General features: G+C 37.4%; 6 protein-coding genes and 1 pseudogene across 6 annotated transcripts; 3 read left to right on the forward strand and 4 right to left on the reverse strand.

Moving 5' to 3' along the window:
• Positions 1-26: 26 nt before the first annotated feature.
• On the forward strand, positions 27-1,974 carry LOC143617578 (WRKY transcription factor WRKY24-like). Its single transcript, XM_077090092.1, has 3 exons — positions 27-101; positions 294-844; positions 1,080-1,974. Exons 1-3 carry the CDS (start codon positions 99-101, stop codon positions 1,651-1,653), a joined length of 1,128 nt encoding a protein of 375 aa, XP_076946207.1. The 5' UTR covers positions 27-98; the 3' UTR covers positions 1,654-1,974.
• A 792-nt stretch (positions 1,975-2,766) lies between these two features.
• LOC143617579 (protein WHAT'S THIS FACTOR 1 homolog, chloroplastic-like) lies at positions 2,767-4,101 on the forward strand. Its single transcript, XM_077090093.1, has one exon. It carries the CDS (start codon positions 2,926-2,928, stop codon positions 4,099-4,101), a length of 1,176 nt encoding a protein of 391 aa, XP_076946208.1. The 5' UTR covers positions 2,767-2,925.
• Positions 4,102-5,082: 981 nt separating this feature from the next.
• LOC143617576 (aldose reductase-like) lies at positions 5,083-7,843 on the reverse strand. Its single transcript, XM_077090090.1, has 5 exons — positions 7,634-7,843; positions 6,545-6,706; positions 5,655-5,861; positions 5,495-5,566; positions 5,083-5,412 (listed from the first exon to the last, which is right to left on the reverse strand). The coding sequence occupies exons 1-5, from the start codon at positions 7,826-7,828 to the stop codon at positions 5,083-5,085; spliced, it is 966 nt and encodes a 321-aa protein (XP_076946205.1). The 5' UTR covers positions 7,829-7,843.
• Positions 7,844-19,161: 11,318 nt separating this feature from the next.
• LOC143617572 (patellin-6-like) lies at positions 19,162-22,902 on the forward strand. Its single transcript, XM_077090086.1, has 5 exons — positions 19,162-19,526; positions 20,143-20,431; positions 21,960-22,084; positions 22,261-22,402; positions 22,483-22,902. Exons 1-5 carry the CDS (start codon positions 19,165-19,167, stop codon positions 22,744-22,746), a joined length of 1,182 nt encoding a protein of 393 aa, XP_076946201.1. The 5' UTR covers positions 19,162-19,164; the 3' UTR covers positions 22,747-22,902.
• A 3,279-nt stretch (positions 22,903-26,181) lies between these two features.
• Positions 26,182-30,625, reverse strand: LOC143617577 (protein trichome birefringence-like 34). Its single transcript, XM_077090091.1, has 5 exons — positions 30,270-30,625; positions 27,362-27,536; positions 27,073-27,269; positions 26,833-26,991; positions 26,182-26,732 (listed from the first exon to the last, which is right to left on the reverse strand). Exons 1-5 carry the CDS (start codon positions 30,608-30,610, stop codon positions 26,381-26,383), a joined length of 1,224 nt encoding a protein of 407 aa, XP_076946206.1. The 5' UTR covers positions 30,611-30,625; the 3' UTR covers positions 26,182-26,380.
• A 3,318-nt stretch (positions 30,626-33,943) lies between these two features.
• Positions 33,944-35,853, reverse strand: LOC143617570 (protein trichome birefringence-like 34; annotated as a pseudogene).
• An 11,947-nt stretch (positions 35,854-47,800) lies between these two features.
• On the reverse strand, positions 47,801-48,337 carry LOC143617571 (uncharacterized). Its single transcript, XM_077090085.1, has one exon. The coding sequence runs from the start codon at positions 48,335-48,337 to the stop codon at positions 47,801-47,803; it is 537 nt and encodes a 178-aa protein (XP_076946200.1).
• Positions 48,338-52,890: the final 4,553 nt, after the last annotated feature.

A 52,890-nucleotide genomic window follows, 5' to 3' on the forward strand; every position in this document is an offset into this window, starting at 1 on the left:
TGGCTTAATATTTGTTGTAGATTATTTCATCTCCAACAACAGGAAGTTATTTTGGTTATGATCTTGAAGAGGGAAAAACAAATGTTTCAAGACACAACATGGTATGCAATTTCCTTATATTATGAAAACTTTATATAAATTTTTTAGTTGACTTTTCGGTTAATGAAACTTTGAGTATAGTCAAAGAGACAATAACATTGATTCTTGTTTTTCATTTCTAATAATTATAAGTGTGTGATCTAATGGATCTATGTTAGAGATTGAAGATCCTTATCTTTCTTATATTGGTGTAGGAGGAATCAATGAAAAGTCAAGTTCTAGAGTGGGATGACAATAGTCAACCCAAACAATTTGGCATCTCCGTTGAAATCAACAAGATAAAATCAGAACCAGAACCAGAATCGGCACAATCTCCACATAAAGGTGAAAAACTAGACTCAATTCAAGCTAGTAAGAAACATGGCAAATTTGAAGATGGTTATAACTGGAGAAAATACGGACAAAAACAAGTCAAAGGAAGCAAAAAACCGCGTAGTTACTACAAGTGTAGTTATCCTAATTGTCCAACCAAGAAGAAAGTTGAGAAGGATTTAAATGGGTATATCACTGAAATTATTTACAAAGGGAAGCATAATCATCCAATGCCACAAAATATGAAGAAGTCATTGTTAAACTCATTCCAAAACTCATTGCTTGATTACTCGAATGATAAAAATCATTTTGAGTCCACCTCTCAAAATTCATTTGCTTCCTTTGGAGAAGACGAGTACGATCAAGACTCTTCGGTCAGTAAATCAGGCACCGACCTTGAAAATGAGTCCGACCTGCCCAACGCTAAGAGATGGTATAGTTGCATTCTTTTATATACACATCCATTTTTGTTTTGTGGACTTTGTCATAAATGAGACAAAAAAAACTATTTTTGGTCTTGCTAAGTGAATAAATGATGTTTTTGTTTCTATTTGAGACAAAAGTGACAATACATAATTGCTTTGAGACAAAATGAATAATTATTTGAGACAAAATAACCTTAAAAGTGAATACATAATCTAAAGACTTTTTTTACTTCTCTACTTCAGGAAAATAGATGAGGATGAGAGTGAAGCGATGTCGCATGTTGGGAGTAAAGCTGTTCAAGAACCGAAGGTTGTTATAGAAACGAAAAGCGAGATTGATATTCTTGATGATGGATACAAATGGAGGAAATATGGACAAAAAGTAGTTAAAGGGAATCCGAATCCAAGAAGCTACTACAAATGTACAAATATAGGTTGCCCAGTGCGAAAGCTTGTGGAACGAGCCTCGCATGATTTACAATCCGTGATCACAACCTATGGATCCAAACACAACCATGGTGTACCTTCACGTGGCGGCAGATGTTACACCACCTACCAACCACCTAAGTCTAACACCACAACAACTAGCAACAACTACATGCCCATGACATCTAAGTCTTTCCAAGACTACTCGTATAACATTCATGGTATGAGCGGTCTGGCCAATAACAATGGTCAAACATACGTTGGTCGAAAGTTAGAGAAATCAAACAGGTTTGGTTTCATGGAAAATTCGTACCCGACTCAAGATTGGAAGGTTCTATCAAAAGCTAAGGAAGAACCAGAAAATGACTTTATCTACAAGTACTCATTTTAGACAAAACTCATAATGATTCTTGAATTTGTTGTAAAATTATGTACGTAGAAAACAGACATTCATTTTTTAATTTAATGATAAATACAAGTCAAAAGTACCGCTTAACACAATATGCATGAAAATCCCATTTGAGAAAATCGATTAACTTAAGTATTAATTTTGTGCAAATTGTTAGAATAGTGGATTGATTTGAGGATGGTTTTGTGGTTCATTTTGTGAGGGTTCGGTTGATTTTTGTGAGGGTTTCCACTAGACCAATTTTAGAAAACTTAGAGCTTGGACATCATCGATATCACATGACACTAGTGACCAATTTTACTACGTTAAGTGACATTAAATATTTTAAACTATGAGGTATATAATTTGAGGAAAACAGCAGTTTTTGTCATTGTGGTTTGATTAAATATGCGGTTTTAGTTCAATAATTTTAAATTTACGGTTTTCGTCTCTAATAGTTTTTTTTTCACTTACATTTAAACCCGACCCAACTAACCCTGTTAACTCTGGTCGTTAAATCCATCGGCATGCCCCTCACGTTTTGTCCTTAATTGGTTCTGTAATCGTTTGGCCCGTTTATCTACCAAATGTGTCATGATCGAAGCCACTAGAGATGAATCGTAATTCTCGTTTGTTCGTATAGGGTTTGTGGAACACGAAGGAAAGAACGACGAAGATGAAAATGGGATTTGAGAATTAGGCATGGGTTTATTTTGAGAGAAAAAAGGACAAAATTGCCCCTCACGCTGATGAATATGATGACGAGAGTTAACGAGCTGGGTCGGGTTTAATTACAATTGATAGTAAAAACAAAACTATTTGATGAAAACCACAAATTTAACACTACTGAACTAAAATCGCAAATTTGATCAAACCGTAAGAACAAAAACCAAAATTCACTCTAAATATTTTGACACTTAGGCTTGAATAAACTTCTTTTAATGTTCAACTTATTAAAAATCAAATCTACAAATTAATTTACAATTAATATAAAAATATATATATAAATAGCCCACTAGAATTAATTCAATAATATATAACATAAAAGTCAAAACAGAAAGGGCTTATTTCAATTCAAATTAGGAGCACAAATTGAAACAAAAAAAAAGCCCTAAACTAAACTTTTACCAATTGGTTCTTAACCTTGCTGAAATTAGTTCTTTCTGCCAATTGGTATACATCAAAAACATTCTTCAACAATTTTGAGTATTGATTCTATTTGACTAAAGCTACAAATCTTATTTCTGCATCTGTGCACACCAACTGTTCGACGAAATGCTTCAAAGAGTTTTTCCACCAAAAATAAAATCTTTATCACATTGGTACCACAACCCATTTGGGAAATCAAGCTATATGTTACTTCAAATCATGCACAAAACCAGTGTTGGAAGAAGGCCTATGAAGAAAGTATACCATAGAGTACATGAACTAGACAAAGCCATGGACCTCCGAAAGAAACCGACCGCAATCTTGAAACTGAAATCGATTATCCAATCACAAAAGAATCAGTCTTTGTTACTTAGGGACCTTGAGAAAGAAGTTGGCATTATTCAAAAATGGAACTTTATTAATGTTATCGAAAAGAATCCGTCGATTTTTTATGTTAGTAGCGGTTATAAGACGCCGCCTGCGGTCATGCTCACTGCGAAAGCTAAAAAAATTGCTGATGAGGAAGTGTTGGCTAATGAGCTAATGGAGCCTGTTTTGGTTAAGAATTTGAGAAAGTTGTTAATGTTGTCGGTTGAGTGTCGGCTGCCGCTTGAAAGTATTGATTTTGTGCAGCCTGATTTCGGTTTGCCGGTTGATTACAAGGAGTCGTTAATTCCGAAAAACCCCGAGTTTTTTTCGGTTAAGGATCTGCACGGGAGACGTTATCTTGAACTGGGAATTTGGGATTCGTCACTAGCGGTTACAGCCCGTGAAGAAAAATTCATGCTTTCAAGAATGTTGGACACTGGGAGCTCGAAACGGGCCCGGATATCAAAAGATGGAAACTTTCCGGGCCCGTTTGCGTTTCGTTTGAATTTCCCGGTTGGGTTTAGACCGAACGCGGGGTATCTTGAACAACTTGAAAAATGGCAGAAAATGGAGTTCCCGCCTTATTTGAATGCGAAAAGGTTTGAAGTGTCGGACCCGAAAGCTAGAAAGAGGGTGGTTGCAGTGCTTCATGAGGTACTTAGTTTGACTATGGAGAAGCGGTTGACTTCGGGTCAGTTCGATGCATTTCATTCGGAGCTGAGGTTACCGGCCCGGTTGTTGCTTTGTTTAATTAAGCATCATGGTATGTTTTACATTACTAATAAGGGTGCAAGAAGTAGTGTTTTTCTTAAAGAAGGTTATGATGGGTCAAAATTGGTTGATAAATGCCCTATTTTGACTTTTAGGGATAAGTTTATGGAACTCACTGGTAGGAGAGATATTGAACCAACTTCATGTACTACATGTCCATGAAATGAATTTAAAACCCTTTTTTTATATTTATTTTTGAATCATATGGTAGTTGGAATCCAAATTCTGTGAATATTGGTACTGTAAATATTGATGTTGATCATCTCCTTTTGAAGTTGCACAACACTAGTCTAGCAGCTCAATCCAAAATTTGCAGCTTCTTTACTTGTTTGAACTCTAGTAATTCCACGCCTTTTAACCCACGCCAATAAACAACACGAACCCTCTTTCCCACAAAAGGTTACTAAACCAAATCATTCTTTTGATAAACGTTCCATCAACAATAACATTAGGGCATTTAGCAACCTGATTTGCAGCATTTATATTAGCCATATCAGCTGTTCCTTGATTTGTTTTGGTTGAAGAGAAAATGTACGCCCCACTACGACGTCTATATGGCCGCTCTCCTAGATTAGGATTACTGAACACAAGGTTATCGCGGTTCTGGTCTTTAACATCTTCATTGTTATTCTTACTTGCTTTGTGGTTGTAATAAATGAACCATGTTGCCAACCCGGTCATTCAAAAGCCGTCTTTGAGACTGTTAACGACAACCGCGCTGCAATTCCCATCTTGCTTTGAGACTGTTCCCATCTTGCTTTGAGACTGTTAACAACCGCACCTCCGGCTGCAATTCGCAGTTGAATGCATGGATTGCATTTGCATATGAACTAATACTATTAATTCTATAACTTCCAAATCCTGAATCATCATGTATAAAAAAACCCAAAAATAGATGTTTAGAGCTATAAATAAAACTTGACATAAAGCTATAAAACAGGTACACCACAGTACATTACTTTTATTCATGAACATACAACCAAAATAACCAACATTTCTACAACATATCACATACAAGTTCGATTTATATCATCCGTCCGGTTCGTGTTCATACTTATTCTAACTAAAAGTGAGTTATTTTTTCAGTCTTCATGATCTCATACATCAGTTACTTACTTATTCTAACTAGAGGTGATGGTCATTTCAGTCCTCGTGATCCCAAACATCCGCCACGCTGCGGTACGGTCCATCGTTCTTGTTCACAAACAATTCTTCACCGTCCAATACTCTTTCCTGACCCAGGATGTTACTTAAAACATCAAAATCCTGTTCTGGTATCACCCAATGGAAGACGTCCATGTTCTCTTTGATTCTATCAGGGTTCGATTTGGGTATTACACTCGTCCCTCGTTGGATAGCCCACCTCACAAGCACCTGCCCGGGACTCTTGTTTATCTTCTTTGCTATCTTCTCCACCGTCGGTTCATGGATCAGATCTCGTCCATTAGCTTGGGATCCCAGTGGCGAGTACGCCTATAACATCAATACAACCAAAGAGGTTAACTTTAGCTAAAGCAATATATGTTAATGTCGATCGGTTTGCAAGTTATGTTACCGTGACATGGATTCCGTGTTTTTGGCATGCTTCTAGCATTTTGTCATTTCGCCATCCCGGATGCATTTCCATCTAAAAATCCAAACGAAATGCGAAACACGAAATTATGAAATGTATAATATGATGTGAATGGAATTAGATTTGAAGTGTCTGGTGTTACTTGGCAAACAGATGGCATGGTTTTAGCAAAACTTGTGAGCTTATTGAGCTTCTTTAATGTGAAGTTGCTTATCCCGATGTCTCGAACGAGGTTTTGTGCTACAAGTTTCTCCATTTCTCTCCATACGCCTTCCATGTCGAAATCCAAAACCTCCCCTGCCTTTGGAGGTCTGCTGGCTCCGTCTTTAAGACGGAATGGCCAGTGGATCTGTAAATTTAGAATGAGGTTCATATAAAGATTATGATAAAATAGTTTATAAAGCTAGTTTGGCTAAAGAAAGACGACCAACACACTATCCAAACACCACTCAATGTGTGGCATAACCCGTGCAAGGTTGTGTTTTATATTTCATATGGCTCATATGATATCCGTATTGTATGTTTAACTGCTTGGCTAAGAAACACGATCGACATATTAAACACCACTTGATTTACGTTATAGCCCGTATATATAAGGTTGTGTTGCACGTATCAAATGGCCCAAGTGATATCCGTAACTGGACATGGCCATTATGACATATTTGACTAACACATATATAACTGACGTGACAACTGAGAAAGCCATGACTCGTATGACAATTCTTCGCTCACAAGGCGAATATGATGTCATATGGCCCATATGATGTGACAAACATGCTGGAGTACATATCTAATGTGGTGTCTTTTTAGTATCATCATGATAAAAACTCTTGTAACATTTATCCTAATATTATTCAAACTAAAGAAGATAAGAGTAATATACTAGCATACAAATTTAAAAACAAATATAAAATAAATCAAAGAGAAATAAATAAAACATATAAAAAGCTCAACCAACATACTTAAATTAAACCTTAAAACACAAGCACAAAGTTTAGCATTCAAAAATCATCAAGTTTAAAGATATCTTACCAGATAAAGATCAAGATAGTCAAGCTCAAGCTCTTGAAGGGTGTTTAAGAGTGCCGGACGAACGCGTTCTGGGGACAGGTCACTGCACCATAACTTGGATGTAACAAAGAGATCCTTCCTTTCTACTCCAGCATCCATGGCTTCCTTAAGCCCTTTCCCTACCTAATAAATAAATAAACAAATAAGTTGTTTTGGCACATATATATCATCAATTATAGGTCATGCTATGGCTACACAACCCCTGATTTAATTCACACCATTACACTCATTCACAAAACACTCAGACGGCCTTTGTGAAAATGTCAACCTTTAAAAATTATTGATGAAAACGGCCGTAAAATAATATGTTGACAATAGTTTTGACTCTAAAGTCAAAACCATTAAAAAAATGGTCATAATGGCCATTTGAGCAATATCTAGACGATCGTCCTGACTCAAAACACTGTCAAAACAATATCGTCCTGACTCAAAACACTGTCAAAACAATATTGTCCTGACTCAAAATATTGAAAACACTGTCAAAACAATATTGTCTTGACTAATATTGAAAACACTGCCAAAACAATATTGTCCTGACTCAAAATGCTGAAAACTCAAAATACTGACAATACTGTCACAACTACATCGTCCTGACTCAAAATACAAAATACTGGACTCAAAATACTGTCTGATTAATATCGTCCTGACTCAAAATACTGAAAACTTCTTGTCAAAACAATATTGTCCTGACTCAAAATATTGAAAACACTATCAAAACAATATTGTCCCGACTCAAATTGCTGAAAACTCAAAATTCTGACAATATTGTCACAACAATATCGTCCTGACTCAAAATACTGTCTGACTCAAAATACTGTCGGATTAATATCGTCCTGACTCAAAATACTGAAAACTTCTTGTCAAAACAACCTTTGAAAACTTTATGTCAAAGGACCGTCTAACCTCTATACTCTATTTAAAGAGGCCGTTTAAACCTGACTCAAAATACTGAAAACTACTTTTTGAAAACAGCCGTCTAACCTCTATCCAAACAGCCATTTAAAGCAGTAAAAGATTAGATATCAAAGGATACGTGTATACATAGCATACCTCTTCATGAACACCATACTCCCATGCAGTATCAATATGTCTATAACCCGCTTCTACAACAGCCGTAGCAGCCGAGTTCGAAGCTTCCGAACCCGACTTCCACGTCCCCAATCCAACGGCCGGAATTCGGTGTCCGCTCAACAACACAAACGAGTACTGTTCTTCTTCCTTTGCTCTTAATGTTGACTGAGCCATAATAATAATATTATTGTTATTCGGTTAATACCTCAAAACTTCTTGTGTTGATATCTTTGTTTCATATAGTAACCGAAGAGCTTGTGGCTGATGAAATCAATATGAAGGTGTACTCTAACCATGGCTAACACGTAGCTCATAAGTTTCAGTGTGGATTGTGTTCTTGCCACGTTAGGGTTTTTGATCATCGATTTCATTGCATGGATTGTTATTGGCTGGCACACACGTGGCTAGCTTGTGTAAATCAACATGCATGTACATATATATTTTATGAACATATGTATCTATATTCTGTCCAGTATCCTTCCTACACATATAACAAATAAATGTGTAGATACACTTTTAAAGATAAAAAGAGAAAACATATGAAAAAAATATTATTTTTTTCTGAAAGCCCAATAATATTAAAGCAGGAAAAGGGGCTTAACAACGTACAAGAAAAGAAAATATAAATCTTATAAGACGGAAACATACACCAAACTATAATGGGAAACTCACACAACTAAACATGTATCATTTCTTCAATTTCAAGTTCAAACGTTTACTTTTGTTCTTTATCCACAAATTTGATGTTAATTTTTGTTTACCGTCTTTGACACCGAAAGAGAAACACCATTAAATATAAAATCATTTCTTGATTTCTAAATCATCCAACATTGTAAGGCCCCGTTACCGGTAGCCCTACTTTCGTGTTGGATTTACTCATAAACGCAGTTCTAAATATCATAGTTAATTAAAACATTCGCGGAATATATAAAAACTTTCGTAAAACATTTCATAGCAAAACACATCTTGTCTTAAAGCAACATCTTGTCTTTCAAAATAAACAAACATTAAACTTAAACGTCTTGAGTCTTCCGATGCCAGCCTCTTATTCAACGCCACGTGTCTCCTCAAGCGAGCTGCCTCATCCTACTCACCTGCGTGCATACTAAAAGTCAGCTACGCTGAGTGAATTCTAGTTAATCATACATTATACAATACACATAGACTTTTATCCTTTCAATCATACTTTCATACTTTCATACTTTCTTTTGTACTAACTTGCTTTCATATCTTATGTTTTAAAGAGCATTACGCCCTACATTCCTCGAGTATTATTAGGGCTCGGTACCCTCCTTCCTCGAGTATTATTAGGGCTCGGTACCCTCCTTCCTCGAATATTAGTAGGGTTCGGTTCCCTAGTTCTCGAATATTAGTAGGGTTCGATTCCCTCTTCGTTACCATACAACCATACATCATACCTCGAGTATTATTAAGGCTCGGTACCCTTTTCGTAACCATACAACCATACAACCATCATTTCCTTCTTTTATTAACTTTATCACGTTCATACACATAAGCATACGTATCATACTTACCTTATACATAGCGTTACAACCTGACGGTACGTGCAATATCCGAAGATCGTTCACGTACCATCAAGCAATCATTCATACATTCACATTATTCACATAAGGCATACACTTATCTCTTAGGATAAGCGTATTAACAAACATATTGAGTATGCACACAGCCCCGAAAACATAAAACATAATGGGGCTAGAAACTCACCTGAATCCTGTTACGCTCTCCGTTAATCATTATTCCCTTCTTGAGCTGTGCACGGCTAACTGTATAATATTTACATGTATCAATTAACTACTACTACTCATGTTGTATTTCTATCTTTATATACCCCACAACGAACGGGGGTCCGGGGGCAGCGCCACTGGCAGCGGGGTCTAGGGGCGGCAGCCCCTAGCAGGGTCCAAGGGGCAGAGCCCCTGGCTGGGGTCGAGCTGTCATGTCAGCTTGGAAAAATTTTATTTCCATTAACTATCGTAACACATTTTCCATTATAATTTCGAATCATTAATTAATTTGCTAACTCAAAAGTTCAAGGGATGAATTGTAATTAATTCATTCTTTTTCTAAGTCGGGACTGTTCTGTCATTTTATTAAACTTTCTAGTTCGTTATTCAGTCTTTAACGAATTGACTTATCTTAGCGAACTGGTCATTTGTAACGAACTGAATCCTCTAATGAACTGGATCTCTGACGAATCCGTCCTTGTACGAACCAGTCCACATAGCGAATCAGTTCAAGTAACGAATTGGACCTTCTAATTCGTTATCTCCTTTAACGAATGGCTATAACGAAATGGGGGGGGGTTAATTCGTTATCTTTTCCTTAACGAATCAGGACACGAACTAAGGCTAGTTCGTTATCTTTCCTCAGCGAATCTACTTAACGAATCACCCTTAATTCGCTAAATTCCCGTTAGAGAACTAGGGTTAGGTCAGGGAATGTCAGAACATTCCCTGACATACCCTTAACCTCGTATTACTTTCCCGGCGCTGTCATTGCTGGAAAGCCGCCGGAAAAACGTGAACTCACCGGAAAAAAACGATTTTTAACTCGTTTTTCACCGTTTTTCGCCCCATTCGATCCGAATCTGAGCTAGGGTGATCCCTAAGCTCATCATAGGTTCGGTTTATACCCGATTCCACCCGGATCTCGTGATTTAAACGGTTTAACGGTGTCGGCTCGTCGTTTCGCAACTTTATCTAATGGGTTAAGCTCATACAATATTAAACTATCGTTACCTCGGGTCGGTGCTCGGTTTCCTTCTTGATTTCGGCTAGAGATAAGGAAGAACTAGAGAGAAATCTTAAGTGTGTGTTTTGGGTGGTGTATGGAATATGTGTGAATGAGGATTAAATGGATATTAAGGGTTTATATATTTATGGATCATGGGCTTAAGCCCATGGTCTTTCCTTCTTTCTTTCCTAACCCAAGTCCATAACCCATATTCATTTACCCAGCACTGGCCCAACTCGTATTCTATTTATCTAAACCGATAACGACCCACTATGAAATAACGAAATTTATTTTTATTATAATAATCGAAAGTAGGATGTTACAAACATGTGACCGTCGATATAGATTGAATAGCTAGACATTTCTCATTGTTTTTATGCTTACTTGGAAGATCGAGGATATCTTTGACCGAATCAAAATATACAAGATTTGATCATTTAACCTAATCATGAATAATCAACCAAACCCATTTGACGACCTTGCAATTTACGAATATATGTGAAGTTCCGTCATTAAGACCTATAACACGCATGTGTATTAAAGAAGTAAAAAGTTTTTAAAAGTGTTATAACTATTATGTTATGAACCCACCTAAGCCCAATCAAATAGCCCGTTACAGGCTCAAGTAGCCCAATTAAATGTTCCAACAAACCCTTGATGCATGCCATAAGTCTGATAAACGAGAGAACAAGGGCATGACGAGTTCGAATTGTTTGTTAGTTGTAAAATAGCCATCGGATGGTGGATTATTCGTGGGAGTTTGTCGTACAATCACTAAGGCGGTAAATCGACAACAAAATATGGATTTAAACAAGATCAAATGGCCACCATTTAAAACTAACTTTTGTTTATTTGAAGGGTGGAAATGAATTAAACACCGACATTGGAGGCATTATCAATTAGAAGAGTGAGTATTCCTTCATCGACGTGCATGTGTGATGTGTGAAAGTGAATAGGAATAAGTAGCTCACTCGTATCTATCTTGCGACTTGGCAAAATTCAAGGTGCACTAACAACATCCACAATTTACAATGAGGTTTCAAGGGCGGGCAGTATTCATGACAACTCTTAAGTGCATTTGACGTGCTAGCAATGATAAGGTTTTCAATATCAAAGCGGTATACGCTTTCAAGATAATGAAAGAGATCAAAATGAACGGTTTCAAGAACAAGGCTAAGATTAAAAACATATATATGTCCATTTGATGTAAGTTTAATGCAAATTGTAACCTCGGATGGGTCTAGTTACTTGGTAGAATCAAGTCGTTTTTTTTATATTATTTTTCGTCATTAAAAAATAATTATTTGATATTGTAAGTCCCCCCCGGGCGTCGCCGATCGATACGAGATCCGCACGAGGTCTATGAGTGCGGAATCCTCCTAGACTCGTTTAATGGTGTAGAAGACGAAGAACACGATTACACACAAACAAACACACGAACGGGATAAACGAATCTGCAGATCCTATAATAACCAAACTATGTTACAAACCGAACAAAAACAAAGACACGGCTGACCCGAGGTGAGCTCTACCTCGGGCCGTCCCACACGAATCTCCCTCTCTGTTTCTCTCTAAACAATTGAACTGAAACACAAAAAACTCTAACTTTCTGGATACTAAACCCTAAACAAGACACACATATATATAGAAAACCAACTTCGCGAGCTTGGGCTTGGGCCAGTAGGCGAAAATGTTCTAACTTCGCTATTAAACAAAAGATCATCTGTTACAAACACAAAAGATTATCTGTTACAAAACATGCACCAACAGATATTATTAGTTTAATTTATTAAAAGTTTTAAAAATGGTGTAATGATTAAAGTGGTAAATGTTTTTAACAAAGTCAAAAGTACCAGGGTGATTAAAAAGTTAAAGTTATATTAAAGTTAGTGTCTATTTTAAGTTTTAACTCTCAAATTTTATTTTATTCTTTTAGCGGCTGTAAACTTTTATTAAACAACAAAAGAAAAATAATCTAGCACGCTTTAAACTTATCTCAAGTGTGGTTAAAATTTTAAACGTAGTAAATCAAACCTAGATAGCCTTTTGCTAAAACCTTTTGTTTTTATAGAAGTCTATAACGTGTTGTGTTTTAAGTTTTTTTAACAGAATAAAGTTGTCTTGGGTTAAATAAAATATTAACCACGTTGCAAAACCGAAAACAATTATTAAGTCAATTATTTTAATGAGACAAACAAAGTATAAAAACTTTAACTGCTACCAACAAAAAAACAAGAAGAAAGTACAATGGGATATATCAATATCAACCCTATACGTTATATAATAAAATAAGTTATCATGATTTTGATCGTATTATTGTCAACTCGTCCATCATGTTTACTTGATCGTATTATGTCTTGATTTATGACCAAAACAAATACATTTTTCATAGTCGCTTTGCATAACTTTGGATTAAACCTAAAACCAAAACATTACTAATGACTAATTACTTGTTCTTTATGTATGTGTGTTATCCATTTTCACTATCTGCTATAAGAGATTAGATATAATCCAAAATAAAATATAGGATTTGTTAAATGTGTCTCATTTTCCTAAATTTTTATGATACTTGAAAACTAATCAATGAGGTTTTCCTTTTTTTTTCCATTGAAGAGAAATGAACCTAATTAATCACAAATTTGGTTAGGTCGTTACTAGCAAATGGAGACCGATAAACGTAATCCATGACATCAGTCCCACTCTCCTCTCTTATAAATACCAATAAAGAGCTCAGACTGCTTTCTCATTCAATAATACTTTACTCTCGTACTTATTTTACTTATGAGAAGCCAATGTTGATTCTCACGTCAAATGATGTTTACATGAAGAATCACCATCCTGTAATGAGACCGATGGTGATTTGTTTTCCAGGATTGACCATTGTAGCTTGTCAGTGTTTTCATAAAAAATGTGAGTTTATAGAATATATTCGGATATTGCATTATCCACTCTACGTTGCAAAGTTACATGTATCCATAAATCATGTGATTTGTTTGATGACATTGCATTGTGCATCGAAACTTTTGTTTAAGAAAAGTAGTAATTTGCAAACATTAAATTCCTTCTAGAATACTACTCATGCTACAAACTATTTGAGCTTTAACAAGTAAAATTGAAACAATAGGATGCTTTTAGCACAACACAATAATATATTCATACGGAAGTAGAGTAATGTTGTTTAAATAACTGGAAATTAGAAGAGAAGCAGAAATATAAAGGAAGAGACAAAGTGATGAGGGGTACAAGTGATAGTGCATGGGGACAAAAGTGTATTGTTGGATTCAGATTTCAATGTTGTAAGAAATTCTGGTCTGAAAAAGTAATGGGAATGGACAAATTTTCAAACTTAGGCTAAGGGGTGTGGGGGGCTCTAACAGGGGCGCGAGTGGGGGCTCCAGCCAATAATATTGTGACGTGTGGCAGAGAGAGAAACTGGATAAGGGGGGTGTTGGAGCCCCTGGCCCTGGTGTGGAGGGGCTCTAGCAGGGGCTCCAGCGGATTTTTTTTTTATTTTATTATAAATGTATTAAAAAAACATTTTTTTTTATTTTTTTTATGAAGTTGTGGTGATTGATATGGGTGAAATGGGGTATTATTTAGGTAAAAAATATTTTTTTTTTAATTTAATATGTCCCCAACGGCTATTTTCACACTTCCCAACGGCTATTTCTCTCTCTTCTCCCGCGACCAGGCTCACGCCTGCCTGGATTTCCGCGCTCGCGCCCCGCTCGCGCCCCGGTGGTGTGGGATTAGCGCCCCGGGGCGCGAGCGGAGGGGCTCTCGCGCCCAGGTTAGCGCCCCACACCCCTCAGCCTTAGAACATGTGTAGTAGCAATGTTGCCACCAACATTTTGACCGAAAACGCGGGGTACACCGCCCCCCTGCGTTATGGGATATGTTATTTTGGCTGCGTTGTATACAAAACGCAAGAAATGGCACACAAATCCAAAAAAATAGCTGTTGGGGCCATTTGGAGCCGTTGGGTTTTAAAAAAAATAAAATTATATTAATTATCCGTTGAAGATATATCCGGTGTGTGTGTGTATATATATATATATATATACCGGTTGGTGGAGGATCGGAGTTCGTTGAACAGATGAGGATGAACAGATGAAGATGAGGATCTGGAAGCTCTTGAGGATGAGGATCGGAGTTCGTTGGTGGAGGTCCAGTGGTGGGGATCTGATTGGAGATCCGGTGGTGGAGATCTGATTGAGTGTTTGTGTTTATGGTTCATATTTGATATAGGTGGGTGGATATGGGTTGAGATAGAATAGTATTATTTATGTTTTTTTATTTTTAATTTGATGTATTTTTTTTAATTTAGTTTAATGTATTTTTTATTTGGAAGTTTAATGTAATTTTTTATTTTATGTTAATTTATTTAAATGATTTAGTATTTAAAAAAACAAATAAAATTGATAATGACTGTGCGCCACGTGGCGCATAACCTCTGGTAGTGGAGAGTTATGACTACAGCCTGTTTTTGTACAAAACCATAACTCTGACTGGGCGCCACGTGACGCATAACCCCTAATAGTGGAGTTTTATGACTACACATGGTAAGAGGCCTGGACTTGGTGTTATGATGGGATTTTAAAGGAATGACATATGCCCCACTTCACAAATTATTTCCTATACTAAATTTCTGATTTATATTTTATATTATATATTAAAAAAGGTTTTTGTTAACGATTAACAAATTCGAGTCAGTTATGGAGTCTATGAAATACACGTGATGATAAAGCTTCAACGGTATTAGTTCAAACCCTCTAGGATTATGGAAGAAATAAAAATTGTAAGCTTTCTTTAGGTAACTTCTAGATCAAAGAGGTTGGGTGTTAATTAAGACAATTGGTGTAAATTAGACATAGCAAATATGTAAGTTACTTTCTTTTGTCTTTGTTGTTTTCCGACGTTTTGTTGATCCCTTATGATTTATTATATCGATATTCAAAAAAAAAAGTTTGTACACGTACGCCCATTGATAAAAGGGAATTCATGCCTGCCTGAAGTCGCAGAAAGAATTGATGACCTGGTCTATCATCAATTTCTAGTGAAATTCGTCGTCTGAAGGTTTACCATGGTAAAACCCTTAAACCGCATGTGACACTGTGTCACGAACGAAATTCGAACCGATAACCTTTACTATTTTTTAGAAAGTCAATGGGGTTCAACTTTTTTTGCTTTATGAGATAAATAAAAAATTCCTGTATTGTCAAATTTCGATTCTATTGGTTTTTTTGCTTTATGAGATTGCCTCAAATTTGCAACTGTGCTTATAATTCAAAAGTTGCTCTTTAATTTTACAAACTTTATTCATTCTTATTAGAAACATTTTTAACATTCGGTTGACAATAATATATTTACAATTAACGGTTAACTTTTACAATAAACTACACGTTAATTTGAAGACAAAATATTGTTTAAAGCTGAAAATATTTACAACAAACTTTATTTAATATTACAATTTATTAAAGGTAGTCAATCATTTCGTATAGCAGCATCTCTAACGGGTGGTCCTTCTTCTTTATTTTTTTTTCTTTTTGTTTCTTCTTTTTATCTATTTTTGTATTAGATCGTGATCGACAAATAGTTTTGTTTCAGAAGAAAAATGAGGGTGGTGGGGAAATGGGGTAGTTTGGAATAAGATGAACTATGTTATGAATATTGATACGTTACATGATTCTCTATTATTTAAATTTAATATATTAATTAAGTTTATCTATTATTTGGTTTCTTTAACATATTATAACTAGGTTTCTTTAGAGTTAGGCTAAATGTACATCCCTTGGTTGCTTGTCATACCCTCCCCCTTGGAAAAACCAACTTTCATATTAACCCTTAAAATCATATAATTACCAGATTAGCACAAAAGTAAGGATGTAATATTATTTTTTTTACAAGTTGCGTTTTCTTTTTATGATTTCGAGTTTAAGGATTTGGGTTTCGGTTTTAAGGTTTAGGGTTTCGGTTTTAGGGTTTAGGGTTCGGGTTTAGGGTTCGGTTTCGGGTTTCGGGTTTAGGTTTCGGTTTCGGGTTTCGGTTTTAGAGTTTCGGTTTTAGGGTTTAGGATTCGGTTTCGGGTTTAGGGCTTAGGGTTCGGTTTCGGGTTTAGGGTTTAGGGTTCGGTTTCGGGTTTCGGGTTTAGGGTTCGGTTTCGGGTTTAGGGTTTAGGGTTTAAGGTTTCGGGTTTAGTGTTTTGGGTTTTTGGTTTATTTTGTAAAAGCTAAAGTGGTAACATAAGGTATATTATAAATATATATACTATTAAAATTAAAAAAAGATATTATAAATATTTATAATATTAATATTAAAAAAATAAATTAATAGTAATACTTGATAGTTTTTAATTTGATATATGTAGTGGAGGTTATCAAATGAATAAAATGTTGTAGGGACTAATATGTATATAAATAATGTCAAGAGCTAATTGTAATTTATGTAATAAGTTCAGGGGGGTACATTTAGTAAAAATGGAGTAAGGTGGGGTACGTTTAGCAGCACCCTTTCTTTATTGTTTATCTTATACTATTTTATGTGTTTCCTTTTCCTAAAAATTGTAATCGTTTAAAGAAGAAAAATAATAAGAAAATTGTCTCAAGTTTGGTTTCTCATATTCTCTTTTGTTCTTGAAGCCTAACCCACTCTACAGGTATATCGGGAGATTGACTATCTCGAATCGGTCTCTATCAAATACCCTTTTACTTTGGTTTATACTTTTGGCTTATTATAATCATGGATAATTGAGATAATTTATGAAGTTAAGAAATTGCTAATTTATTATAATAAATATTTTGATGATGAAAAAAAGGTATAGATGACAGTGATTATCCACAAATATAAAATGCCCGTGAATGATGATTTACTACGGAGAACATAAAAATGTGGTATGGTGTTACAAAAATGATAAGTTTTTTCGATGCGTTTTTTTTTTTGTTTTGTTTTTGAATTTGTTAAATATTATTGGGACTTTTCATTGGATTTTTAGAATATTTTCAATGAACTCTACTACACGGGTATAATCAACAAAGGTGTTAACTCTTCCTTTATCACTTTTATCTCAAAAGTCTTAGATTCGACTTCTTTTGATGATTATTGTTGTTGAATCTTATTAGATGCATTTACAATGTCATGTCCAAGACGCTTGCAAATCGTTTAAAAGCAATGTTGCCCTTAGTTGTTAATGATGTGCAAAGTGCATACATTAAGCGTAAATGTATTCTTTATGGTCTATTGATTTTTTAACGAATTGCTCATGTTTATTAAATTAAAGGAAAAAAAGAACAAAAAAAAACTATGTTTTTCGAATTTAATTTGAAAGGCATTTGACACAATCAATTGGAAAATTTTGGTTTCTGTTTGCCATATATGGAATTCCCAGCTATTGCAATAATAGATTGGAGGATACCTTAATTATAAAAATCAAATTGAAGTTCCTCAAGGAGATCAAAAATCAAACCAAAATTCGTCTGGGAGATCCATTAGCAGCGTTCCTATCCATTATATGTATGGAAGCGTTGCATGTATGTCTACAATCGGTTTGTGAAGAAGGTTGTCTCCATAATATATAAGGTTGGCGATGATGAAGCGATGATCTTGCACATGAATAATGCATATGGGTATAAGAGCATTAAAGTGTTGAGTTTGACACTTATGGCGATTTTAATAGCCCCGTAAACCACATGCGCCCACTCTTATGCCAATTTCACGCCCATGTAGTGTGCAATGCTCAATGCCCCAAGTCCCCAACAAGCCAATGTGGCTGTTCGACACCCTTCTCTAACGTCCACTCAATGGCGATGTTCAGTGCCCCAACAAGATGATGTGCTATTCCGCGCCCCTCTCTAATATCCCATACACATAACCATACATCCAACATTTCCTCGTCTCTCTCATATTCATTTTTGTTCAGTTTTTTTATTAAGATACATAAACTAACATTTAAATATTTTTCCGACCCGCTAAACAACACATTCTCTAAACCTAATATTAAAATAACTCTTGTATATATATATACTTTTGTTATCCCTACACACAAAAGATATTTAAAAGCTAATTAGTTGTCCTTTTTAATGTGATGCAATGATAGGAAGTTTGGATTTTTCAATGGAGACCCATTTCGATTCCCACTTAACATATTGGGAGGGCATGAGTGACTCAATGAAAGAAAACCGGGATCTTTGTGATCTCCTATTCGATCTTGATAGCGTATAGGTTTACCATCAATGAGTCTTTAGACTAGACGATCCTCGAAATTAAAAATAGTTGGAGACACTTAAAAGCTTTGTATAGCTGGTTGGGCCAGCTGACGATAGTCTTTTGCAATTAATTCGCTTCATACAAAATACCTAGAGAATTTTGATCATTAAAAAACAAGCTACTCTATAATTAATTAAATAAAACTAATTCAAAACAAAACAAAAGCCATATTAAGATATTTATCAAATGATTGTAATATTTGTTTGAACTTTGAACCAATAGTTACAGAATATTACATGGACCCACTCAAAAATATAAAAAAAAGAAAAAAGAAATCACCGGCAAACATTAATCAGGTCACCTCAATTATACAGTGAGCTCTAAACCCCTTTACTCCACCCATCACATTCATAGCCCTGTCTCTTTCTTTTCCCCTTTATTCACGCCACTTCAAATCTTTATATATCTTCATAATATTAATATTATCATCTGGCTAATCTTCAAATCTTCTAAACATTCAAAAACTTAATAATAAAATAATAATAATAATAATGGAACCTTTACTCAACTCCGCCACCACACCCCGCCGTACGCCGTCGTTTAAGGAAGACACCTACCACCTACACAACCTTAAACCCTCCGAGAAGAAGGCCCTTCAGGAGCTCAAAGACAAGCTCACTGCCACGTCGGACGCCACCGACGCGTCCATGTGGGGCATACCGTTGTTTCCGACGTCCGAGAAGGCTGACGTCATACTTTTGAAGTTTCTAAGAGCAAGAGACTTCAGGGTCCAAGATTCTCTCAACATGTTGGTCAAGTGTCTGACGTGGCGGAAGGAGTTCGGAGCTGACAACATTGTGGATGAGGATCTTGGGTTTAAGGAACTTGAAGGTGTCGTGGCTTACATGAACGGGTATACTTACATCTCTTAAATGTAATCTATGTATTATGTATATAATTAAATTAAAAATTTGGGTTGTTTTAAATTAACATAAAAATTATGTTTTATGCATTTAAGGCTTGTACGGTACAACTACTTAATGCATACTTTTTTTAAAAGGTTATCCGGAATTGTTGCTAAAAATGTGCTTCAATTGTTGCTAAAACTTTTAAAAAAGGTTGTGGGGGTGTCATTTGTAAATATAAATTGCAGTGTGGGGCCCATTGTTTTGATTTGTTTACGACGACGAATTTCTTGTGTCTAGACTATCGTGTTTCGTAAATTAGACTATTTAGACTATCGTATTTCTCAAATTTATGTTGTATTAACCGGGCCCACTTTGATTTCAGAGTTTGACTTGAGTGTTCCGGTTTATTGTGCATATGAATCTAGTGAATGTAAATATGTATTGGTTCACGGTTTTTAGAACTAAAATTTAAATTTTAATATACATTATAAATTATAAATGTATTCTTAACCCACATTATAAAATTTAAATTTATAATTTTTATAATGGCTTTTATTCTTAGCCCACATTTTGCATATAATGCTACGTTTATCATTTGTCTAATTACGTTGTGTCTAATAGGTACGATAAAGAGGGTCATCCGGTGTGTTACAATGCTTATGGTGTGTTTAAGGATAAAGAAATGTACGAGAAGATTTTCGGAGATAATGAGAAATTAAAAAAGTTTTTAAAATGGAGGGTTCAAGTTCTCGAAAGAGGGATTAAAATGCTTCATTTTAAACCTGGTGGGATTAATTCAATCATTCAAGTTACCGATCTTAAAGATATGCCTAAAAGAGAGCTTAGAGTTGCTTCTAATCATATTTTGTCTCTCTTTCAAGATAATTACCCGGAAATGGTTGCTCGCAAGGTAATATTATTTATTTATTATTATTTCTTTTATATAAAAGCAAGTTTTGTGCTTTAGTGACTTGTACGGTACAACTCTCTAAGGCATACTGTTTTCATAAATCAAAACTGTTAACGGAAGATTTTGCTTGAAATGTGCTTCCAATTTGCTAAAACAGTAAAATTTTAAAAAAGTTTTTTGCATTAAAGAATTGTACGGTACAAGTGTGAAGTGTACAACTCAATGATGCGTAGATAATGGGCTCAGTTTGTTGCAAGAGGGTTACCATTTACCAAGTTAGTGGTGTTTGAAAGTAATTGAATTGTGGAGTTGTAACTTGTACAGTACAACTCATTGAAGCTTACTAATTATTGGAAACTTAAATATTTTTATATTATTTTGTTCCATGATGATTACTCAGAAATTGTAACCCCGCTAGTAAAAGCTAGTGTGTGAAAATGGTTACGATAATATTGTGTTTAAACAAGTTTGTGCATTGGTAGGTTGTACTTACGACTTATTGACGCATGCTGATTTTTGGAAAGTTAAATGCTTTTAGTTTATCTTCCAAGACATTTAGTCAGAATTATAAATATTTTATAAATTTTATAAATTTATAAATACTAAATCTCCTTCCACCTAGAAAAGTTTATTGGTACAGTACAACCAATGATGCACATTGTAGTAATGTTAAAAAAAATGTTTGTGCATTGGTGGGTTGTATGGTTAAGTCCAATTGGTTGGTTACTTGGTTGTTTATTATCATTTATTTTTTCACTTTAAAGTATAAACCCAATTGCAAAATTTATCTTCAAAAAGTTTTTTGGTGGGTAGTACGACCAAAACAAGTTATAGCGAACTTCGAGAGCCGAATAATACGTTTGTACTCAATGAGTTAATTAGAAATGGGTAGGCGGTTACGTAACCGCCTTCGACAGAATCTTCCAAGCAAAAGGTACAAATGTATTATACGGTTCTCTCGCGACTCTAAGCATTTCATGATTTCTCATTTGAATGCCTACCTACAAGGCTACAACCATTGCCTAAAGTTGTGTTGTGCATCATGATTTGTACCGTACAACTTATCGATGGACAACCGTGTGTGTATACACTTTAAAGTCTTTACTAGATTTTTTAAATTTGAAACAAAACCATGCAATGATTGGAATTTTGTTGGTATGCGTTGAAATTTTAAAACAATACAAGTCTATGCATTGTGGTCTTGTACAGTCCAAACAAATAATGCACATTGGAGACTTGTACTGTACAAACGAATCTTGAACATTTCAGAACCGGATAATATGTTAAGTTGGATAAATAAATTTGAAAAGTGTAACACAGTGCATCAGTGTCTTGTACCCATCAGTTTTCCTAATAAAACACAAAAGTTGACCCAGCAGGCTTTTGTGTAGCCAGTTGTTTAACATGCATTGATAGTTGTACCTTGTTATGAACTTTGGTTTATACATTATACATTATAATATTATATTGTTATATGTTAGTATGTAACAATATAACATTGTAACATATTATTAATTTTGGTGTGTAGATCTTCATCAATGTCCCATGGTACTTCAGCATGTTGTATTCTATGTTTAGTCCATTTTTAACTCAAAGAACCAAAAGCAAGTTTGTGCTTTCTAAGGAAGGAAATGCTGCTGGAACTCTTTACAAGTGAGTATGTTTTATTTTTATTTTTTTAAATGTACAAGTCTTGTTGCACAAAGTACAACACATGTATTTGGTAGAATTATGGTTGTGTTTTTGTGCAAATTGAATTATTGTACCCACATGTTTTGTTTATTGTTTACATATTGATAGTGTACTATAATGTACTCTCATAACTTTAGGTACATTAGTCCAGAGGATGTACCCGTACAATACGGTGGACTGAGTCGACCCAGCGATATGAACACCGGTCCACCCAAACCCGCTTCCGAGTTCCCGGTCAAAGGTGGAGAAAAAGTCAACATTCAAATCGAGGGCATTGAGGTAAGTCAAACCAAATTTATTTGCACAATATATTGACTTGTACGTTATGCATTGAATGTAACATTGCTCGTGTTATGTAGGCGGGTGCGATGATAACTTGGGATATTGTGGTTGGTGGGTGGGATTTGGAATATAGTGCCGAGTACGTCCCGAACGCGAGCGGAAGCTACACGATCGCGGTGGAGAAGCCACGGAAAATGGACCCCACGGAAGAAGCGGTGCATAACTCTTATACTACAAAAGAAGCGGGAAAGCTCGTGTTGTCTGTAGATAATTCGGCTTCAAGGAAACGAAAAGTGGCGTCGTATCGGTACCTAGTAAGGAAATCTTCGGTTGTGATGTGAGTTTGTTTTGAGATATGTTGTTGTGGTCTAATTTAGTAGTTTTGGCCTGACAAGGTTGTAATATGAAGTTATGTGTCTTTGTAATATGTGACTTGTAAGTTTAACAAAAAAAAATGGTTGTATTACATTTCCCTATTTAGAATAAGAATAGGTTTATCTAGTATCTAGTCAAAATGCAATACAAGTTAAAGATATAATTTTTACAAATAGTTTTTTTTTCCAAGATTTGAAATATTTTTGAGTCTAAAAAACTTGTAACAGTATTTTTACACCTTTTAAGGGCGTGTTAACTTCATGGTAAGCCATTAGGCCTTCCAGTCATAAATACCCGAGTTAGGGTCGTGTGAAGAAACTTCAATCGTCCATTATTAGTTGACGCTTCAGCTTTAGGGATTCGAACCCAGGAGGCCAGATGTAGTAACCCAAGAAACTTTAACCATTCATTATTAGTCTGACGTTTTAGAGATTCGAACCCAGGAGAAAAGCCATTGACTTTGTGGTAAACCATTAAGTTACAAATCACAATTATTCGAGTTTGAGGCCTGAGATGAAACATCGATGTGAATTTCAGCTTTGATGTGGCTCTGACGTGGGTGCCGGGTGAGGCCTTGGACGTTAGTCCAATACGCCCGACATACGAGTAAACCTCCTGAACCACCAAACCAAACACATGTGATGACACATAACATGTAACAACAATGTTATGATTGTAGGGGTGGGTACCCCGTGAAGGTATGTCACATGTATGTATGATGGCATATGATGATGTTCACATGCTCCCAATGAGGCCAGGCTTTCACTTTTAAAGCACACTTCTACTGGTACTATATGTTATTGTTGTTATTATTATTATTACTCCCCATGTAACAAAAGAATGGAATCATTTTTACTTTTGGTTGTGAATTCAGCAATTACCCTTTTGAGCTATGTAGTTATTATGTCACATGGAAGCCTTGACATCATGAATGCTTTAAGACCACGTTATATGTCAACTTACGAAACAATTGTAGGATTGGAAAAATTAATAATATGAAAAGTCAAATTTCCTTGCAACAATCCTAGTCTTACATATAAAAAATGTTTGTAAAATATAATAACACATTATACGGTAAAGTTTAATATGAAGAAAGGAAGCATAAGACCTGTCTTATATTTCTATCAGAAATAAGAAATATTATATAGAAGGTTAACACATGTGAATCCATGTGGTGGCTATCCAAATACATGTATTGAAATGTTAATAATATTTTCAATCATTTTATTTTTAATTGTTAGTTAATAATTTAATAACATAATTTATGTAATTGTATTTATAAATTAACAAATAACAATAAAGTACCAACAAAATAAAAAAGTAATAAGATACAGATATTATACACAATGATAATGTAGGCCTGCTAGGTGGGTTGAGGGCTTGAGTTGAGCTATGAGAACTTGGGCTGGGCCTATTATAGTATGCGGCTGAAGTATTTGAATCACAAGGGGGCTCATAAGGCCCCACTTACTCACTTAGGGTCTTTAGAACCAACTACTATTCGGTCGGTTTTGACAAAAATTATCGCCAAAAGTACTAACTACGGTTTTGAAAAACAACAAATCAAACCCGCTAAGTTGGGTGGGTCGGTCGGACTGGCCGGTTCTTAACAGTTTGGTTGTTTGACGGATTAGTAGAGTTTGAATCGTTTATTTTTAAATCGGTTTAGATTGTATTAATTTTTTTAAAAAGATATAAATATTCATAAAAGTTATAAATATTCATAAGTTGTATTTCACTGCTTTTTTAAACATATATATTTTTATTTTACAACTTAAAAATTCTATTATTACCATTTATAGTTAACTCAGTAACTAATAGCATGTTTTTATTAACTAGAAACTTTAGATGAAAAATATATATAACGACCACGAAAATTTGACCATTTAACTTAATAGAATAACACTTGAACCATTAGACAAATTTTTTTAGAAGTTGGGTTGAGAATAAAATTATTTTAATCTAGTTTTATAAAATTAAGAAAACAATAACTATCTATTGAAATGTTTCACTTTTTCACCAAAGGAGTAGTGCTCTACCGGCAATCCGATGACTTTTTTTAAGGAAGTTCATCAGTTCAAGTGTCATTCGTGAAAAAATATCGTACCCGAGCCCGGGGCTTTACCAATTATCACAGTGGGACTTTTGCCGGTGGATCTCCCTTGAATTGGTGAACCGGGTTGCCTATACTGTTTGCGATCGCGACGTGGGTGGCGTTTTGCAATGGATGTACCCAAATAACCGGGATTTGTTGGTTTTTCAAAAAAAAAAAAAAACTTTTCAAAACCAAAATGCATAATGGCTAGGAACATGATGGATGACCCGGATATCCTGTGTTCGAATCCTGATTCTGACCGGATTTTACCAGAGCATTAAAACCTGTCGTGCCTTCGGGCGGGGTGAGCCAACTGGGTTTTACCGGGAACGCTAAGCCAAACTCTGATGCCAGCGTGGATCCCGATCATGTCAACATAGTTGGCCTGAGTGGGGTGGCGGGGCGCGACGTGTTTGCACAGTGAGATAACTTAACTGTGAAAGTCACCGTTCGAAAAAAAACCAAAATGCATAAATTACGGGAATTATTGTCGTCTCGTGTGTTCATGTCGGTCAGATTTTTGGTGCTATTAAACCCATAAAACATGGAGAAGAGATTTGTAGGTTGAAAAATAAACATTAGCCAAAAAGAGACAACAAAAGGTGAAAAATAAATAAATTGTGATAATAATAAACCACATTTCTTTGACTTATATGATTTGAAACTTTGAAAAAAAAAGGCAGATACAAAATTAATGAGAAAATGATACCTTCAATGAAGCATGTTTCTTTATGAATGCCTTTAATGATATACAATAATCATAATTTAAAAATAAATATATTTATATAGAATATCTCTACTTAAACGAATATATAGATGATAGTAATATCCTTATTGTTACCAAACATTTGCTCTAATGGAAAATATGGTGTTTTTGGATTTGGTTCGGTTTTGTTTAATGATAACATTACACTTGTATCATCAACCTTGTCTTCAGAGGGAGTTGTAGATCGACCGAAAATGATACAAAAGTGTATAGTGGATCTCGTCCACGCACTAAATAAAAAATAAATTAATTTAAAAATTATAATTTATAAAAGTATATTTTAAAAGGGATGAGAAAAAGTGAGCATGTTGCATTTGTGTGTGAGATCAACCAATGGAGTATATTACTAATTAACAAGTAATTCAATGAAATAATTAAAAGTTGTTGGAAGTTGAATAGCCTAGTGAAAACATGACACAAAAATTCACTTTATTAATCCATAATCATATACATTTATATTTATATTTATATTTATATGGTGTAAAAAAATAAAATTCAAAGTAGTGAATAAACCTTTTGACTTGGTAATGTTTTACACAACTAAACAACAAAGGTGTTGGTATAGCAAAACCACCAAACAAGACTTTGGTGTAGTAGCTTTCAACTTTTAACTAGTTGTTTGAATATTGTACATGCCATCATCACCAATCACCTACCTAAATTTTCTCTTGTCAAAACCTATTGTATGACATGCAATTAAATGTTGTAATTTAGATTGCAACTATCCGATGACAAAATTTCATATTTTATAAAGGATGTAAGCATATAGTATCTCATTCCAAACGTCCGGGACACCGGGAAGACACCAATGTATACAATCTGCATACCAGATAGGGTTGGCCAATTCTACCTTTGTTGGAGGAACCCAATGTCTTTTGTAAATAGATGGATGTCCGTCTTTTCTATATTGTGAAAGTTGTGTTATATTTAAAAGTTCAATGTTTAAGCCTGCCTTTGCAAGATCTTGTACCACCGACTGTGCTGTTCTCATCAGATTAGTATCCGATCCTTTTGCCCAATACCCATATTCCATTATCGGTTGAGTTTCGTTAAAACAGTTTTCTCCCATTGTTTTTCCCCAATCTCCACCTCTAAAATTTGTAATAACAAAATAATTGAAAGGTGATGAGTGTAAAAATATAAAAGGTCATAACTAGTTTGTGAAAATATAGCTAGTTAGATAATGCATACTCTTTGTGATCCGGCGAGAGACTTATGAAAAACATTCTAGTTTTCTTGCGATCAAGGTGAGCCTCCAACCAATTTGACCATGTTCTTAGAGCCATTTCGTAACGAGTGACCCTACTAGATTCGATAGAAGTTCTATTAGGCTTTTCAAACGATCCCCACCTAAAATAGATAAACTTTTAGTGTGTTTAAATATGTACCCGAGTAAACATTCTAAAAACCATACAATAAATAAATACTTACACGAGTGTCATATTAGGCTCTAGCCACCACGTATATGAGTCAAAAATTAATATGTCAGCATTAATCCATTGCTTCGCATGCCTCTCTATGCTCTCAATTTTCATGATCCGGTCATGTACACGGTGGTGTACCGGATCATCACAATTTGATTCTACCAACAATGGTTCCCAATAAAAATCAATGGAAACATTGTATTCCTAAGATGTCACATATAACAATAGTTAAGCACATGTCACATTTGTACAATACAAGTATATAACGCGTTGAAGATATCACGAAATAGACTTACAGATGCCTTAAAAGTGATCAACGAGCCATGCCATTCCGCAACCTTATGTGATGGTTCAACGATCCATGTGTCGATGAGACAAAGAAGTGAAACCCAATGGTTCTTACCTAATGAGTCCCCAACAAAAACAACCCTCTTGTTCCTTAGCTTTTCCAATAATGCCGTTCCATTAAACCTACACCAGTCATACAAAAAAAATGATTAATTGTAAATACTTAAAATTTAATAAAAATTGGTATTGCTTTTGTCCGACACATGTCTTATAACAATTTAGGATGTCAAACAGACTCGAAACCCGAAATTTTAACGATGTGTATGAGATTAGTTTAAAATTTTTCATAAGTACAAACAAATATTGTATTAGATGATACCCTACCTGATTGCCTTTATGGTACACATTTATATCATAACCATACATGTAAACATTTTCTATACACTTATCTTTGCTAATAGTTTAATTCACTAGTTTTTAGTTTATATATCTAATTCTTTTTGTAATAAAGTTATATAAAAATTAAAACAGTAAAAAATGTGTGTGCGAATCGAAACGGGTAATTTCTAACAAACTAACTTGTATACTCGATACTCATTGGTTGTATAAGATTCGTGGCGAATATCTGACTAGGAATGAAACACTCTTTTACAACTAGCTATGAAACTAGAATTATCATATGGCTATTTGTTGTGGAATAACGCCACAGGTGTTTTGCATGCCACATAAAAATGATAACATTCAAAGTGCTAGATAATCTTTCATTATTTATTTATTTTCTGTAATTCATAACTAGCGAGTTAAAGCTAGTTAACCTAGAACACTCAAGTTAATAAGTGGACTAATTAAAACCTCATTGTTTACAATAATATGACGTGTTAACTAGCACATACTACTTAGACCATAACATATACCATAGTGGTCTTGTGTTGCCATCCCTAGTAAATATCATGTGGGGTAAATGTACAAGTTGAAATAATGTTTGTCTACTTTCTTGAGCTCCCTGAACACTGACATGGTACACACTACACACATACACAAGTTACAGCCCCACAATGCTCTGCATGCAACTTCTTTCTCAAATTTCTAGGTAAGCATGGCGTTATGTATGAGTATGAGTGTGATCAGTCTATTATCATATTACATAATGCATACTTGTCAACTTTCTTCAGGTCATGCCAGAGACAATGACACATGGGCTCTATTTATTATGTTACAGTGTCACACTAATGCATATATGCCAACTTTTTATATTAAACAATCTTTCAGCACCTCATACATACATACATACAAGAAAAGTTAAGAAGGTTATCCAAAGTGACAAAATTACCAAAACTTAAATATACTACTAACTATCCGAGTAGAGTTATGGTGCCCATAAGTAATAAATAGGTTATGACGAGCTAGATCATATGACAAATCCGTAGATGGTAATTTGACCCAACTATCAGACCCGAACTCCATCATTCAGATCTATGATTATATTATCTTATACTTTCCCCAAGTTTTAGCGATTTTTATTCTTTCATTTAGTCAAAAATTCGTAAATCACTTATTGTGTGTGTTTATAGGTCCTTAGGTTGTCTGTTACGGAGAAAGGAAAAAGACGTTAAAGGCCTAGTCAACATACTATGGCGTCGAACAACCACAATGACAACACACTATTAACCAGGATGGCTCCCAACACATTTTTGCCCTCTAGCGCCGTTACCATGGTGGCGTTATCCCTTTTTAGTGGACGAAGTCCACTTCAAACTCACTAATCATATTTAAACATACACACACATTTATTTACTTTTTATTTTTTTTCTTTTATTTTAAATCTTATTTAAACCAAGTTAAATCACAACATGCTAATTAAGTTATAACCTCTCTGCCTACCTGATAGTGACATGAAACGAAAACTAGCTCTTGCTAGTTATCCTACAACACACAATCTAAATATCAATCTTCAATCGTAAATTTATAATTTCAAATATTAGCAATATCTAACAAAAAATTTAGAAATCTTAAAAAATATTATAAGGCTATACATAATGGTTAATGCCCCTTAAAAGGGCATTTTTCGTTACATCATCAACTTTTTCAGTCAAACACTTGTGCAATGGATAATGCTTCTTCAATTATTACCACTTTAACACACCTATTTGCTTTATCATATAAACGCCTATAATGCCTCATATGTCCCATGTATAGGGTTGTTCAAAGAACCAAACCGAACCGAACGCGGGCATGCTCATACTTGGTTTGGTTTGAAAGCGAGCCGAACCGAGCGGATTGAATTTAAAGAAACGAGCGAAATCTTTATGCTTGAACTTGGTTTGGTTTTGAAACCGAGCGGCTTGGTTCTGTTTGGTTTTGCTTGATTTCGTACAAAGTTTCCAATTTTAAATTTCTAAAACTTCAAAATATCATTAATTCAAGACTTTTAACTCTAAATTGTCTAAACTTTCACGTTTAAAATATATAAAACTCATACTTAACAATAAAACATATATAAAACGAGTGACTATGGTTTAAATTTGAACTTTGAATTCAACACAAAAGAGGGAAATTTTAAAAACTTTAAAAAATAGTATACTTTTATATATATACATAAAGTTTATATATAAAACTAATATATAAAAATTAATTCGAGCAAAACGAACCGAACCAAACCGAGCGAGGATTACTTTTAAACCGAACCGAGCCGAACGGCTCACTTGCAAACCGAGCCAAAATCAAACGAGCATTTTTCAAGCAAAATTCGAGCGAACGACGAACAAGCGGCGAGCAGTTTGGACAGCCCTACCCAAGTATAGGGGCTTTATCCGCCCTTATAAATGCCCCATTACACATGACTTATATCAAAATTTAATATATATATTACTGCACATTTCGTGTTTCCGCCTTATATCAACTAGAAAGAGGACGTACCGTGGAAGGTGACAGCCATGAGGCTGCCATTTCCAGAACTGATACTCAAAATCTTTCCTTCCAAACTTCTCACAAGAATAATCATCTGCCATGAAAGAACACTGTCTCTCTTTATACAAAGGTCTTGACTTATTATCATACACCCAACTTCCATTAAACAAATCACAACCTTCAAAAGAATAATCCTCCATTTCCTTTTCTCCAATAATATCAAAACTAATTAATCCACCATTATCTCCATAAAAGTAAACAACTACCATCATCACCACCATTAGAACCATGAATGTTCCTACAGAATGATATCCAGGAACCAGTTTCTGTAGTCTTTCAGTTCCCTTCATGTTATTGTTTTCAAGAAAATGGTGTGTTAAGGAAATGGAAAGTGGAAGAAGAAGAAGAAGATATAATGAAGGGTGTTACATATATATTTGTTTATGTTTTGGTATTTATGTAACTTTGGTAGTTGGTTCATCTAAAAGATATTCATATCATTTGACTGTTTAAATAATTATTTGGTTTGATAAAATATGCATATGATTATTATTGACCTCTGTCAAAAATCAATTTAATAATAGTCTTGTAACGCTTTTCAAGAAAAGTTGTAATTCGAATAAACTTTAATAAGATAAGAATCGGGAAGTATTTATTTTTATCGAATATTGTAACTTTAATACTACCTTGTAACTCGAATAATTATTTGTTTTTTTTCATGTATTTTTCTTGTATTTTTTGGGCCTTTTGCTTCTTGTAAATGATCTTTTTTTTTCGTTCAATGATATTGGCATTTCAAAATACATTTATTTATATATATTAATAAATAAATAACACTAGCACTCAAAGATTCAGTACTCGTGAAATCAATACGAATAGGTGGGATAGTAACATATCAGTGATTTAAATTACCATTTGAAAGGAAAAAACACTATAAAAAATGGCTAGTTTTTAGGCATCCGTGGAGCGAGCGATTTGATAAAAATAAATTAACATGCTAAACATACAAATAACTTTTTTTATAAGGTCAATTTTTACAAAGAAGATTGAAAAAGGGTACATCGAGCCAGAAGCAAGAAGATCATAAAGTATAAAGAAAAAACAAATACGAATTACAAACCAACAGCTAAACATACAAATAATTAGATTAATTATTATTACTTTAGATTTTTTTAAATAATAATAGTTATTATTGGTATTTTTGACCTTTGAAATATATAACCAAGTAAACACGTAGCAGGTTATATTATGGAGCAAGTCAATCTCCCTAACAACTCTCATAACTCATAAGTTGTTTTCTTTTTATTTCTGTATGGGCGTCCTCTCTACTAAATAAACAATAAAAAATGTGAATAAAATAATAGTGAGCAGTTTATTAAATTATAAAGTATGGACATTAATTGAGTTGTTTTTCTTTTTATGAGAGGTTGCTAAACTAACTAATAAATAAAATAACAAACACACACTTTTGAATCTTGAGAACCGACAAGTTGCTAAACCAAATACACACGTTGACGTTAAAATTATAATCACTAAATTATGAAAATGGTAATCACATAATCATCAGGAGCCAGAAATTTTAAGTTTTTTATAGTGATCATGAGTTGTTAATCATGGTTTCAAAGTCCCATACATGTACTTGTAAGGAAAATTTTGTAGATTGAATTAAACAAAGCCAGGTCGTGTAGCGATCACATACTATACAATATAAGAAAGATTTCTAATAATATTTAGAGTTAAGGTAACTTTTGGTATGCATAAATAATAGATTAAGACGAAATGAAATGGATAATTATATTTTAGGCATTTAAAATACATTCTATTCACCTTGGTTTCGTGTATTCTTTGGCCCACTTGTTGAATGGGCCCCGTTTGACATGAGTCTTAGCCCATGAATTACACTTTGGGCTAAGATTTTGCCTTCTAAGTGTACTTTAGTTTTCGGGCCCAAAATGGAGGTTGCATCTAGAGGTACACAAAAAACCCGAACCTGGAACCGGACCCGAAATGAAAACCCAGAACCGGTTTTTTTAATACCCGAACCCATACCCGACCCTACCCGTAGGGTATGCATTTCGGCACTAAAACCCGAACCCGAACCGGACCCGATTTGTACCCGGTAATACCCGAAAACCCGAACCGGTTTTTTCCCATACCCGGAACCGGGTTTTTCCAATACCCGATGTATACCCGAAAAATACCTTAAAAATACCCGAAAAATACCCCTAAAAAGTGCAACCTATTAAAAAATCCAATATATACTCGAAAAAAACCCAGAAAAAAGCCCGAAAAACCCACAAATAGGGTTTTTTCAATATCCGAAAATGGGGTATTCAAATACCCGGTTCTGTACCCTACCCGAACCCGATGCATAGGGTATGGTTTTTGGAGGAAATACCCGGACCCGAACCCTACCCGGTTATTACCAATACCCGATTTTCTAATACCCGGTCATACCCGAACCCGGTTCCATACCCAAACCCGGGTATTTAAAAAACCCGATTTGTGCACCTCTAGTTGCATCTACAGACTACAGTTATACTTCTTTTATTTGTGGTTTGTAGTACACGCACACAAACCGGGTATTTTGTAGGAATCGGAACGGGATAGGAACCTGTTCCGGGTGGTAAACAAAAGTCAAAACCGGGTCGGAGAGGAACTGATTCTGGGTATAGTCGAGTTTCGACCGGGGTTTTCGGGTTGGGTTGGGTTTTGATCGGCTAAAGGTAGAATAGGTGTATATGTTCGGGGAGAAACCCAATACTAGGTCGGGTTCGGAACTGGGTATTTTGTGCACATGTAGTCTGTAGGAAAACCTCATTTAATCAGTCTTTGAACCTGAGCCATCAAGGATCCCAAATCTTAACCTTCACCATAATGTAACTAGACTAGAAGGTCAGTTGCATACTTCACTACTATGACGTATCAACCACCTCTCGGCTACCACCACTTCTTAATTACCACCTCAATTAGGGATGAGTTTGTCAGCGATTGAAAATCCTGATCCCAATTATTCCAAAAACTTGGTGTCGGAATCGTACGCAAAACAAATTTGATAAATACCGATACCGATCCCGATTTTTCCAAAAACGTGGTACCAATATTAAAATGTCCATTCGTTTCGATACCGGTACCAACATGATTCCAGTACCTGATACAATTTACTTATCCCTAATTTCAATGTTTTTTACCCTTATGATGTTCTCTTTTGAATATATTTATAAATTATAATACATTTTTAAAACAATTTCACATATCTAAGATAGGTATTATATTTTCATGATTTCCAAGCAAGAGCGAAAGAAGGAGCACGTTTAAATGAAGGCCTTATGCAGGGCGTCCCTTGTTATCTACGTTTTCCAATAGTCGATGATAAATAAATAAATTAATAAATAAATAATAACATATGCTCGAAGCACATAAGATAAATAAGAAATCATAATTACTTGTGTGTTCACTAACAACTTTTCAACTATCAAAAGTAAAGGCATTAACCCTTAACCCATAATACATAAATATCAACAAAATAAAACATGCTTGAATTGTTCTATAATGGCAATAACCTAAAAGAATCACACTAGATCACTTTGGGGTAGTAGATTTCAACATAACACGACATATTTCCGTCTCGAGCCATTTTCTTAATTAACAAAAGAAAGTAAAATGATATTTGATCGAAAAGACTATTTTAGTAGTTTTCTCTTTTATTGGCTAGCGGTTTCTGTTGTTGGAAAAATGTAAGCTAAGAGAAGTTCATTCCAAATATCGGGAACCCTGGGAAGACACCAATGTGTACAATCAGAAGCACGTTGTGGGTTAGCCTTTTGTTCAGCGGTTAAGGGACGCCATAGTCTCCTATGGACCGTAGGGTGTGCATCTTTTCTATATTGTGTTAGTTGTGTTATGTTTATTAGTTGCACGTTTACCCCTTTGGCTTTCAATTTGCTCAATGATGATTCCAATATTCTTAGCATTTTCGGATCTCTTCCGCTTTCCCAGAAACCGTCAATCGTCACCGGCTCTTTCTCTTTGTAACAAGTTGTTTGCTTCTTGCCTCCCCAATCTTTAGCACTACAAATTATAAAAAGTTAATTGACATACTAAAACAACTAAAAGAGAATAACAAAAGGGCTTTTGTTTTTTTGTTTGGTACTTTGAATGAGTTGCTGTAAGGCCCATAAAGAACATCTTGGTCTTTGCAGGATCAATATTGTTATGTACCCATTTGGACCATGTTTCCAAAACCATCTTATACGCACGAACGTTATCAATCTCATCGTACACTTGATTCGGACCACCCAATAATGATCCCGGACCCTTCCTGATTTGGAAACAAGAAGAGACCTAACTTGTTACTTTGGCAAATATATAAGGTAAACTATTCTCTATAGCCTATAGACTCTATATCACTTAGTCACAAGTTAAAAAACATGTTACTTGAACTAACAAGAGCTTTATTATAGGTAATCTCCACCAAAGATAAGTATTAAAGACGAGTATATCCGCATCAACCCAATGCCTTGCATGTTTCTCTATGGATTTGACACGAATAGTTCGATGGTCAAGGCGATGGTTTGATGGATCATCACCGTTAGATTCGACCAGCATTGGAGCCCAATAATAATCAACCGATATATTGTACTCCAGTATTGTTTTATTCAATTGTCACTTTCATCATCTAAACAACACACACTTGTAAACACAAACATTGTGTTCTATATATTAACATATAACAATTCAAGAGAAACATTTATATATTTGATTAACAGAAGTTTACACTTTTACGTCCGAATGGAAAATATAAATATTTATGGGAATGGATCGAAAGGTATGACTTACATTGGACCTAAAGGTGTACAAGGTACGATTGAGCTCCTGGCCGAACTTCTTTACCCCTGGAATTGATGAATAGAGCACGCACATCATCGAATCCCATTGGTTTCGGTTTACCGAATCACCAACGAACAATAACCTTTTACCCTTTAGTCTCTCCACAATTGCTTTGTCATCAAATCTATTCATTCAAAAGAAATATAATATTAGACACTAATAGTACTAAGAGTTTGTTAATTGATTAGTTCATGTAAAACTTTAGAAGATAATATTACAAATTTACATCCCTTGGGAAGTCACAGCCATGAGGTTGCCATCTCCATCTTTGATACTTGGAATCCTTTCTGCCATAAGTTTGGCAAGCTAAATCGCCATGTAGAAAAGGACACTCGTGTTCTTTGTACAAAGGGTAATGACTCTTGTTATCGTAAACCCATTTGCCGGAGAACAAATCACAAGTTTCTGTTAAGGATGGTGGTGCAATTTTAAGTCTTCTTTGATGTTCAAAAACTTGTGCACCTTTATCAACGTTCATGTTCATGTTCGTGTTCATGCCTATGTCTGGATTTGACTGATCTGTAGTAATAGTGGTAGTGGTAGTGGTGGTAGTAAGAGTAACCTTAATGTTGTTACTCACTGCTTCTTGATTAGAGTTGCTATAAAAGCTTAAAGTTGCTAATCCTCCAAGGAAGAACATGATTATGCTACAATGGAACATGGTCTTCATGTCCCATACCATTGAACATTGCTTCTTCACCATCTATATATCTCTCTCTAGATCTCTCTCTCCCACACATAAAGAGAATAGAAGGAGAGAGACTACAATTTTGAGTGATAGAGATACCAATAGCTTTAACTCTATTTATGGTTAATTATCCTTGTACACAAGGAGTTAAAAGGCTTAACTATTTTCTACGCATGCTTGGAGTTCACTTAATTAATTAGGATTGAGATTGAGATTGAGATTTGTGATCACAATGAACTGTTTTATGATGGATATATAAAGGTGGGAAATGATATACTCTATCTTCAATATACTAAAATATGTATATATAGAGGTTTTCTTTTTAAGTTATATTTAAGGGCATAAATTTGGAGGATATTTTAATCTTTTATTTGAATTCTTGTTTTACATTTACCGATAGATTATTAAGGAATTGTCGATAGGAAAATATATAGTTCCCATGCATGGCTTAATGCATCGCGATCCATAATTTCTTAATTAAAACCTTTTTCCTACATGTTAGGTTATGTAACATCTTGCTGGCTAGGCTGACATGTCACATATAAAGTAGATCAGAATTTAATGCTTATTTATAATTGATGAAAAACAATTAATTAATATTATAATTTATCAAAAACATGGTAAACAATATTATTTATTTCTTCTTTTATAAAACCCTTTGATCTTTAAATATTTCCCAAGCCTCCAATCGATTCTTCGCGGATAAGCTTGAATACCTAACGTAAAAGAAACAACAAAACAAAATTGCGTATAGTGGGCAGATAACAAAAGATATTCAACATAATTATAAGCTTTCAACATTTAACATATCTTATCAATTCGTACTTGTAGCATATCAATTCTATACATATCCATTCGTACTTTGATCAATCGCATAAACTTGCTAATCGAAATAACTAAAAATCGAAGTTATTAACCAATACTTAAAAACAAAGAATCAATAAACCATGTCATAAGGTTACGGATGGCGTGCTTGAGGCAATATTTTCTCTCATGGGTATGACACACATGTCTCCAATAATTCAGTAATAAAACAATTTAGTAATTATTATGATCAATCCGTATGTCTCAGCTCACTCACGTTTCTCATGAGAAAAATAACGAAGGTGATAAACGCGTAAATAAGCAAAACAATCAAACGTGTCAAAGCACATAACTATATCCAATACCAAAACCGTCCATCACATTAGGGTCCAAAAACATATTATGTCAATTCAAAAGATCCAAAAACATTCAGAAAGTTTATGGTTCATGTAATCAATTAACAATTTGAAGATCAATGGTTCATATTAATAAAATAATGATCTGAAACCAATGATTCTTATCAATCAATAAACGATTCATGCTATAAGATTAACACATAAATTACCAATACCATAAATAACAATAATAGGCTATCCGTACCTTTGATCTTTAACGTTCACTATGCTAAGACAGACACAAACTTGATTACGGAATTCCGCGAATTGATGTAGCAAAACAGTGGCGACTCTAGGGTAAGTGTTTTTTGGCCACAAAGTATGGTTTGCGGTGGTCAATATAACTTCAACAGAATCATAGAAATCACATTTACTAATTATTTATTTATTCTTATTCGTTTATGATTTCGTTTCTTAAATTAGAGATTTCCAAATTCATTATGAATTTAACACATTAACATTTCTCTTACTTGTCATATCCGTCCCTAAACTTTGAGTTCCTTCAATGAAGGTTTAAGTGAATAAAAACGATAAAAGATTTAAGTGAATAAAATTGTGAAGAGTTAGTGGTATTTAAATGTAATAATAATAATAACAATTACACATATATGTGGTTTGAAAGATACTATTTTATAATCACCTTGTCTCCCATTTTACAATAAAGCAAATCCTAGTATTTTTCCTATATATATGTAACATCTAAGATGCTTCAAAGGTTGTTTCAAGGATATCTAACACTTTAGGTAAATTTCACATTGGTTTGGACAGGAGAAACTTGATTCATGCCTCTTAAATCAGTATTGTGTTATGGGCTTAGTTGGTTGTGAAGTAGGTGAAAACTTCACAGTTAAGTGTTATATGATAGAAGTAGTACTAGGATGAGTGATCTCCTAAGAAGTCTTCGTCGGGTCAACCAAAAACAAATCTGTGAGTTTCTAGACGGGCCATCCATAGGTGACAAAACATACAATATTGGTGGTATGAGAGGGGATTAGATTTGGCGGTGTGGGGATAGCAACCCCAACTTAGTTATGCCGTTTTAAGAAGTATGGTATAAATCTACGAACTTAACGTAATATGATCTGATTTCTTCACTAAAACTTAATTGTTCAATATGAAACCTAATGGAGCCTGAAGAAACACGAATCCACACCTCAAGGTCTAACATGTTAGTCCGAGGGTAATGGCTAAGTATTCTACATGATGGGTTATAAAACCTTCTTGGCGCAGCCAAGTGTATCATGCAAAATAGAACACCGTGAGCTCGTTACGAGGAATGGGGGGGATTCTCTCGTAACCACCCTCCGGCGTGAGAATCAGTATTTGATAATACGAGGTAGTATAATTTGATAGTAATAGTAAGAGAGAGTCTGTCCTTTACCATTTGGAGGTTTACTGGTATTTATAGCCGGAGGAGAGAGAGTGTGACCAACCACCTTGTCAGGTTCTCCACCAATAATATTCCTCACTCGTGCCGTCGTGGTGGTTGGTGAAAGTTGGTGGGCATCATGGCCTTTTGACAAGGATTTGATTGTACTTTTTGTACCATCCTTTATGTGTTGTCCAATCCCCATTGGTTTGGTGTTTATCCCTACGTGGGTTACCATCTTTTTGTCCCATGCTGGTGGGACCTTTGCATTACCATTCCCGAGGCGTCAGGAAAAGTTATATTGGACTCCACTCTTCGCTCCATGCACTATGCGCTGCGTTAGTGGCTTCCTGGCGCCTAGTGTTCTGCCCGACATATGCCATTAGTGTCATACTTAGCCAAATTGTGGGTTTCATACCCTACCTTTACAAGCCCCCCTAGTCCATAGTCGCCTTTCCTTCAAGAAGTGGGGGTTGTGGACTTATCATGGGCTTTTGGCTTTCACCTTTTTTCCTTGTTGGTTTGGTTTATTTTCGTGGGTATTTCCACATATTGGACGGGTGACTTCATTAGTCGTAACCATTGGTTGACGGTTGATTCATGTTGAGTCATCCCGTTTGGTAGTCTATATTGGCGGGTGATTTATGTGCAATCGTCCCATGATTGTGCCCATTTTGGCGGGTGATTTATACTAAATCATTCCATGATGTCGCCTATTTCGGCGGGTGATTTATCTTAAATCATCCCATGTTGGCGCCTGCTTTGGCGGATGATTTATCTTAAATCATTCCATGATGGCGCCCATTTTGCATCATCCCCTGTTGGCGCCCATTTTAGTGGGTGATTTATATTAAATCATCCCATGTTGGTGCCCATTTTAACGGGTGATTATTATTAAATCATCCTATGTTGGCGCCCATTTTGGCGGGTGATTTATATTAAATCATCCCATGTTGGCGCCCATTTTGGCGGGTGATTATTATTAAATCATCCCCTGTTGGCGCCCATTTTGGCGGGTGATTTATATTAAATCATCCCATGTTGGCGCCCATTGTGGCGGGTGATTATTATTAAATCATCCCCTGTTGGCGCCCATTTTGGCGGGTGATTTATATTAAATCATCCTATGTTGGCGCCCATTTTTGCGGGTGATTATTATTAAATCATCCCCTGTTGGTGCCCATTTTGGCGGGTAATTTATATTAAATCATCCCATGTTGGCGCCCATTTTGGCGGGTGATTATTATTAAATCATCCCCTGTTGGCGCCCATTTTGGCGGGTAATTTATATTAAATCATCCCATGTTGGCGCCCATTTTGGCGGGTGATTATTATTAAATCATCCCATGTTGGCGCCTGCTTTGGCGGGTGATTTATCTTGAATCATCCCATGTTGGCATAACCTTTTCTGCCAACACTTACCGTTTCTGTTTCCCTTTATGTGGATGACGTGTAGTTTGGCGTTGGTGAGTGAATTAAATGCAAGTCAGTGAAACGACTGCTGGACGTGACAGTTTGACGACGGTTGCTCTGCCCTGCAGACTTTCTGTCTGTGTCAGGCGAGTGGGCGAGAATCCCGGTAACGCGCCCAGGTGTAGTGCATACCCTCTTTCACGTTATTATCGTGGTGCTTTCCGATTGGGCCACGTGTTAATTATCCTTTTTGTACCCCTGTCCCTCATTAATTGCGATTAGTATAAATAAGGGGAGGTTACACCGCCTTAAGCACCATTTCTCATCGTCTTCTTTTTCTCTCATTTCTTCTCATTGCCTTCTTTATTTTCATGGCTGAGTCTTCCCAAACCTCAAAGACTAAGAAGAATAATTCTATGGCGTTCGTCGGTTGTCGTATGTCTGCCGAGGACTTCAACGATATTGTCAGGGTGTACAATCTTGGCCCTGAGTATGAGCCCGAGTTGCCTGCCCCTGGCAGGACTGCTCGAGAGGCTCCTGCCGGCAAGATTGCCGTGTATCGGGAGTATTTCTTTTTGGGCAATCTTCGTTTGCCCCTTACCCGATTTTTGGTGGATGTTCTCGGTGTTTTTGGGCTGCATCTTAGCCAGATTCATCCGTTCGGAATGGCTCATCTTCGCCATTTCAAATATACCTGTCATTGTCTCGGTATTACTCCGACGGCTGATAGGTTATCGGCTTTTTACCGGTGGCGTTTCACCCAGGGATGGTATAACTTGAACACCCGCTCTGGTGCAAAGGTCATTGCTCTGGATGCACCACCCAGTTTGCATGAGTGGAAGAGTTTATTCTTCTACGTCTCCGCTCGTGTGGTGCCACATCCCATGTTTTTCACGGATGTGAAGGAGCTTCCTGAGCCGAAAGTGGTTCCTTATTCCGGTTCGGACTGGTTCACCACTTTGCAGGCTAGCCTGTCTCCGCTCCGTCATTATTTGGAGCGCGCGTTGGTGTTATTCAGCATGAGTCGTATCTGGGATGATGCGGCTTTCGTACCGGTCATTCTTAATGACGGTCAAGGTTAGCAGCAGTTTTAATTTTTGTTCCCAAGTGTGAATTATTTCTGCGATGTTTTAACTTGATTTTCTTTCAGAGGTGGACGACCGTATGCTCCTCATGCAGCCTGTGCCTGAGGGCGTCAAAGTGTTGGGGCGGAGGGAGTTAGGTTCCCGCGAGGAGTCAATCCTTGCTCGGACCGCTCGAAACTTTGTGTTTCCTCTTCCTATGGGGCGATTACCTGCATCGCGACCGCTGCCGCCTCCTAGCTCTGTTACCCTTCAGAGTGGTAAGTTCTTCAACTGTTTCCACCGTTTGCTTGGTTTATTTTACTAACGTTTCATTCTCCTTTTCAGGTAGACGATCTAACGTTATGCGCCTTCCTATGTGCAGTTGTACGGGCGCACAACGTAGTGGTGGGGAGACGGTTGCGTTTCCGATAGACGCCGCCGCAAGAGACGCCGTGGATGATGATGACGATGTCGTCGAGGTCTCTGCCGTTCCCTTTGGGGTTCCGGTGTCGTCGTCGGTTTCATTGCTTGAAGCACTCGGTGTGAGTGCCAGCGTGGCGTCTTCCCCAACCACCTCCGCACAGGTTTCTATAGGCTTCTCTTCGCCAACATCTTCACAGCCTGTGGTTGCTGTGTCTGCGCTAACCACATCGGTTGCCACTCCTATTTTGGTGGCGACTGATGTGTTTTCTTCAGCTGCAGCTTCTGGAACCGTTGTGGATACAAGTTTCGTATCTACCAGTCTATCTTCTTCCTCTTCCTCCTCAGTGGGTGGGGCGTTCACTGTTCCACACCATTTGGGTTCCACCCCTGTGATTAATGAAGATGATGAAGAGGTGCTTCGCGCCGTCAAGAAACCTCGTTTTGGCGGTTTTGTCAAGCATGGTCTTGTTAAATCGTCAGGTATATATTTTTCTATTCTTTCTTTTGATTGAACTCGATCTTCTCTGAAATCATTTTCTTATTTCAGGTTTGATGACGATTTCTTCGTCGACTGTTTCTCCCGCAACTTCTATCGTTACATCTTCTCTGGCGACTCTTTTTGCCAGTTTGCCGATGATGACAAGTGTTGGCAGCTTTTCGGAGGCTGGGCCAACTGTACAGATGCTGAGTTTGCCAATGATGGCGGGTGTGGTTGGCCCGTCTGAGGCCGAGACCATTGTGACGACTGTTCGTGCTTCAACTGGGTCAATTCCAGTTGTCTCGCTGCCGGCGTCGTTTGCGCAACCAATGAAGGCGATTGTGGACGAATCGCCTAAGGTTAGTTTTGAATCAGCGGGTCTCTCTGTCGCTGATTTTTTGAAATCAAGACAGTCCTCACCAGACAAGACTTTAATTCTTGATGGTGATGAGGCTGTGCCGCTGCCTCCTATTCTTCTAGGTGCGATGGTGCAGGGTAAATTATTCGAAATCCAAGGCAGTAGCAGCGGCGGGTTCAGCGGGTGTTTGAGTGGGGGTGTACTGGATGTGGATATGGACCCCCGCGACTCCATGGAGGCGAGCCAAGTTTTCCGCCCCCGCTGGAAGGTTAATTGTGGGGCCAATTTTGAGGATTCCGCCACCTGTTCCGAGTTTTTGGAGTATGTTGTTCCTCCCGGTGAGTGCATTGCTCGTAAGATCCAGCCCCGAGGCACTTTGTACTCTGATGCTGCTTTTCACCAAGTCCAGGCCTTCTCTTGTTTTGCGGAGTTGCTGTGCGAGAATCGTGCCCTTCATGAGGACCAAATCGATGCCGGTGTTCGCATGAGAGAGATAGAACAGTTGGTGAAAGACGTTGAGGCCGGCGCCTGGAAAGCGGGTAAAGAATCGGCTGATCATCGCCAAGCTTTAAGCGATGTTGAAGCGAAATTGGCTAATGCCGAGGCAGACCTGGCGGAGTCTGCCCGCGACCGCGCCGCCCGCTATAAAGAGTTTGAGGCTGCGTGTAAGAAGTCAAACGCTGATCTTGCGGACGCAAGCAGCCGTGCTGTTGCTGCCAAGGAGGCTTCCGCTCGACTCGAGAGTGAAAACGCTGATCTTCGTAAGCGTATTGAAGAGTTGGAGACGGAAGCCGCGGTGAGAAAGGCGAATGCTGGTAAGTTGGCTGATATGCTGGCTTCTAATGAGGAGGCCATTAAGGTTTTGACCTCTGAGCTTGCTGCCACTGCTTCCGACCGCGATTGGTTGCTGAAGCATGCTATTTGCAACGTATTATCTTCTTTCGCTGCTCTCCCCCCCTACTATTTTTTTATTTACTCTAATGATGTTTTCCTTTGTTTAGGTTGCTCAACGCATCATTAGTGACGATGATTTAACGCGCTGCGTTGGAGCCCTTGTCAATGCTTCTCAACAGCTTGGTCATAAGGCTGGTTTTCATGATGGTATTGCGCATTTGCGCAACAACCTTCCAATTGAGGCCTATGCCCTTCACGCCATTGACGTGGAAAAGGAGTATGCTGCTGCTGAGACGGACTATGATTCCCTCACGTTTCCTATTCTTTCGGAAGTTGCTCAGTATGCCAAGGAAGAGAATGGCGTGTAGCTGTTGAGGAATTTGCTTGAGCCTTCGCAGGCTAGTCCTTCCACCGCTCCTGCTGGCGATGAAGAGTATATTTCGGTTGCTGACTCTGGAAGGAGTGTCAACGATGTATATTAGGGTTTTTCTTTTGTGTTCTTTTTCTGTATTTCTCCTCTTTTTTTTGTGTGTGTAGTCGTAAGTGCTCCCTTGTAAATTTTTGCTTCTAAATGAAAAGGTTTGTTTTGTGAAATCCGGAGTATCGTTTCCATTCATATTTGACCCTTGGCCTGTTTTTACAATTGGAATCGATTTACATATAACACCTTCGCAATTCTGCTGCGTTCCATGTTCTAGGAATCGCTGAACCATCGAGTTGCATCAAAGTGTTGGCGCCTTTTCCCAATACTTCCTTGATCTGGTATGGGCCTTCCCAAGATGGCGCTAGTTTGCCTTGCGGTTGTGCTCTTGATGCCTCGTTGTTGCGAAGGATGTAATCTCCGATGTTGAACTCACATATTTTCACTTTAGCGTTGTAATACTTTTGTAGTTGGCGTTTGTAATTTTGTTCTCTTATTGCCGCCAACTCTCGACGCTCTTCAAGAAGCATTAGGTCTAACTTCCTTTCTGCGTCGTTGTCTTTCGGTATTGTGATTCTTGGCGACGGACGCCAACTTCGGCGGGGATCATTGCTTCGGTACCATAAGTTAGGCTAAACGGCGTTTCCGCGTTGCTTGTGTTTTTATGCGTTCTTATGGCCCATGGTACGTGAGGTAGCTGATCGAACCATCTGGATTTGTGGCTTGATAATCTTTTCTTGATTCCGCCCACGATTGTTCTGTTGGCGCGTTCTACTTCGCCATTCCCTTGTGGATGAGCAACAGAAGTGAATGTCTGCGTGACATTGAGCTCTTTCAACCATTTTTGGATATGTTGGTCAGCGAATTGTGTTCCGTTGTCACTGACTAAGCTCATGGGTAATCCAAACTGACAAATTATAAATTCCCAAATAAACTTCTTGATGCTCGTTGCGTTGACTGTTGCCACTGGCTTTGCTTCGACCCACTTTGTGAAGTAATCGATTGCTACGATCAAAAATTTCATGCGGCCTGGCGCCTCTGGAAATGGTCTGGTTATATCAATTGCCCATTTCTGAAATGGCAAGAAGTTGTTACCGGTATCATGGCGTTTTTCGGACGCAGGGTGTTTGGTGCATGGCGTTGACAAGCGCTGCATTTTCTCAATTCTTTCTCGGCGTCAACATGCATGCCCGGCCAATAGTATCCGGTGTTCATGATTTTCTCCACCACCATCCTCGGACCTGCGTGTACGCCACATATTCCTTCATGAATTTCTCTAAGCAGGTAAATTGCGTCCTGTGGGTCTACGCATCTGAGGAGTGGGCCCAAGTATGATTGCCTATATAGGATATCTCCTTGGATTGTGTAATTCAACGCTTTATGGCGGATATTCCACGCATCTGTTTTCTTTTCTGGCAAGATGCCTCTCGCGAGATAATTGATGATTGGTGTCATCCAACTTTTTTCTGCTTCCGAGCAAACGAGAATTTCTTTGTTCATTATTATTATTGAAGGCGTAGCTAGGACTTCGATGCGGACGTCTTTTGCGAGGTGCTCGAACCCTACGAATGCAAGTTTGCTTAAGGCGTCAGCCTGTTTGTTCTCACTTCTATTGATGTGTTTCACCTTGCATGTGGCGAAAGTTGCCATTAGCGCCTTAGCTTGCGCTAGGTATGACACCATCTTATCGTCCTTTGCATCATACGATCCTTCAATCTGATTTGCCACTAACATGGAGTCCACATGTGCTTCTAAATGGCGGGCCCCTAGCTTTCTAGCGATTCTTAACCCTGCCAACAATGCTGCGTACCCCGCCTCGTTGTTTGTGCTTTTGAATTCTAGGCGTAATGCGTACGTGAAGTGTTGTCCTTCTGGGTTGGTTATCTTTAGGCCCGCTCCAGCGCCTTCGTCATTAGAAGCTCCGTCTGTGAACATCTTCCAGATTTCATCTTTCTTTTGATCTATAGGGACTTCGATCTCTCTTTTGCATTCTTCCTCTTTTTCTTGATGGATTTCTGCGATGAAATCAGCCAAAACCTGGCCTTTAATTGCTGGCCTTGGCTTGTATTCAATGGCATATTCTCCCAATTCTATCGCCCACTTGGCAAGTCTCCCCGAAAATTCTGGCTTGCCCAGTAAGCGAAAGTTGGTGAGAACATGTATTGGATGCCCTTGGAAGTATCTTCTCAAACGTCGCCCTGCTTGAACCAAGGATAAGACTAACTTTTCCAAGGTGGAGTATCTTGTTTCTGCATCTGCCAGTGTGCGGCTTATGTAATAAATGGGTGTTTGAACACCATTTCTTTCCACCATCAAGACTGCGCTGACTGTTTTTTCTGATGTTGCTAAGTATACTATTAATGGTTCTCCAGCTTTGGGCGCTGTGAGTGTTGGTAGCTCTTCCAGTCGTGACTTGATTTCTTGGAACGTAGTTTCTGCTTCTTCCGTCCATCGGAATTGAGACTTCTTGAGGCAATTTCTCAAGGTTGAGACGAACGGGAATGATTTTTCAGCGTGACTAGACAAAAATCTATTCAGGGCTACTAACCGGCCATTGAGCGTTTGTACTTGTTTGACCGATTTTGGCGATGGCATTTTTCGCACTGCTTCCAATTTCTCTGGGTTGGCTTTGAAGCCACCATTCGTCACGATTACTCATAGGAATTTTCCTTCTTCCATGCCGAAGGAACACTTACCCGGGTTGAGCTTTATGCTAATTGACCTTAGAGTTTTGAAGGTCTCCTCGATATCTTTTAACATGGCTCCTTCCGTCTTGCTTTTAATGACGAGATCATCCATGTAAACTTCCAGGTTCCTCCCAATTTGAGGTTTGAACTCTTTGTCCATCAACCTTTGGTAAGTAAACCCAGCGTTCTTGAGGCCAAATGACATCATTTTATAACAATATGTTCCTCTGTTTGTTCTGAACGCTGTTTTATCTTGGTCTTTTATCGCCATGTGGATTTGATGATACCCCTTGTAAGCATCTTGAAAACACTTGAACTGAAAGGGTACCAAACTTTAAGGTCGATCTCTGGCAAGGGGTAGCAATCTTTTGGGCACGCCTTGTTTAGATCCTTGAAGTCAATACACATGCGCCACTGGCCACTTGACTTGGGTACCATTACCGGGTTTGCTACCCAAGTTTGGTACTGGATTTCTCGGATTATGCCTGCATCGATCAGTTGCTGGACCTGCTCGTCACAGGCTTTTGCCTGTTCTGGCCCCATTTTTCTTCGCTTTTGTACCACCGGGACGAAATTTGGGTTAACTTTTAACTCATGTTCCGCTTTACTTCTTGGGACTCCCGTCATATCCGCTGGGGTCCAAGCGAAGACATCGATGTTTTTGAGTAATAAGCTCTTGAGCGTTGCGCGTGCATCTTCTGAGATAGTTGGGCCAATAGTTATGCTTTGCTCTGGGAATTTTTTGTTAAGCGCCCACTTTTCCACTTCTCTGATCTTGCTGGTTTTTTGCATCTTCTGCGGCGGTGTTTTTCTTTCCGCCATGTTACACTCCTTGTTGGCGTGGATCATTGCTATCCCGATCGGGGTTGGTATCCCCACTATCCCGTGTGCTGTTGACGGGGTAGCGTTGAAGTCACTAATGGCTTCTCTTCCCAAGATTATATCGTATTGTGGGTGAGAAGTTTCCATTACTAGGAAATCAACCTCTTTTGTTCGGGATTTGAGCCCATCGCTCAGTTCGACTGGGAATGTCAGCTGTCCTAACGGGTATGCGATACTTTGGTTGAACCCTGTGATTGGAGCGTTCACTGCTGTCAACCGGCGTTTGTCTTTTTTGTCTACCAGGTCGAAACACTGGCGGTACATGATATTGGACGTTGCCCCTGTGTCGACAAAGAAGCGCGGCGTCCTGTAATTACCGAAAACGGCTGTGATTACTAAGGGTGCCTTTTTGTTCGCCCCTCCTCTGACTCTTGGAAAGATGACTTGTTCTTCCTTCCATGGCGCCCATTATGTCCTCCTTTTCTTGCTCTGAACGTTGCTCGAGATCATATTAGCGTGTAGATCTTTGATCTTTTTTTCTGGTCTTCCGCTATCTCTTGGAGGTGGGCGTCTGTACTTCCCTCGTATGTTTCTGACAAGGTGATCCAGTTTGCCATTTTTAACACATTCTTCGATCGCGTCTTTCAAATTGATACACTGATTTGTCGTGTGACCATGTTGCTCATGAAAGTCTCAATAACTTTTCATATCTGTGCTTGGCTCCTGTTTGACTGGTGCCGGCTTCTTCAGCTGGATTCCTTCGTTATACATTATATGGGCTGGACTTCTTGTCAGCGGGGTCCATCTGGATCCGTTCGTTTGGGGCGTACTCGATTAACCTTTTTGTCTTGCTTTGGATGGATCGAATGTGGACTCTCTTTCGCTGTTCAACCTCGACCATACGGAGGACATTCTTTTGCCCTGGCATGTCCTATTAATGTCGTTCCCAGCATCGTTCTTTGCCAGTTCTTTTCCCAAAATTTTTTCCATACGTGCGTATCTCTTGGCCGCGGTCATAACATCGTCCCATCGCTGCGGCATGCCATCTATACCCGTAAGGTTCCGTATGAGATCATCGCACTTTACGTTTTGGCGAAAGGCTGCCCGCAGAAGTTCTTCGCTTACGCCGCCAATGTTCAAGCCTTCTTGGTTGAATCTAGTGATGAAGTCTTCAAGCGTTTCGTTATCTTTTCTGATGGCATTCAGAATATCTGTTGGGTCACTGATGTGTCGCCGTTGCTGGCTAAACTGTTGAGTGAACTTTTTTGCTAGGTCTTCCCAGCTTGTGATTTGGTTATCTGGTAATCTTTTGAACCATGCTCTAGCGGCTCCTACTAGGGTTAGTGTGAAGATATGGCACCATAACGGCATGGTCCACCCTGATACTAACCCCGCAGCTGTGAAAGTTTGTAAGTGATCGTCTGGATCTGAGATACCATCATATTGACCCACTGTCGGCGGGATTTTGGGGTTTTCTGGTAGTTCGGCTTCGGCTATTCTTAGCACGAACTTTGATTTTCCCGCCGGTGTTGTTGGCCGGTATGGTTTGGAAAAATCTACCGCCGCTTCTGGGTGGTATTTTACTAACTTTCTGGCCTCTGGTCCTTTCCAGCTCTCTTCATAGTCAGGGTCGTCTAGGCGTGAGTCTGCCTTTTGGTTCGACCTCTAGGCTTTCTTTCCTGCTTTGCTGTTTTGCTTAGCAAGAGGCATTTTGGCGAATGGTGTTTTCGCCTGAACCGGCGTGGAGTTTTCTTCAGATTCTTCTTCGTTGTTACTAGAATCTGTCTCAAACAGTGATCTAGGTTTCACAACGGATGCCATTTTTTCTTGTACTTTGTCTCTCAACTTTTGTTGTTCAACCTCGAGCCACGCCATGATGTCCGGCGGCATGGCTGCTTTGGAACACGCTTTTGTTTTTTGCTTATCTGTCATGGTAGGGTGAACGGTGGAGGCATTAAGGAGACCTCCGTCCATATTTTCTCCGTCCAGATTTTCGATGTTTCCCTCTAGGTTGGCTTTTTGGCCAACCTCCTTTGGTTTAGTCTTGCCACTCATCTGAGCCAAGAACGGAGTGAGTTACTGTTCTAGCTTTATGCACGGATGGCGCCAATGAAGAAACACGAATCCACCCCTAAAGGTCTAACACGTTAGTCCGAGGGTAATGGCTAAGTATTCTACACGATGGGTTATAAAACCTTCTTGGCGCAGACAAGTGTATCCTGCAAAATAGAACACCGTGAGATCGTTACGAGGAATGGGGGGATCTCGTAACCACCCTCCGGCGTGAGAATCAGTATTTGATAATACGAGGTAGTATAATTTGATAGTGATAGTAAGAGATAGTCTGTCCTTTACCATTTGGAGGTTTACTGGTATTTATAACCGGAGGAGAGAGAGTGTGACCAACCACCTTGTCAGGTTCTCCACCAATAATATTCCCCACTCGTGCGGTCGTGGTGGTTGGTGGAAGTTGGTGGGCATCATGGCCTTTTGACAAGGATTTGATTGTACTTTTTGTACCATCTTTTATGTGTTGTCCAATCCCCATTGGTTTGGTGTTTATCCCTACGTGAGTTACCATCTTTTTGTCCCATGCTGGTGGGACCTTTGCATTACCATTCCCGAGGTGTCAGGAAAAGTTATATTGGACTCCACTCTTCGCGCCATGCACTATGCCCTGCGTTAGTGGCTTCCTGGCGCCTAGTGTTCCGCCCGGCGTATGCTATTAGTGTCATACTTAGCCAAATGGTGGGTTTCATAGCCTACCTCTATAGAGCTATTTTTATTGAAACAACACACTAAACTTAAGCATAGATCCGAATTATTTACCGCACATCAAATCATTCTTTCCAAAACTAAGAGTTTAGATGATCATGTGTAACTCGTTTAAACCTTAGAATCAATCAAGATAGTGTTGTGAATTGTCTATCATCATTATCATCATCAAACTCAGTAAATCCCACCAATAGCAAAGCTATGATAGGGTCTAAGGAAGGTAAGATGTAGACAACCTTACCCTACCCTAGGAATAGAGAGACTGCTTATAGTGAAACCCACAACTCGATAGTAGTTATGCATCAAACACTGACGAAGATTGCTTAGGGCCAGGGGTGGCCCCGGCCCCCCCCCCCTTGTTTTTTTACGCAGTAGTGTAAATTTACTCGTTTTCGTCCGGAATTTTTTATACTTAGTGTAAATTTAGCCGTTTTCGGCCCAAATTTTTTATACGTATTGTAAAATTTAGCCGTTTTCGACCACACTTTCTTATACGTAGTGTAAAATTTAGCCGCTTTCGGCCGAAATTTCTTATACGTAGTGTAAAATTTAGCCGTTTTCAGCCCAAATTTTTTATACGTGGTGTAAAATTTTGCCGTTTTCGACCAAAATTTCTTATACGTAGTGTAAAATTTAGCCTTTTTCGGCCGAAATTTCTTATACGTAGTGTAAAATTTAGCCGTTTCCGGTCAAAATGTCTTATAAGTAGTGTAAAATTTAGCCGTTTTCGGTCAAAATGTCTTATAAGTAGTGTAAAATTTAGCCGTTTTCGGCCGAAAATTTGAGCCCGACCACCTTCGATTGTGAAATTTTGTATACATTATGAATCCCCCCCCCCCCCGGTGTCTTAGTCCAAGCTTCGCCACTGGCATCAAGCCTCAGACATAAGACACATATCACTCAATCATTAGGATACTAGCCGATTAGTGTATGTACCATTATCTTTTGGCTATTAACGCCACTACATGATCCATGATTAACCTTCTGTCACTTTAAATGTGAGTTCTTATGAAACTAATATTATAATTATATAAATATGAATTATATATTGAGCTGTAAAATAGTTAATACGCATGTTGGAAAAATATATTATGGTAATATAAGGTGGCTGACCGAGTACGTGCTCTTCTATCTCCAAGTTATCTTTGGATCTCACGTGGCATTTATTTTAGTCGATGAATCGACCATTAAGCAAAGGAATTGAGCATATACATTGGATCCAGTGTAAAGTCAGATATCCATTATCCACTCTACAAAGTTTCATTTTAGACATGTAGTTCAAGATTTAACAGAATTGTCACACCAAACTTATTCAAAATGCAAAAAAGGCATACCTATTATTATTATTATTATTATTATTATTATTATTATTACCGTATATGATCGATTTTATTGAGTATAGTTATAATTATTGTTATTTTTGAGCATATTAAAAAAGAGTGATAACTACGCTCTAAAATGTATATGCTCATTTTAGCGAAATCAACAAAAGCTAAACAAAGAGTGTGAATTTACTAAAAATAAGTGCTCTTGCCTCTTAGTGAAAGGTCCCGGTTTCTAACCCAAACAAAGAGTGCGAATTTATATAGGAGTACTTATGGGAGTGTTTATTAGGAGTATAGCAACTTGATCGTTAAAAAAAAGTAATTTCGAAAAATCTTTGAATTATAGGACTACAAATGAAAAATACAACTTCACACCCGATTTAGAGCAACCTTGCTTCCATTGCTTAATGCTCAATGCACGGAGAATAACAACTCACACGGTGTTAGTTAATACTGAATAGTTTACGCATATATGCTAGCAAGTGTGCCTCACACTAAACATGTGGTTTCCGTTTGAACTTTAAACTCATGCATTGACCCTTTTAATTACTTATTTAATGTACAATGATAATGAACAAATAAATAATGATAACTGAATCGTGCTCTTATAGCCTGTGTGATTTCTTCGGTGATGGATCTAGACATCAGACTTAGTGGTAACGTTTAACTTTTTTAACCCTGCTTCACACTATATAAATGAAGCAATAACAGAAATATAGAAGTATATTTTAACACATGTGGTACAATTTCTCCTTTTTGGTTTTTAAAAGCTTGAAATCAAACAATTACATCATCTCAATATTATTATTATTACTATTATTATTATTATTATTATTATTATTATTTGCATTCCCTAAACTGTACTTACTAATATGCGAGTTGTTATCACAAATCAACTTTAATACCGCAAGAAAGAGATCGTTAGAAAAAGAGTCTTCATATTCATTATGTCCACAAAATGATAAACTATTTTCTAACAATAATCTATAACTATCAACAAAACCCATAAACGATATTAATTTGCCACATAGGATTGTTATTAATTCAAGAGATTGTTACATTTTTTATGAACAAAGCCTCTGTCGAAGCATGAAATGAATCTAACCTGATCCATGACGATGTTTCCACGGATTTCGAGATGAACGAACCACGTCTTGATCTTCTTCTCCGGCTGCTTGAGACCTGCAATGACTTTTCGGGGGCGTGGGGGTGACTGCTAAGAAATCTCAAGGATCTCTTGTTTACAGACACAAAAAAGTGGTGGTGGCTCTTATTGAGCATGACCTCTTAATAAGGAGGTGGAGACCTCCTTATATAGAGAGCCTCATGGCCACCATCATGGTACCCTAATGGGTCTAGCCCAGTTAGGGTTACCTCCACAAAACCCCCTCAGCCCAATAACATTGTATTAGTCCATGTAATAAAATAAGCCAAACATAATAAATTTAGGGTCGTAAAACCGGGTTTAGTACCATACCCCTACAAGCCCCCCCAAGTCCAGCGTTGCTCCTGGGCGCGCAAGCGTCTAGGTGGAGCGCTGGACTTTATGAGGTGTGTTAGGCCATGAGGCGCTTTTTTCCATTTTCTTCGGCCTTGTCTTTATTGTCTTTGAGTTTTGGGAGGTTTTCTTCATGATGGTGACATGTTGTGGTCCTTATGATAATGATGGTGCCCTGGCATAAATAATATATAGCACGCATCATAGTGGCGCGAGGCCTGATAAAAGATGGAGCGCGCATCTCGATAATAATGTAACATAACTTGCGCGCGAGGCAGCTTACGAGTTATGAGAATAATAAAGCCTGCGAGCGAGGCGACTTACGG

This window comes from Bidens hawaiensis, unplaced genomic scaffold (genome assembly GCF_021521415.1).
Source record: "Bidens hawaiensis isolate Kalapana, Puna unplaced genomic scaffold, B.hawaiensis_p1.1 tig00055696_1, whole genome shotgun sequence".
NCBI classification, from domain to species: domain Eukaryota; kingdom Viridiplantae; phylum Streptophyta; class Magnoliopsida; order Asterales; family Asteraceae; genus Bidens; species Bidens hawaiensis.

What these genes read in the sequence shown, in the direction of transcription:
- LOC143617578 (XM_077090092.1), top strand. An exon ending in CTGCCCAACGCTAAGAGATG is followed by an intron (nt 845 to 1,079) that starts GTATAGTTGCAT and finishes TCTCTACTTCAG; the next exon opens with GAAAATAGATGAGGATGAGA.
- LOC143617577 (XM_077090091.1), bottom strand. Translation starts at nt 30,610, where the DNA reads ATGAAGGGAACTGAAAGACTACAGAAACTGGTTCCTGGATATCATTCT. An exon ending in TGATCACTTTTAAGGCATCT is followed by an intron (nt 27,270 to 27,361) that starts GTAAGTCTATTT and finishes GTGACATCTTAG; the next exon opens with GAATACAATGTTTCCATTGA. An exon ending in GAGCCTAATATGACACTCGT is followed by an intron (nt 26,992 to 27,072) that starts GTAAGTATTTAT and finishes TATCTATTTTAG; the next exon opens with GTGGGGATCGTTTGAAAAGC.
- LOC143617576 (XM_077090090.1), bottom strand. Translation starts at nt 7,828, where the DNA reads ATGGCTCAGTCAACATTAAGAGCAAAGGAAGAAGAACAGTACTCGTTT. An exon ending in AGTATGGTGTTCATGAAGAG is followed by an intron (nt 6,707 to 7,633) that starts GTATGCTATGTA and finishes TTTATTTATTAG; the next exon opens with GTAGGGAAAGGGCTTAAGGA. An exon ending in CCATGCCATCTGTTTGCCAA is followed by an intron (nt 5,567 to 5,654) that starts GTAACACCAGAC and finishes TTGGATTTTTAG; the next exon opens with ATGGAAATGCATCCGGGATG.
- LOC143617571 (XM_077090085.1), bottom strand. Translation starts at nt 48,337, where the DNA reads ATGCCGTTATGGTGCCATATCTTCACACTAACCCTAGTAGGAGCCGCT.
- LOC143617579 (XM_077090093.1), top strand. Translation starts at nt 2,926, where the DNA reads ATGCTTCAAAGAGTTTTTCCACCAAAAATAAAATCTTTATCACATTGG.
- LOC143617572 (XM_077090086.1), top strand. Translation starts at nt 19,165, where the DNA reads ATGGAACCTTTACTCAACTCCGCCACCACACCCCGCCGTACGCCGTCG. An exon ending in GTCGTGGCTTACATGAACGG is followed by an intron (nt 19,527 to 20,142) that starts GTATACTTACAT and finishes TGTGTCTAATAG; the next exon opens with GTACGATAAAGAGGGTCATC. An exon ending in CGGAAATGGTTGCTCGCAAG is followed by an intron (nt 20,432 to 21,959) that starts GTAATATTATTT and finishes TTTGGTGTGTAG; the next exon opens with ATCTTCATCAATGTCCCATG.